This window comes from Henckelia pumila, chromosome 4 (assembly GCF_033568475.1).
Source record: "Henckelia pumila isolate YLH828 chromosome 4, ASM3356847v2, whole genome shotgun sequence".
Lineage (NCBI taxonomy): Eukaryota > Viridiplantae > Streptophyta > Magnoliopsida > Lamiales > Gesneriaceae > Henckelia > Henckelia pumila.
In genome coordinates, this window is record NC_133123.1 from 26,125,821 (window position 1) to 26,177,292 (window position 51,472).

Consider the following 51,472-nt stretch of genomic DNA (forward strand, 5'->3'; position numbering starts at 1 on the left):
AGCTAATAAGTGTGTTGAAAGCTAATTTTCAGAGCTCTTCGTACCAGCAAAAACATTTAACGCACACATTGGGTGTGGTGTGGTCTGGTTTCTCTCTTTTAAATTTGAGGGAGGACTTTATGTAAGAGAAGATATAATGAAAACACAATTTTTTTTAACAAAAATCATTCATGAAAATGGAAAGTTTGAATACTCCCGTGAAATAAATTGAAGAAGGACCATTCGTGTAAATGTAAAGTTGAATACGCACTTGAGAATATATCTCTGAAAAATAGTTCTATGAGATTGATCTTGGATGCATAGATTTAATGAAGTATCTTTTTATGTTAATTATGACGAATTTCAAATTCACAATGATTCGATTTGAAATTCATCACCTTTTGTACATGTGTAAAAAATTAAAGTGTAAGCAATAAAGTTTTACTTGATTTTGTTCCCAATAAAATTTTGTTACGTGCGGGTTCTTTGATTAATAAAATTTAACATATTAAAATATGACAAATGAGTCGTAACATTAAGAGGAATCATTGCACAAATTTTTGTTATGAAAATTAAAGATTTTAAAAAACAGAAATAAGTTTAAAGAATTTCACTTCGAGGTCTTTTTTATTTTTAAATTATCGTGAACCCATGTGGTACTTGTGGAGGGTTTTTTTTATTATTGATTTTTAAAAATAAAATCGTTGTTAAAGGAATTTTGTTCAATCCTATTAAATCGTTGTTATCATTCAAATGTTTGTATTATTCTTACTAACAATATTATTGGGGTTTTTTTATTTTTAATTTTTTTAAAAATAAAATATTTCAAAAATAAGTCGTGTACAAAAACATTTCAAAAATATTTTAAAATGTTGTCACCTACAGCGGACCTTGCAAAATAATTTTGTAGCGTCAGCTGTTACTGAGAACGGACATTGTCACATAGGCAGCGTTCGCTCCAACTATGGGGACTTCCCCCGGCAAGTCCCCATGCCTTTTTTTAAAAAAATTTTTTTAAAATTTTTTAACTTGTTTTTATGATTTTTTTAATTTATAAATACTTTTATAAAGAATGATTATGTATTTGATATTAAAAAGTAATTTTTTTTTCCTCAAAAAATCAAATTTTTAATTTTAATTTTTGATTTGATTATAGCTAAAAAATTATTAAGAAAAAAATTAAAAATTTAACAGCTAAAAAATTAAATTAATTAAATAAATTTGTTTGTAATTATTTATACTTATAAAAAAAATTGGTTAATTTAAATAAACATATTTTGATTTGTAAATATTTTTATAAAAAATAATTATGTATTTGTTTTTAATACGATAATTTTTTTCTCAAAAAATCAAACTTTTAATTTTAATTTTTTTAATTTTAATTTTGAACTTGATTACCAGCTATAAAAATTGTCAAGACAAAAATAAAAAAATATAAATGGTAAAAAATTAAATTGAATAAATAAATTTATTTGTGATCAGTTATATTTATAAAAAATCTTTTAACTTAAATAAAAATATTTTGATTAAAATTTTTGATTTAATATTACTATTAATATTGTTTGTTGTAAATTGTTATTTAATTATTTTTTTAAAAAAATCAAATCAGATTGATCGGGTTAGTCGGGTTCGAGTTCACATTTTCAAGATGATTCCGGTTTGCCTCGGGAAATTTTCGATCTAATACTAATGTTAAATCAAAATTTTTAATCAAAATATGTTTATTTAAGTTAACCATTTTTTTATAAATATAACTCAGCATAATTAATTTTACTTAATAATTGTTTTAGCTGGTAATCGAATTCAATATTAAAATTAAAAGATTGATTTTTTGAGAAAAAAATTACGGTATTAATAACAAATAAATAATTTTTTTTATAAAAATATTTACAAATCAAAATATGTTTATTTAAGTTAACAAATTTTTTTTATAAGTATAACTGATTACAAAAAAAATTATTTAATCTATTTAATTTTTTACCTGTTAAATTTTTAATTTTTATCTTAATAATTTTTTTAGTTGGTAATCAAATCAAAAATTAAAAGTTTGATTTTTTGAGAAAAAAATTACTTTTCAATATCAAATACATAATCATTTTTTATTAAAATAATTACAAATTATAAATACAAATTAAAAAATTTTAAAAAAAAAAAAGTCATCGGGACTTGCCGGCGTCCGCTGCTAGTTGGAGCGGACGCTGCTGCCTATGTGGCAGTGTCCACTCGCTGCAAAATTATTTTGCAGGGTCTGCTGTTATCGACAGCGTTTTAAAGTAATTTTGAAATGTTTTTGTACACGTCTTATTTTTTAAATATTTTATTTTTTAAAATTAAGAATAAAAAAAACCCAATATTATTGTGTTGGTTTTATTTCTTGATAATATTAATAAATTTATTTTTTTTAAAATGTTAATATTATTAATTTTATTAGCTAACAAATTAAAACTTTTAAAATAAAAAATTATTATGACAGAATAATTGTTTTCAATACTTTACTTGATAGAGATTCTTCTAATAAAATGTTTCTGTTTTTGTGTTATATTTTATCAATTATTTTTTTTGTTATTAAAATTAATCAAATTATCGTAATAAGAATTTTATTATCTTAGGTCTCAAAATTATTTTCTTTTTTAGAGTATAGTAGTAAATGAGATGGAGAAAAAAATTAAAAGAGATATTTAATAACTTAGCTTTTATCACTATCAACTGAATAGATTATAGAATAAATAATAAACTACACTTCTGAATATGTGTATCTGGAGTGATTTTTCATTCAATAACTTAGCTTTTATCACTATCAATTTTTTCAGTTGGGCCAAATGTTTTTAGATATTGCTAGTACATTTTTTGGAGTCGTATTAAAATCTACTTTTAATCAAGATTTTTTGTTGGTTGATTGCGTGATTTTTAGCTGGAAAATAAAACCTATCATTCACTCACTTAAAAATGATTACCTAGTTGCAATAGAGGAGCAGAAGAAAATAAAATTTGTATTCGGTAGGATATTGAAAATTGACAATTGTGAGACATATTGAACTTCTCGTTCACGATCAATAACAATCCTTATTATATTGTTAATTAATAAATTTATGAAAGCATTACGGGAAACAAATTAACTTTGAAATAAACTTTCATTTTTTTTTTTGGAAACATCTTTCCATCATATCCATAAAAGATAAATATCATTAAAAGACACATGATTATTTTTAAAAGAAGCTTTAATATTTTTTTGAAACAAGATTTGAAAGAAAATTTTCGATATTTATTTTTGCGTACGTATTTTATATCAACAACAATATTATTAGTCTTTTATGATTTGATTTAAAATATTTTTCCAAAAATAAAATCTTTTTTTTTAAAACTTGTTTAAAAAAACAAATGTTAAAGTTTATATCACAATTAATCATGTGCATTTTGTAGATATATATCTTTTACGGATTTGATTTGAAGGTTTTTTCTAAAAAAAAATAATGAAAGTTCCCCTTCAAAGTCTGTTTCTCAAAATATTTTCAAAAGTTATTAAAAATATAATAGCGACTCATGTTGATCAAGAATGGAATGTTCACGATTCCCACCATTGGCAATTTTCCATATCCCATCAAATAGAAATTTCCGCTTTCTTTTACTCCTCTGTTGCAATTAGATGTCCATTTTTAAGTGAAGAACTGATAAGTTCTATTATTCAGTTAGAGATCATACAATCAACAAAAAAATCTTAATTAAAACTAAATTTTAATCCGAATTCAAGAAATATACCAACAATATTCACAGACACTAAATTTTGGCATGCTTTGACTCAAATTTAAAATTGGTGGTGATCTATCTATATTATTGAATGGAGAGCCACTTGAGATGCACATATTTAAGAAGTATATAGTTAATTTTTATTCGAATCTATTTAATTGATAGTTGTAAAAATCATATATTTTTGTAGTATTATTGATTTATTTGAATTTGCATTTCATTTGATATTTCTTTTGAATTTGTTTTTTTTGACGTTTGCCTTAGCTAGTTTTTAGTAAGTATGATTTTGATATTTATTATGCATTACATATGGATTTTAATGTACTCTTATGTGATTTTGAAATCTTTAAATGTATATTTTTTTAATCTCAATTACTAGTATAATTTAAGAAAATAATTTTGAGAGTTAGAATATAATGAAATTCTTATCACTATAATTTTATTTCTTTTAATAATAGAAATAAAATTAATTGATACAATATAATTTTAAAAATAAAAAATATTATGTTAGAAGAATCTCACTTAAATCTTGATAAAGTTATTCTGTTATAATATTTTTAATTAATCTATACCAATTATAAATCTTTCTATATCTATACCAATTATAAATAAATACCCATACAATTATAAAAGTGTGAAACAAGGTCAAAGTTTTTCATTGTGTATTGTTAATTTTGTTTTTTGTTTATGAATATTTGATAAATTTAATGAAGATGTTTTTGTAAAATTAATTATTATAATAAAGTCAAAATTAACAAACTACGTGTATTCTAGATAAGGATTCAGTTTTTTAAAAGATTGAAACACCAAAATACTTATATTTTATTTGCTTGTAGATAAAATGAACAAATGTTTTTCCTCAAAAATCTTGATTACTGATACAGTTTTTATAAAAGATTGAATGAAACATCAAGATACATGATTTTTATTTGCATATAAATGAAGTGAACATATTTTTTCAATAAAACTTTTAATTAAATTGAATATAAATCATATTTTTCAGTTGTCTAAAAGATTAAAATACTAAAATTCTTCTATACATGAAGAGTTGATTCATCCCAAATATTCGTGGATCCATCTCAAATGAACCTGCTCAAAAATTAATTAGATATTTAGATTTGAATTGACATGTGTGTAGGAGTTTGGACACATGTCAATTTCATATAAATATGTTTAAGAGTTTTTAATCGGGTCAAACGTGAATTGTGAATTTTTAAATTTATAAATCTAAAATTATTTATTTCTATTTCTATTTCTATTTCTATCTATTAATTAATTTATTATTTATTATTATTCTAAAAGTGTGGATGTTGAGAAATATTTTTGCTTTGGGTAAAAATGATAAACAAAAATAATTGTGAATTAATTGGACAAGTTATATTATGTTGAATGAATAACTCTCAATCCTCATATGATTTTATTTCTAACTTTTAATATAAGTTTACTCTTATTTTAGGAAGCACTTTTCACCTTTTCGTTAATAAAATTTCAAATTTTGGTTTAGGAAAAACCAAGAATTGTTTTTCAAAAGTTCTACCAAACACTACCTAAATAAAATGAAATATGAAATACCATTATTGTTATTTAAAAATTTTAATTACTGAAACAAAAATGTAATTTTAAAATAAAAAATTATTAAAACAGAATAATTGTTTCAATACTTTACTTGATAGAGATTCTTCTAATAATTTTTTTGTTTTTTTATTCTATTTTATCAATTACTTTTTTTGTTATTAAAGGAAATCAAATTATCGTAATAAGAATTTTATTATTTTAGGTCGCAAAATTGTTTTTTTTAAAGTATAGTAGTAATTGAGATTGAGAAAAAAGTTAAAAAAAATATTTAAGGATTTCTAAATTATAGAAGGATACAATAAAATCTAAATGCAGTAAATAAAAAATATGAAAATCAAGATTTAATATAATCTAGCTAAGAAAACGATAGAAAGCAACTTCAAAAGAAATATCAAATGAAAATAAGATCCAAATAAACTAGTAATACTACAAAAAAACATAAGATTTCTAAAATCCATCAACTGAATAGATTATAGAATAAATAATATAACTGCACTTCTTGAATATGTGTGTCTGGAGTGACTCTTCATTCAATAACTTAGCCTTTATCATTGTCAATTATTTTAGTTGGGCAAGAAAATGCCAAAGTTTAATGTCTTTAGATATTGCTAATATATTTTTTGGAGTTGAATTAAAATTTAGTTTTAATCAAGATTTTTTGTTGGTTGATTGTGTGATCTTTAGCTGGAAAATAAATGGTGGGACATTGATAAATGGTGGGAAATTGTAATAGAGGAGCAAAAGAAAATAATATTTTTATTTGGTAGGATATTGATAACTGATAATGGTGGGACATATTGAACTTCTCGTTCACGATCAACATCAATCCTTGTTATATTGTTAATAAATTTATGAAATTTTTACGAGAAACAAACTTTGAATGTACTCTTCTTTTTTTTTTTTTTTTTTTTTTGTTGAAGCGCCTTTCCATCAAATCCCATAAAAGATAAATATAAATAAAAGACACATGATTAATTTTAATAGAACTTTAATATTTTTTTTAAAACAAGATTTGATTGAAAATTTTGGATATTTATTTTTGCATACGTATTTGTTGGGATCGGTTCAGAGGGTAGAGGGGGGGTGAATACACTCTGAAACTTTTCTTCTTCTTCTTTAAAATGATCAAGTGAGGTTTAGTTCACTTAATCTGTTTTCTCAACTTCTAAAACGTTTTGAACAACTTAAATAGTGCGGAACTAGTTCAGAGGTTTTAGTGATGCAAAGTTTATAAAGCAATGTATGAGCAGGATGTAAGATAAATGGCAGTAAAGGCTAAAGCACGATTTTATGGAAGTTCGAAGGCTTAATCCTTCTACGTCTCCCCTTCTTCCACTTAGGAAGGAATTCACTAGAAGACTTTGGTTATTACAACGTCTTGTAATACACCCACTTCAGACTTAGGACTTATCCAATGCCTAATCCGAAACTCCTAGATTTACACAGATAAGATTCTCAGTTCTTATCAGACTGGTGGAGGCTTTCAGAGCAGCTTCAAGTCTCTTCAACACTGAGTATAGTTGAGTTGAGCTTCTCAGACTGCAGAGCGGTCGAGAGGCTTGGAAACCCTAGGATGATCCTTGACGATCAGATATGTGAACTGTAGGCGAGGGTTTATTTGAGCAGCAGATGAATGATCTTGTGAGTGTGCTCAAGTATATCAGATGAGGACTTCTGATATTATTCAAGTGATTGAGTTGATTGAGATTTTTCTGAATTGCTTGTCTCTCACCGTTGTTCCTTTTTGTTTCTTGAGCAATCTTCCCTTTATATAGGTCAATCATCAACGTCTTTATTTTGAACGTTCTGATGCTGCATTGAATGCACATTTAATGCTCATAAATGCATTGATGATTCTGCATGAAGATCGTACACTGCAGACAATTTCCAGGGTCCAAAACTGGAATAAACGGTCGAATGCTTTATCTGTAGTCATTCTGTGTTTTTGCCATTTTGGTGCAACCTGTTGTCTCGATTGCAGGAGTCAACAAATCTTCTGATACGCCGGTTCTGCTTTTAATAAAGGATCCTGCAAAGAACATCTTGTCACAGGTTCTTGTCTCGAGATATCTTGATAGGCAGTTGGCATTCTACCGGTAGGGATATTTGTCCTCTGCTGGTTTGAATAACCAGTCGATAGGCTTGAGACTTCAACCGGTCGAGAGACATAGGCGGTTGACAAGCTTCCGGTAGATAGATTTATCCTCTGCTGGTTTTGATAGCCAGTCGATAGGCTTGTAACTTCAACCGGTCGAGAGCAACGGCGGTTGACAAGCTTCCGGTAGAAGTTGTAGTAGATTCCTGAAATACAATGGTTGGCAGCACATTCCTATACGATGAGTTGTTGTTTGTTATCACCAAAATATCGGATTCAACAATTTCCCCCTTTTTGGTGATGACAAAACTTAAGTGCCCCAAGAACAATATGAAAGCAGTACAATGAACTTCATTGAGAGAATGAATTTCATTAAGTACAATAAACATTTTTATTACACCTACAGAAGAAAGTCAAAATGAGATGCAGCTGAGATAAGTGAAGATTGTTAATCTTTTGAACCAACTGGCTCCTCCCGACCTATCGCCTGACCTGTCGCCTTCTCTTCTTCTTCTGTCGGCTTCTTCCTTTCTTCTGGACTCTTCTTCTCGTCTTCTTGCCTCTGCTGCTCTACGTTGCTCTTCTTCCCCCTTTTTGGCATCACCTTGGTTGAGTCGAACGATGATCTCAGTGAGTTGAGTGCCAAGGCAGGATTGCATATTGTCAATCTTTGCATCGAGTTGAGCAAGTAGAGTAGCTTGCATAGTGTCCATCCGATCATTCAACTGCTTGTGAAGGCGATTTTCGGATCGGACAACTTGTTCAGAGACGGTAGAGAGCGTGTTGATTTGAGTGCGATGATGATTAGTGATCTCTGTGGTCATACGAGCAAGGTCTCGAGACACGGTCTCGAAATGCCGAATCATCGTCTGGCGTGAATTATCAACGGAGAAGGAGGAGTTAGTGATATCTTGAGAGAAGGACCTAACCGTTTGCGTGAGCTCATGTAGCCTATTAATCAAGGTATGATCTAGAGCTGCGGCCATGGCGTCAATCAAAGAATCATCAGTCTGAAGCATATGCCCTTGTTGGTCATTTCTGGGTGAAACCGGGCTTGACTCACGATGATGTAGTGATGGTGATCTGGCTGGAGAGCTAGATGATGGACCCTCTAATAATGGTACAGTTGGAGATGTAATAGTCTCGACTGCAGCCAATATGGTTGGTGGAGTATCAGGATCAGCACTTGGTTCATCCATAATGAGATCTTCCATAAACTTTTCAGTGGATGGAGACGGTTGATGTGCTTGATCAGCATCAGTCACTTGCTGTACTGGAGATGCAGGTGATACAATAGTGCTTGGTGTCTCCATTGGGGACACTATTGCTGCACTACTGCAAGGAGCCTCTGTCACAGAGGTGACAGGTATCTCTTGTGCTACCATTTCTAAAACATCTAGTGGACGACTGGGAGAGGTGTGAGCGGTCGTCACTGGAGAGGAGTGAGCAATCACAACTACTTCCGGTTGAGTGACTGCTTGGACTACGGTGGAGGAGGGGTCGACCGATGAAGAGGCTGCCACACTCGATTTTAGAGCAGATGATTGAAAGAGGTCGGCAGTGATGAGATCGGTCAGAATCCCATCTGAAGAAGAAAAAGCATAGACGTCTTCTTCACCCTGATCTTGAGTGAGAAAGGTCTTCATCATCACTTGTCCTTCCAGCACATAAGCTTGTAAACAGGCTGCTGAAGCTGGTGTTTTGACATTGTTGAGAGCTTGGAAGTGCTGAAGTAGTTGAGTGATTTGACGTAGACTATCCTGTAGTCCAGTCAAAATCACAAAGTCATCGGCAGCGGTAGGACTCTTGGATTTGAAATTCTTGACACGCTCATTAATTAGCAGAGATAGCAGGCTTCCTCGAAGCTTCAAGTCTATGAGCTGTCTTCTTCCCAGAGCCTCCACGATATCTTCAGTATCAGCAAATAGAAGCATCTTCTGCTCAATGACGTTTAGAGATTTCCATTTAGGAAATATTTGAGCCAGAGTCAGGTGTGTGCGGGAGTGATGCCATCTGTCAAAGCGTTGTAGGTGACGCTTGACAGTGCGGAGGACGTGTGAGATGATCAGATTGAGCTCTATCGTAGCTGCTGGTTGAGCCTTGGGTGTGTAGATCATCACACCTTTCCCTTTGTCTTTGGGATCAGCTAGAGTGACCTTAGGAGCTGATAAGGCACCTTCCCGGATTGTCACACCCTTTGTAGGATGAGGAGCAGTAGAAGCAGCAGCGGTAGTGGTCTCGACCGTTGGCAGGGTAGGAGCAAGGCCAGACAGAGACTTTAGCTTCTTGTGCTGCCTCTTCTTCTCGCCTGCAGACGTAGATGACACAGCTGCTTTGGATAGAGAAGGAGATGATTTGCTGAAAGCTTGAATCAGTGGAACATTCTCACGTGATTCGTCTTCAGAGTCAGATTCGATGATCAGTTGGCGCTTGGCAGACTTTTTGGTGTCGACTGGTTTGGCCACGACCGGAACCGTTGAAAGCGGTTGTGGGATAGCAATAATCTTTGCGGTAGCGGGCAAGGTGTCGACCGCAGTCTCCTTTTTGTTCAGGAATTTGAGAATCGTGGACTTGTTGAGCCATTTGGTGGGATGCAGAGGCTCAGTTTTGGAGAAGTCCACTCCAAGGATGCTCAAAATGTGGCAAATTTGTAGAGCAAATCCCTCGGATTGCCCTTTGCCCCTGATCATTTCACATAGAATATTGAACAGAATGTCTGACCAATTTATGTTGATCTTGGAGGCAATACACGCCATGTATTGAAATTTCTCCAGTGTCACTTTGTCGTAAGAACCAGCCTTGGCCAGAAGATTCTTGGCTACGATGTTGGTCAAGAGCCTGAATGGAGCTTTGAGAGATGTCTTCTGGGCCGGCAGTTTGATTGGAGCATCAGTGGTTGAGAACTCCTTCAACCAGTAAGAGCAGTTACCGTCTGGAAGATCCGTGCATTTTGTCAAACCCCTGGAGGGCAGATCAAAAGTGCTAGCGAAGAACTGCTGATTGAAGGAGTAGACTTCTGTTTTGATCACGCATTTGATAGTCCCATGCTCGATTTGAGCGGTAGTGAAGAACTCCTTCAAAACAGGCAAATCGCAGATGGCGCTGCATTCCAGAAATTTCTTCAGTCCAGAGGCTTCAAGCATGGTGAAGACCTCTGTAATTCCTGCATTGTTTGCCTTAACCACGGAGTCAAAGTTGATTGCCAGGCAGGTCTTCTGGATCGACATGATAGCTGTAAATAGGAACTAGAGCAAAAAGTAAGCAAAATCTAGAGAGTAATTCGATGATGCGTTTAGTGCAATATGAAAGCTTTAGCAAATGTAAAAGGTTGATATACGAGTGTAAAGAGGTATATATAGGAACCTATGGGCCATAGGGTGACGTCATGAACAAGTGTTTTTGAAATTCAAAAAAAATTTTGAGGAGAATAATCACCGCGCCCAATTAATGTCAACTGGTTCAAAGCACAAGGCTGCTAGTACTAAGCCTGTCAGACACTAGTTTAAGGCGGATGATATGCCACTATTTATGGCAATGTAAAAGCTAAGCTATTAATGGCATAATGGCAATCATTCCCCCTAAAAACATGCATACTAACTCAGATCTACTAAGCCAAGAATATTTCGAAAATATGAAAACTTAGCGTCCGGTAGAGGCTTGGTGAATATGTCTGCTGCTTGCTGATCGGTAGAGATGTATTCCAGCCTGATTTCCTTCTTTAAGACATGATCTCGGATAAAGTGATGCCTGACATCAATGTGCTTTGTCCTAGAGTGCATCACTGGATTGTGAGTGATGGCTATGGCACTTGTATTGTCACAGTAGATTGGAGCTTCACTCGACCGGATTCCATAATCCTTAAGCTGCTGTTGAATCCAAAGTATTTGAGCACAACAGCTGCCAGCAGCAAGGTATTCTGCTTCGGCGGTCGAGGTAGCAATTGATGTCTGCTTCTTACTTGACCACGAAATCAGTCTATCTCCAAGGAATTGACATGTGCCGCTTGTACTTTTGCGATCAATTCTACACCCTGCATAATCTGCATCTGAATAGCCAATAAGATTAAGATTTGAATCTTTGGGATACCAAAGACCCATATTAGTAGTTCCTTTAATATATTTAATGATTCGTTTGGCAGCAATGAAATGAGATTGCTTAGGTGCTGCTTGAAATCTAGCACATAGACAGACTGAATACATAATATCCGGTCGACTGGCAGTCAAATAAAGCAATGAGCCAATAAGGCCTCGATACATGGTTACCTCGACCGGAATTCCCCCTTCATCTTTATCAAGCTTGATTGATGTACTCATGGGGGTAGATGCAGTTGAGCATTGTTCCATTCCAAACTTCTTTACCAATTCCTTGGCATACTTGGACTGATTGATAAATATTCCAGTTTCAAGTTGCTTCACTTGAAGTACAAGAAAGAAGTTTAGCTCGCCCATCATGCTCATTTCAAACTTCTCCTGCATCAGCTTAGAGAACTTTGAGCACAACTTGGGGTTAGTTGACCCAAATATAATGTCATCAACATAAATTTGTACTAGTAACACATGATCACCTTTTACAAATTTAAACAGGGTCTTATCGACCGTTCCAATTTGGAAATCATGTTCCAGTAAAAATTTTAGTAATGTGTCATACCAAGCACGTGGTGCTTGTTTTAATCCATAAAGAGCTTTGTCAAGTTTATAGATATATTGAGGATGAGTAGGATTGACAAAACCTGGTGGTTGTTCAACGTACACCTCTTCTTGAAGTAGACCATTGAGGAATGCAGACTTGACATCCATTTGATAAACTTTAAAATTTTTGAAGGCTGCATAAGCAAGAAAGATGCGGATTGCTTCTAGTCTTGCAACTGGCGCGAAGGATTCCTCAAAGTCTATGCCTTCTTCTTGTCTAAATCCTTGGGCAACAAGTCGAGCTTTGTTACGCACAACAGTGCCATGTTCATCGAGCTTGTTACGAAACACCCATCTAGTTCCAATCACATTTTGATTTTCCGGTCGAGGAACTAGATGCCAAACATTGTTGCGGGTGAATTGATTCAGTTCTTCTTGCATTGCCTCGATCCAGCTGGCATCTGATAGGGCTTCATCTATCTTCTTGGGCTCTACCTGAGATATGAAAGCTGCATGCAAGAATTCATTAATCATTTGACCACGTGTTTTTCGAGGAGCAGAAGGGTCACCTATGACCAACCTAGGTGGATGATTTTTGTTCCACCTAAAATAATTCCCTAAAGGGTTGTCATCAATTGGTTGATGAACGTCCTCGTTTACTGGATCATCATTGGCTGGAGGATTGTTATCAACCGGTGGATCCACTTCTGGCCTTGTTTGATCACAAACGGTAGAGGGAGCTGGATCATCCTTCTTTGGAGGATATAGATCACTGTCACTCTCTTCCTGTAGATTTGTGTTTTCCAATCTGTGACTCAGATCATTTATGCTCCCTTGAGTTTGTTCTGTACAAAGAGTAGATTCATCAAAAATAACATGAATGGTTTCCTCGACCGTTAGTGATCTTTGATTGAACACTCGATAAGCTCTGCTAACGGCTGAGTAACCAATAAAAGTTCCTTCGTCTGCTTTGGCATCGAAGGCTGTCAAATGGTTTTTGCCATTGTTATGGATAAAGCATTTGCACCCAAAAATTTTGAAGTATGAAATATCAGGTTTTGTGCCATTCCAGATCTCATATGGAGTTTTGTTAAATCGTTTATTAATCATAGATCTGTTTTGAGTATAGCAAGCTGTGTTAACTGCTTCTGCCCAAAGCCTTTGAGAAACATTTGAATCAGCAATCATAGTTCTGGCTGCTTCTTTTAAAGTACGGTTCCTTCTTTCAGCCACCCCATTTTGCTGTGGGGATCTAGCAGCTGACAACTCATGCTTGATTCCCTGATCATCTAGATAAGTCATAAGAGTGGTGTTTAAAAATTCAGTCCCTCTATCACTCCTGATCCTATCTATCACAGTAGATTGTTCATTTTGCAAGCGTTTAAAAAGCTTAATCAGGTGAGGTGCAGTTTGATCTTTTGAAGAGAGAAAGATGACCCAAGTAAATCGAGAAAAGTCATCTATAACAACAAGAGCATATCTCATTCCCCCTAAGCTTCTTACTGGTATAGGACCAAATAGGTCCATGTGAAGTAAGTCTAAACATTTGGAAGAAGACATACACCCTTTATTTTTAAAAGTTGCTCTCACCTGCTTTCCTAGTTGACAAGCAGGACAAACTTTGTCTTTTATAAAATCTCCTTCGGGCAGTCCAGAAACCAAATCATGCTTCCTCAAGTTAGAAATGGACTTAAAATTTAGATGATTTAATCGCTTATGCCACAGCCAATGTTTATCATGATGAGCAGTAAGACAAGTAGGTGAAGAAATATGTGAGCAAGACCAGTTTACCTTGTAGGTGTTTAGGTCTCGTACACCGGTCATAAGAGTCTCACCTTTGTCATTTTTTATGAGGCAAGTGTGTTTGTGAAACTCGACCGAATGATCATTGTCACATAGTTGACTAATACTTATCAAATTATAGCATAGTTTGTCAACAAGTAACACATCTTTAATAATGATGTTACCATGGATAATCTTACCCTTACCCACGGTTTTACCTTTGGAGTTGTCTCCAAAGCTGATCTTTGGTCCTTTGCACAACACCACTTCTGTTAGAAGTTCTGGATTCCCTGTCATGTGTCGTGAGCAACCGCTATCTAAATACCAGGTAGTGTCCTTGATAGAAGTGGTTTTCTCGCCTGTTTGGACTTTTAGTACCTGCAAAGGGTGAAGAACTTTTGGTACCCATATCTAGTAGGGCCCAGGTCGGATTAGCCCTTTCGGGACCCACACCTGGAACACCCTTACAGGTTTGCCCGTGTGTGTCCAGAAATCTGTGCGGTCGATAGGCAGTAAATGTGTGTGCTTGTGAGGTTGCTGTGTGCTGCTTGCCTTTTTGATTTTTATCAGTTAGCCTGTACCTCTTTTGAACTGGCCTGCAATTAAAGTACTGGTAAGGCTTCTCCTTTGACCATCTTTTCTTAGAGTAGTTAGGCTCATTCCATGGCCTTTTGAAATTAGATTGGTTTCCCTTTCTTCTTTCATTAGGTTTAGGTTTGATCCAGGTTCCTCTTTGATTAGAGATCTGGGGATCCACATATCCCAGCCCTCTATGCTTAAAACTTCGTTCGTTAGATACTTTCTGATTTTTGTCAAAGCTGCACTTATCGTGTTCATATATCGTGCTGGACCTGACAAATCTTATTTTGTTAAGATTGCCTTTGTCCAGGCTTGACTGAATACAGGACTCCATAGACTGTTCATTTGTTCCAAACCCTAGACCGGTCTTATCATGTACCGGTCTTTGGATTTCTTGAATCTTGTCAATGGTTACAGAAGATTTATTCCAAGCCTTAATGGTTTCAAGTAGTTTTTTATTCTCAATCAAGGTAGCTTGGAATACTCTTTTCAAGGTGTCGTTCTCAGTAGCCAGCAGACTTAGCTTGACCTTAAGACCATCAAGCTCTTTTTGCTGCATGCAGCTTGATTCGCTTGACTTATCTTTTAGGTCAGCTCTTTCTGCCTTTACTTCCTCGAACTCCTTGGATAATGCTTTGTATTCATTAGCCATTTCGTGTAAAGCAGTAACCAAATCACTGTGAGTAAATTCAGGTGAGCCAAAGTCAAATACCTCCTCAGCTTCTTCTTCGATGTCGGCCATAAGGCATTCCACCTTTTCATCATCGCTGTCATCTGAAGAGCTTCCGGTATTGGAGTTGTCGGAGTCAGACTCGGCCCACTTGCTTTTGCTTTCGTCTGCTACTAGAACCCTTTGGTCTCTTCCTTTTCTAAGGGTCCTCTTGTCCTCCTTGCCCCTTCTTCTTTCAGAAAATTGCTTCTGATCATTGCTCTTAGGCTTGGTACACTCTGCAATGAAATGGCCTGGCTTGCCACAGTTAAAACAAGTAGGACCATCGTTTGTATGGTCCGATTTACGATAATTTTTAAAATTAGAATTGTTTTTACGCATAAATTTACCAAATTTCTTGACAAAGAGTGTCATGGCTTCATTGCTGATTTGCTCAGCTGATCTCTTTGGAGCTTCCTCGACCGGTGGACGTATCACGGTTGAGGTTAAGGCCTTGGTTGGTTGAGAGGTAGATGGTTCATCTTCTGTTCTCATGTTGAGCTCGAACTCGTAGGCTTTAAGATCTGCAAAGAGATCATGCAGTTCAACCTTGCTCAAGTCTTTCGACTCTCTCATGGCCACTGTCTTGATCTCCCATTCTTTGGGCAGAGCTCTCATAACCTTCACAGCAATTTCACGGTTAGTATAAGTTTTACCTAAAGCAATAAGATCACAAATGATACTACTGAACCGTTCATCAAATTCAGCCATGGTTTCCCCTGGCTTCATTTTGGCGTTGTCATATTTTTGAATGGCCAAGGTGAGCTTGTTTTCCTTTGTCTGGTCATTCCCTTCACACAGCTGAGTGAGCTTCTCCCAAATCTCCTTTGCTGTGGAACATGACTTGATTTTGCTGAACATATTCTTGTCCAGTGTTTTGTATAGGATGTCCCGGGCCACATTGTCAAGATTGGCCTTCTTTTTGTCCTCAGTGGTCCACTCAGCTCTTGGTTTCTCAATCATTTGTCCTGCACCATCGGCTAGAGCTGGGTTGACCTTCATAATTTTGATAGGACCGTCTGTTATGACATATGACATGTCATCATCCTGTGCTGCAAGATGTGCCTGCATGCGAATTTTCCAATCATCATACTCTTCTTTAGAAAACATAGGAATTCTGTTGAAAGAAGTCATGATTTTAAAACTTTAGATCAACAGTTGAGAAAGGAACCCGCTCTGATACCACTTGTTGGGATCGGTTCAGAGGGTAGAGGGGGGGTGAATACACTCTGAAACTTTTCTTCTTCTTCTTTAAAATGATCAAGTGAGGTTTAGTTCACTTAATCTGTTTTCTCAACTTCTAAAACGTTTTGAACAACTTAAATAGTGCGGAACTAGTTCAGAGGTTTTAGTGATGCAAAGTTTATAAAGCAATGTATGAGCAGGATGTAAGATAAATGGCAGTAAAGGCTAAAGCACGATTTTATGGAAGTTCGAAGGCTTAATCCTTCTACGTCTCCCCTTCTTCCACTTAGGAAGGAATTCACTAGAAGACTTTGGTTATTACAACGTCTTGTAATACACCCACTTCAGACTTAGGACTTATCCAATGCCTAATCCGAAACTCCTAGATTTACACAGATAAGATTCTCAGTTCTTATCAGACTGGTGGAGGCTTTCAGAGCAGCTTCAAGTCTCTTCAACACTGAGTATAGTTGAGTTGAGCTTCTCAGACTGCAGAGCGGTCGAGAGGCTTGGAAACCCTAGGATGATCCTTGACGATCAGATATGTGAACTGTAGGCGAGGGTTTATTTGAGCAGCAGATGAATGATCTTGTGAGTGTGCTCAAGTATATCAGATGAGGACTTCTGATATTATTCAAGTGATTGAGTTGATTGAGATTTTTCTGAATTGCTTGTCTCTCACCGTTGTCCCTTTTTGTTTCTTGAGCAATCTTCCCTTTATATAGGTCAATCATCAACGTCTTTATTTTGAACGTTCTGATGCTGCATTGAATGCACATTTAATGCTCATAAATGCATTGATGATTCTGCATGAAGATCGTACACTGCAGACAACTTTTAGGGTCCAAAACTGGAATAAACGGTCGAATGCTTTATCTGTAGTCATTCTGTGTTTTTGCCATTTTGGTGCAACCTGTTGTCTCGATTGCAGGAGTCAACAAATCTTCTGATACGCCGGTTCTGCTTTTAATAAAGGATCCTGCAAAGAACATCTTGTCACAGGTTCTTGTCTCGAGATATCTTGATAGGCAGTTGGCATTCTACCGGTAGGGATATTTGTCCTCTGCTGGTTTGAATAACCAGTCGATAGGCTTGAGACTTCAACCGGTCGAGAGACATAGGCGGTTGACAAGCTTTCGGTAGATAGATTTATCCTCTGCTGGTTTTGATAGCCAGTCGATAGGCTTGTAACTTCAACCGGTCGAGAGCAACGGCGGTTGACAAGCTTCCGGTAGAAGTTGTAGTAGATTCCTGAAATACAATGGTTGGCAGCACATTCCTATACGATGAGTTGTTGTTTGTTATCACCAAAATATCGGATTCAACAGTATTTTATATCAAATCCACGATATTATGTGTCCTCTTTTATGATTTGATTTAAAATATGTTTCCAAATATAAATATGGAAAATTTTTCTTTAAAATTTGTTTTAAAAAACAATTTTTAAAGTTTATTCACAATTAATCATTTGCATTATGTAGATATATATCTTTTACGGATTTGATTTAAAGGGTTTTTCTGAAAACAAATAATAAAAGTTCACCTTCAAAATCTGTTTCTCAATATATTTTCAAAAGTTATTAATAATATAATAGGAATTCTTGTTGATCAAGAATGAAAAGTTCATGATTCCCATTATTGGCAGTTTTCCATATCCCACCAAATAGAAATTTTCGCTTTCTTTTGCTCCTATGTTGTAACTAGATGTCAATTTTTAAGTGAAGAACTGATAAGTTCTATTATTTAGCTAAAAATCACACAATCAAAAAAAAAAATCCTAATTAAAACTAAATTCTAATCCGACTCCAAGAAAGATACCAACAATATTCAAAGACACTAAATTTTGGTATTTTTTAACTCAAATGAAAAATTGTGGTGATCGATCTATGTTATTGAATGGAGAACCACTTAAGATGCACATATTTATGAAGTATATATATAGTTCATAATTTTTATTCGAATCTATTTAATTGATTGTTGAAAAATCTTATATTTTTGTGGTATTATTGATTTATTTGGATTTGCATTTCATTTGATATTTATTTTGAATTTGATTTTTGATGTTTGCATTAGCTAGTTTTTATAAGTTTTATTTTGATATTTATTATTCATTACATACGAATTTTAATGTACTCTTATGTGATTTTGAAATCTTTAAATATATTTTTTTAACTTTTTTTTTTATCTCGATTACTAGTACAATTTAAGAAAATAATTCTGAGAGCTAGAATATAATGAAATTCCTCACGATAATTTGTTTTCTTTTAATAATAGAAATAGATAAAAATATAATTTAAAAAATAAAAAATATTATGTTAGAAGAATTTCTCACTTAGGACTTGATAACAGTTATTCTGTTATAATATTTTTAATTATTCTATACCAATTATAATCTATTCCAATTATAAAAGTGTGAAATATGGTCAAATTTTTTCATTGTGTATTGTCGACTTCGTCTTTCGTTTATTCATATTTGATAAATTTAATGAGGATGTTTTTTGTAAATTTAATTATTATAATAAGGTTAAAATTGACAAACTACGCATATTCTAGATAAAGATCTAGTTTTCTAAAAGATTGAAATATTAAAATACTTATGTTTTATTTTATTGTATATAAAATGAACAGATTTTTTTTTCCAAAAAATCTTGATTAAATACCGATTCATTTTCCTAAAATTAAAACACCAAGATACATTGTTTTTATTTACTTCTAAATGAAGTGAACATATTTTTTCAATAAAACTTTAATTAAATATAATATAAATTATAGTTAATTTTTATTCGAATCTATTTAATTGATAGTTGTAAAAATCATATATTTTTGTAGTATTTGCATTTCATTTGATATTTATTTTGAATTTGTTTTTTGACGTTTGCCTTAGCTAGTTTTTAGTAAGTATGATTTTGATATTTATTATACATTACATATGGATTTTAATGTACTCTTATGTGATTTTGAAATCTTTAAATATATATATTTTTTAATCTCAATTACTAGTATAGTTTAAGAAAATAAATTTGAGAGCTAGAATATAATGAAATTCCTATCACTATAATTTTATTTCTTTTAATAATAGAAATAAAATTAATTGATACAATATAATTTAAAAAATAAAAACTATTATGTTAGAAGAATCTCACTTAAATCTTGATAAAGTTATTCTGTTATAATATTTTTAATTAATCTATACCATTTATAAATCTTTCTATATCTATACCAATTATAAATAACTACCAATACAATTATAAAAGTGTGAAACAAGGTCAAAATTTTTTATTGTGTATTGTTAATTTTGTCTTTTGTTTATGAATATTTGATAAATTTAATGAAGATGTTTTTGTAAAATCAATTATTATAATAAAGTCAAAATTAACAAACTACATGTATTCTAGATAAGGATCTAATTTTTAAGAAGATTAAAACACCAAAATACTTATGTTTTATTTGCTTGTAGATAAAATGAACAAATTTTTTTCCACAAAAATCTTGATTACTGATACAATTTTTATAAAAGATTGAATGAAACATCAAGATACATGATTTTTTTTTGCATATAAATGAAGTGAACATATTTTTTCAATAAAACTTTTAATTAAATTTAATATAAATCATAATTTTCAGTTTTCTAGAAGATTAAAATACTAAAATTCTTCTATACATGGAGAGTTGATTCATCCCAAATATTCGTTGATCCATCTCAAATGAACCTACTAAAAAATTAATTAGATATTTAGATTTGAATTGACATGTGTGTAGGAGTTTGGACACATGTCAACTTCATATAAATATGTTTAAGAGTTTTTAATCGAGTCAAACGTGAATTGTGAATTTGTAAATTTATAAATCTAAAACTATTTATTTCTATTTCTATTTCTATTTATATTTCTATTTCTATCTATCTATCTATTAATTAATTTATTATTTATTATTATTCTAAAAGTGTGGATGTTGAGAAATATTTTTGCTTTGGGTAAAAATGATAAACAAAAATAATTGTGAATTAATTGGACAAGTTATATTATGTTGAATGAATAACTCTCAATCCTCATATGATTTTATTTCTAACTTTTAATATAAGTTGACTCTTATTTTAGAAAGCATTTTTCGCCTTTTGTTAATAAAATTTCAAATTTTTGTTTAGGAAAAACCAAGAATTGTTTTTAGAAGTTCTACCAAACACTACCTAAATAAAATGAAATATGAAATACCATTATTGTTATTTAAAAATTTTAATTACTAAAACAAAAATGTTATTTTAAAATAAAAAATTATTAACACAGAATAATTGTTTCAATACTTTACTTGATAGAGATTCTTCTAATATTTTTTTTGTTTTTTTATTATATTTTATCAATTACTTTTTTTGTTATTAAAGGAAATCAAATTATCGTAATAAGAATTTTATTATTTTAGGTCTCAAAATTGTTTTTTTTTAAAGTATAGTAGTAATTGAGATTGAGAAAAAAGTTAAAAAAAATATTTAAGGATTTTTAAATTATAGAAGGATACAATAAAATCTAAATGCAATAAATAAAAAATATGAAAATCAAGATTTAATATAATCTAGCTAAGAAAACGATAGAAATCAACTTCAAAAGAAATATCAAATGAAAATAAGATCCAAATAAACTAGTAATACTACAAAAAACATAAGATTTCTAAAATCCATCAACTGAATAGATTATAGAATAAATAATATAACTGCACTTCTTGAATATGTGTGTCTGGAGTGACTCTTCATTCAATAACTTAGCCTTTATCATTGTCAATTATTTTAGTTGGGCAAGAACATGCCAAAGTTTAATGTCTTTAGATATTGCTAATATATTTTTTGGAGTTGAATTAAAATTTAGTTTTAATCAAGATTTTTTGTTGGTTGATTGTGTGATCTTTAGCTGGAAAATAAATGGTGGGACATTGATAAATGGTGGGACATTGTAATAGAGGAGCAAAAGAAAATAATATTTTTATTTGGTAGGATATTGATAACTGATAATGGTGGGACATATTGAACTTCACGTTCACGATCAATATCAATCTTGTTATATTGTTAATAAATTTATGAAATTTTTACGAGAAACAAACTTTGAATGTACTCTTTTTTTTTTTTTTTTTTTTTTTTGGAAACGCCTTTCAATCAAATCCATAAAAGATAAATATAAATAAAAGACACATGATTAATTTTAATAGAACTTTAATATTTTTTTTAAACAAGATTTGATTGAAAATTTTGGATATTTATTTTTGCATACGTATTTTATATCAAATCCAAGATATTATGTGTCCTCTTTTATGATTTGATTTAAAATATGTTTCCAAAAATAAATATGGAAAATTTTTCTTTAAAATTTGTTTTAAAAAACAATTTTTAAAGTTTATATCACAATTAATCATTTGCATTACGTAGATATATATCTTTTACGGATTTGATTTAAAGGGTTTTTCTGAAAACAAATAATAAAAATTCACCTTCAAAATATATTTCCTAATATATTTTCAAAAGTTATTAACAATATAATAGGAATTCTTGTTGATCAAGAATGAAAAGTTCATGATTCCCATCATTGGCAGATTTCCATATCCCACCAAATAGAAATTTTCTCTTTCTTTTGCTCCTATGTTGTAACTAGATGTCAATTTTTAAGTGAAGAATTGATAAGTTCTATTATTCAGCTAAAAATCATACAATAAAAAAAAAAATCCTAATTAAAACTAAATTTTAATCCGACTCCAAGAAAGGTACCAACAATATTCAAAAACACTAAATTTTGACATTTTTTCACTCAAATGTAAAATTGTGGTGATCGATCTATGTTATTGAATGGAGAACCACTTGAGATGCACATATTTATGAAGTATATATATAGTTCATAATTTTTATTCGAATCTATTTAATTGATTGTTGTAAAAATCTTATATTTTTGTGGTATTATTGATTTATTTGGATTTGCATTTCATTTGATATTTATTTTGAATTTGATTTTTGATGTTTGCATTAGCTAGTTTTTAGAAGTTTTATTTTGATATTTATTATTCATTACATACGAATTTTAATGTACTCTTATGTGATTTTGAAATCTTTAAATATATTTTTTTAACTTTTTTTTTATCTCGATTACTAGTACAATTTAAGAAAATAATTCTGAGAGCTAGAATATAATGAAATTCCTCACGATAATTTGTTTTCTTTTAATAATAGAAATAGATAAAAATATAATTTAAAAAATAAAAAATATTATGTTAGAAGAATTTCTCACTTAGGACTTGATAACAGTTATTCTGTTATAATATTTTTAATTATTCTATATCAATTATAATCTATTCCAATTATAAAAGTGTGAAATATGGTCAAATTTTTTCATTGTGTATTGTCGACTTCGTCTTTCGTTTATTCATATTTGATAAATTTAATGAGGATGTTTTTTGTAAATTTAATTATTATAATAAGGTTAAAATTGACAAACTACGCATATTCTAGATAAAGATCTAGTTTTCTAAAAGATTGAAATATTAAAATACTTATGTTTTATTTGATTGTATATAAAATGAACAGATTTTTTTTTTCAAAAAATCTTGATTAAATACCGATTCAGTTTCCTAAAATTAAAACACCAAGATACATTGTTTTTATTTACTTCTAAATGAAGTGAACATATTTTTTCAATAAAACTTTAATTAAATATAATATAAATCATATTTTTCAGTTGCTTAGAAGGCTAAAATACTAAAAATTTTCTATACATGGGGAGTCGATTCATCCAAAATATATGTGAATCATCATCAATCTCAAAAGAGTGAATTCATCTCAAAAGAACCTACTCAAAAATTAATTAGATCTTTAGATTGTATTGACAGGTATGCAAGAGTTTGGACACATGTCAACTTCATATGGATATGTTTAAGAGATTGTAATAGGGTCAAATGTGTAATTTAATTGTATGCTTTTGTTTCCATTAATTTATGATATTTTTGTACCGGAGTCCATGGTGTTTCTCGGAACTTGCTTATATATATGGTAGACGTGGATATTGACATGAATTTTTGGAAGGAAACTTGCATATATGTAGTTTTTAGAATATTATTTGGCATTCCAAAAATTCATGTCATCGTCTATATATGGCCTCCACATAAGCATTTTCAACTCGAGGGTCTAAACTCCGATTATGAAGATACCAAAAATGAAAAACAATGTAAGTTATAGGACTAAAAATGTAAATTTATGCACATTAACACACATGAATAAAATCGTGCCTATGTGTTTCGAATGAATTGAATGTGAGTCCTGTTGTCTTCTATACTTCATATATATATTTCAATATGTTCATTTTTTGGCGTAAAAGGGTGGTGTTAGTTATTCCACATAAGTTTGATAAAGTTTATAGGAGTTGCACATATGGACTTGGACGATTAGGGTCGGATTTATTGTAGGGCAAAAGGGGGCCACGGCCCCCCGAAATTTTTTGAAAATTTTACTGGTATATAGTATGTATTTTTAAGAATTTTGTATATATAAAATTTGTCCCCACATTGTAATAGTTGTTGGCATTCGGTCTAGTGGTTGGCCTTCCAAATTTTATTACTAGTTGAGTTGAGGGATTCAGGTTTGATTCTTCGAACGCCACGCTACCTTCAAATTTTTATTTTTATTATATATTATTACTTTAGCACCTTTAATTAAAAACACTATTACCATTTTTTTTTCTGAAAACTTAGCACTTTTTATTTTAAACTATATTACAATTTTTTATTTTTTATTATTTAAAATTTATCATTATTAATTTAAAAAATTAAAATACAGTTGATTTTTTAATTTCTTAAATTTTTATTTAACTCAGCTTCAATTGAGACTATGGTTCTCGCTTAGCATGTTTCTTTTGTTATAGATTTATAGATGAAAAAACAATTATAAAATATAAAAAACAACAAACTCTGATATATACAATGATAGATTTTGATATATAATCAAAAATAACTTTTACGAAATATTTGGCTTTTCTCGTTTGAAAAAAAAATTAATATTAACTTTTGATATTATATATATTTATTTTTTAAAAAATTGTATTCATGTTATTGAAAATTATAGAAACATATAATAATTATTTTTGTCATTTTATATGCGAACGCAGCCCCCCCGAACATAGAGTCCTGGATCCGCCCCTGTAGACAATCATCCATCTTGAACTGTCTTTTACAGTTGAGTTAAGTTAAAGTTCAACACTAACAATTCTCACTCAACGCAATCACATAATGATGAAAGGGTAAGATTGTACTTAATCATTTAATCTTAATAAAATAACAATATTAATCAATCTAACTACACATATTATTAATAATCCATCATTATTTGATATCCTATTTATCTACTTTAAGCACCGTTTGGTTGAGGTATGATAAGTAATATATAGATAAATAGTATAATGTAATAAAAAATAAATAAAAAATGATAGTTAAAATTGTATTGCATTTGATTGATAGATTATGGTTTATTTGATTTGATTGATTAAATTTTATATAAAAATGTTAAATGACTATTTTATCTTTTTAACAGTAAATAAAATAAAAATTATATTATTTATAAGGAATAATATAGTAATTTGAATTCAATGATTTGATTGATGTGAGATAAATAATTAATGATTTGATTGATGTAAAACAAATAGTTAATATATAGATAAATAATATGATGAGAAGAGCGTGGGATGTGATGAGATGAATTATACATATATTAGTAATAACGTGAACAGAACGGTGTCTAACAGCATAAGTCATCCTTATCTAATTAATTTGAGCATAATTGCTTTGATAAGTTGAGTTACGCCCTATCCTATACTGGTCTTGGGGCGATCAGAGCCCATGAAGATAAGTGCATGGTTGTGCCCATGTGGCCGAGCCCTGCCATGGTATTGGAAATGGGCCGACCCGAGCCCAGTAGTGAAAGCCTTGCTCGAAACTTTTGAAAGTTGAAAACACTAAACACTAAATATTTAAAGATAAATAAAAAGAGATCCCCATAAACTCCAGGATTTGATCAAGACCACCAAGTTAGTTTAGAGTCTTAGTCGCCATGGTAGCTAAGCCCTACTATCAATAGTCTCCTACGTTGGATAGAATTCTATTTTAACAAGCATTCTACTTAATTAAAGCACTGACTTAAGCATCGAATGAGTCACATTGAAAATATATCCGACGCCCCTTAACCCTATTTTTGTCTTTGCAAACCTCTTTTTACCGAGTGAACCCGACCTGAAGATTCACTCACCAGATCGAACCCGTTAAACTTGAGGCAATTACTTTGTTTTTAGATATATTGTATAATAATAATTTTTTGTAATGCAAATCGTTGAAAATTTTGTGAAAGAAAAACTTAAGAAGTGCTTTGTAGAAGCATTCTCAAACACTAAAATTAGTTACATAATCAGTTTTGGAAATTTTCCTCTATCATTTTTTTTAGGTTTTCAGTTTTCCATTATATTTTACAATTGCAGAACTTGGCTCCCATAAAGAGGAAGGGTCGGAAAAACAATCGAAGTTTAGACTTGATGTTCGCATGTTTTTAACTCACCTCTTTGTGTTCTCAAATAAAAAAAAAATTCCCTTGAAGATTCATCAAAAGAGATTTATTCCCAAGAATAAAAATACTTGGTGAGAAAAATTCTTTATGCATTGGTATCATATATCTTTTGCGATATCCTCAAGGAAAGTAAAAGGGAACGCATTTTAGTTCGAAACGGATCCAAGAAATTTGACAAGGGCACGAGATCATGATAAGTTAATTCGGGGGCAAAGCTCGATCTTTCGAGAAATCATATATAAAATTGAATATTATATATATATATATATATATATATATATATATATATTATATTTGTGTATTTATTATTTAATATATATATATATATATATATATTATATTTGTGTATTTATTATTTAATAATAATAATTAATAAGAATCACGATTCGCCTAGATAATAGTCGACCACATCAACATGATTGACCTGAAGATATGCTATATGCATGAGAATAAGCATGCATATGTTCTTTCAAAAAAAAAAGAAAAAAGCATGCATATGTCTTGGCACATGTAACATTGGTCCAAAGGAAAGATAAAGACATTTTTCATTACTTTTATTTGCAGAAAATGATTGTGGGAAAATTACAAATTCAGTTATGTATGTAATTTTATATGTTAGTAAGTTTCGATCTCATCAGGCTGTTTGTTTGTTTTTTGAAATTTTTTTCATTTTTCGAATGCGACACAGACAAATATGGAGCTGATTTGATATTAATGTGTATAGAGCGACGACATATGCAAACCGAGTCGCACCTGGAAGAAAATTTAAGGCTCCCATTAGATATCTTTGAGCTCGAGTTCGATTCCAAGCTCGAAATTTTTAATGTTTTTTTCTCAAATTAGATTTCAACTCGAAATATTCGAACATGCTTCCAAAGCTCTCAAAGGTAAATGTTTGAAATATCATTATTTAATATATAATTATATTATATTAATAAAATTTTAAACATCTCGAACTACTAAAAATAATTTGAATTCGTGTTAAGCTCGAAAGAAAATTTGAATATTGTTTGAATTCGACTCAAATTCAATTTCGAATAAAGATCAAATATTTTTCTATTTAGCTTTATTCATTGACATTCCTAAATCCTAATAACAAATTTGGAGTCATATCAGCACTTCCAATTACACAATGAATAAAATTATCAAGAAAACAAAATCTCTAAGATCTAAGATCCAACTTAATTTGATAATACAAAACTAGCTCGAACTAAAATTATGGAAAATAAAAATATAGAGAATGAAAATTTTATTATTTATTATTATTTTCTCAAAAATAAGAATGGTTTCTTTTAAAAGATATGTATAACTGAATTCATATTCAGATTCTTTGATACCATCTCTATTACACATGCTTGGGAGCTGGGGGAACACGTGGGAGAGACCCACCAATTAAGAAGATAACACTAGCTAGATAGATAAGCGGATAAGGTTCTAAGAATTAATGTCCGTGCATATGCGTCTTATGGGTCAAAATTAGGAGTGGTGGAGCTAATATCAATCTTGAAGGGAATGAATAAAATTTAAATGATGGCATTTTCATAGAATGCAAATAGAATGCAATAACATAATTTTTCTTTAAAAAAAAACATTTGGTTAATTTTTCTTGAGAAAATTTTAATTCTGATCAAGTGAATTTGTCGCATTGTAATTTTTGTATTTTTCGATGTAACGTTGATGTAAAATGAATAATATTCAAGTGTACAGTAGCTTGTATCATAACAGTATTGACAAAAGATGCTTAAAATGTCAAAACTTGACGGACTCACGACTAAAGCCCAATTTTGACGATATATATATAAGATAAAAACGTATATATATACAGCAAAAATGCAATTTTCTCAATTTTCCTTAAGGGGGGAGTAATTGTCCATTCCGGATTAGACGTGGTATATATATTTATTAGGTCAAAGATACGCGTTGAGGATGGTATGGCTTTTTGCCTCGAATAAAAAAAAATAATAAGAAAAAAGGATGTGAACTTTAAACGTGTGACGAAATTGAATTGAAATAAGTTCGGTTCATCGAACATATCGAACATTTGAATTGGGATCTCATAGCTTGATAGGATTCCTCGTGCAAGTTGTGAACAAGATTCACTTGCAAAGATTGGCTGATGTTGAAAGATAAAATACAAATGGATTCTTGAGTACTCGGAAAATACTATATATATATAATAGTAAAATTTTAGACTTGACATGATATATTTGCTTGCTTTAATTTCTTGGGGGTGATTACGTGGTATCTGACTCATCAACAATACCCGACATTATGTCAAGAAAATAGCGACATTAAGTCACTTATATATATTTAGCCTCACATAAAGAATGTCATAGAACAATGGACAAAATTAGATAACAAGATATCAAAATCACAATAAGATCAATTTATAATATCAAAATGACATTTTTTTAAATATATATATAGATAGAGGAAAAGCACGTATATATAAAAGTGAAAGTTGTATAAAATTAAAGTGCAATGATATGATAAATAAATCACATTTGGATTAGATGAGATCCTAATTGTATGTACTTTAGATTAAGTAGTGGCGACCTTAAATAAGTGGTTATTTTACTTCAGTTCATTTTGGCTCGTATATGTAATTCATTTTATTTTACGTGCATAACATTTCCCGTCGTAAAACAAACCAGAATAGACACACAATGATAAATTATATGTAATATTAATCATCACAGTTATTATAAATATAATATTTTTTTACGTTATTACCAGATTTTTTAATATAAAAACATGAAATTTTTGGTTTTGAAACTTGTAGCTGTAGGTTTTTCATATTTGGTCATATTATCGGTCTTGTCAATTTGCGACTTTTAATCAAGGTTTTAAAAAACGTGAAGCGTGTCAAAGTGTGGAGTCAAGCTTCAAGATTTTTAAGCTTAAGCGCGATTACTGCAAGCTTAAGCGTACGCTTAAGCGTAAAAAAACGTTTTTAATTTAAATTATAATTTTAATCATCTCAAACAAATCAAGCGTAATGCATTAATTCTTTGTAAGATTCTAATTCAATTTATTTCATCATTTTAATATCTCGTGTCATCGAACATAAACTAAATTAATTGTTCTAATTTAAAATATTAGCTGTAAAATCCTTCAATATGTACTGTATTCACATAATCGCTACACTTAGCCCTACAATATTATACATTGCTAACAATCACTTGTCAGAGCAATCTCAACCGAACCAGATCCTCTCCCAATTGGTTGCAACAGAAGATCAGATACTTAAATTTATGTTTATCTTTTTCCCTTGTATAGAGGATTCATGTTAACAGAAACAACACTATAAATGATGTAACATGTACTTTAATTCATATACAATACAAATATATTCTGCAGCTCATCTCTATATGGTATCAGACCAGTAGTCTCTAACGAGCTTACAAATGGCTTCTGAATCCACTCTTGTCAATATTTCTTCAACCAATCTTATGCAGCAGCTCAACTTCCTCTGAAACTCACCAAAGCAAATTATTTCTCATGGCGTGCTCAGTTCAACTCTCTATTTTTTGGGTTGGATCTCCTTGGCTACCTCGATGGGACCTTACCTTGCCCAGCTGAAACCGTGACTAAAGATGGCAACACTACTCCAAATTCGAGTTATCTTCAATGACGTCGTCAAGATCAGTAATTCTTCATGCCATCTTTGCCTCCTTGAGTGAATCAGTTATTCCGTTGGTATCTTCAGCCACATCGAGCCAGGAAGCATGGACCCGTCTTTCTCGTCTCTACGCCAAGAGATTTACCACCCACATAATTCATCTCAAAGATAAACTCAGCACGGTCACTCGTGGTAATCTCTCTGTCGCTGATTTTCTAGTGACCATCAAGCAAATTGCTGATGAACTCACTATCCTTGGTGATCCGCCCAGTGACGCCGATCTTCTCATATATGCAACTAGTGGTTTAGGCCCTGCTTACAAAGAGTTAATTACGGCTATGAAGACTCGTGACTCCGTTGTTCCATTCGAAGAATTGTTTGACAAAATCATTGACCATGAAACCTTCCTCCTTCATTATGATAAGCACCATGATGATCCAATAATACCCACTGCAAACTTGGCCAAACAATCCTATACACAACACCGACATCAAAGATCTCCTTTCTCTTCTTCTGCCCCTGGTCTCCTTCCAACTCCTCGGCCTCAAAACAGATTCTACAAACCAATTCCCACAAATTCATCCCACTATGAAGTGACTTGTCAGTATTGCGAAAAGCCTGGCCATACAGCCAATAAATGCTTCAAACTTTTTCCACATCTTCGTCCACGACGCCCGTATGCCAATCATATTTCCTTCTCACCTCCAGCACCCGATCAAACTCCTTGGATATTAGATTCTGGTGCTTCTCACCACGTTACTCCGAACATGTCAAATCTATCTCTACACCAACCATATGAAGACACCGATGACATTCACATAGGTGATGGAACAGGTTTGCCCATTACTCATACTGGTACCACCTCTCTTTCTCCCTCCTTCCATTTATCACATGTTCTCTGTGTCCCATCCATCCAGAAAAACTTAATTTCTGTCTCCAAATTTTTTCGTTCTAATCACACTTCCATTGAATTCTTTCCTTCATACTTTGTTGTCAAGGATTTACGTACAGGGACTCCTCTACTTCACGGAAATAATCGACATGATCTTTATGAGTGGCCGTCTTCCGCTTCTGTCAATAGCAGCACCCTCACGACACTCTCCATTGGTATGGTTATTAACGCTTCTCCAGCAGTTTGGCATGGGCGCCTTGGTCATCCCTCGTTCAAAATAATAAATAAACATTCTCAATCTGGTCTAGTGTCACTCTCCTCCTCTTTGAATTCAAATATTCTATGTCCATCTTGTTTATGTAATAAAAGCCATCGACTTCCATTTAGCAATTCAAGCCTGGACAGCCGAGGCCCTCTTGATTTAATTTACACAAATGTTTAGGGTCCCTCTCCTGTTCAATCTGTCGATGGATTCAATTATTATGTAATCTTTGTTGATCACTTCACTAAATATGTTTGGCTCTATCCTTTACACTTAAAATCTGACGTCCATTCCACATTTCAAAAATACAAAGTTGTCGTAGAAAAATTCTTCAATCGCTCCATAGTTACTGTTTATTCCGATGACGGTGGTGAATATACAGCTCTTAAAAATTTCCTAAGCACTGTAGGTATCCAACATCTAAAGACTCCACCCCATACCCCTCAACACAATGGCACATCTGAAAGACGTCATCGACACATTGTTGAAACTGGTTTAACTCTTCTTCATCAAGCAAAATTATCTAATAAATATTGGTACCTACGCTTTTCAAACTGCGGTTTATCAAATTAATCGTCTCCCGACTCCAATTATAAATTTTCTTTCCCCTTATGAAAAATTATTTAATAAGACTCCGAATTACAATAAACTTCGTGTCTTCTGATGTTTATGCTTTCCTTGGCTTAAACCATACACTACTAATAAACTCGAACCCAAATCCTATCCATGTATTTTTCTTGGTTACTCCCTCAATCAAAGCGCTTATCTATGTCAAGATTTAACAACACAAAAAAATACACATCTCGGCATGTTCGATTCCTTGAGAATGAATTTCCTTCCTCAAATTTATCTTCCTCGATATCCAGTAGTGCTTGGCTTAAGTCCTTAAGTGCTTCTTCCTGCCCATTGTCAACTGCTGCTCAACAACAGCCTCCAGATGGTGACAGTAGCGTTCTTCCCCTTCAACTACTGCCTTGTCTCTCATTGGATCCAATGTTGACTATGAATTCCGGCCCCTCTACATCATCTCTAACACCTCCCTTGACACAAATTAATAATTCTAATCATACCTTACCTCTTTCAGAATCAACACAACCCGTATCCACCTCAAATCACCCTTCTCATTCTATGACTACCTGCTCAAAGAACAAGATCTTCATGCCTAAGAAATTATATCAAGTCAATACGACCCATCCTCTTCGTGAATCTGTTGAACCTTCTTGTGTCTCCAAAGCTATCAAACATATTGAATGGCGGCAGGCCATGGCTGATGAGATTTCTGCACTTCTTCGAAATGGAACATGGGAACTGGTTCCACCTAACTCTACTCAAAATGTTGTTGGTTGCAAATGGATCTATCGCATTAAGCGAAATCCTGATGACTCTATCTCTAAATACAAAGCTCGCCCTGTTGCTAAGGGATTTCATCAAAGACCGGGCATTGATTTTCATGATACATTCAGTCCCGTCGTAAAACCGACAACCATCCGACTCATTCTCACCCTCGCCTTATCCCATGGCTGGCCTCTTCGCCAATTGGATGTAAACAATTCTTTTTTACATGGTAGCTTATCTGAAGACTTGTTTATGCAGCAACCACCTGGTTTCATTGACGAATCTAAGCCAGCGTTTGTCTGCAAACTTCGGAAATCAATTTATGATTTAAAACAAGCTCCTCGTGCTTGGTACAATGAACTCAAAAGTTTCTTGATCTCCTACGGGTTTGTAAATTCGCACAGTGATACCTCTTTATTTATTTATCATTCACATGATTTTACACTTTATTTCTTAGTCTATGTAGATGATTTAATACTCACTAGAAACATCCCCCATCGTGTGAATCATTTCCTTACGTCTCTGGCTGCTCGATTCTCCATCAAAGATCTTGGTGACCTCCATTATTTTCTTGGTATTGAAGTTCTGTCAACAAGCTCTAGTCTACATCTCACTCAGCACAAGTATATTCGGGATGTGTTGGCTAAAAAAAATATGGCTGGAGCCAAGGAATGCACTACACCCATGTCCTCAACTCAGATACTACAACTTACCGATGGTTCTAAGCCAACAGATGCCACCCAATATCGTCAAACAGTGGGAGCTCTACAATATCTCTCTCTTACTAGACTGGATGTGTCTTATGCCGTAAACAAACTAGCTCGCTTTATGCACTCACCAACTGAACACCACTGGACAACAGCTAAGCGTGTTCTCCGCTACCTGAAGCACACCATGCACCATGTTCTTTTTCTAAAGAAAAATCAGAATCTTGCTCTCACAGCATTCACAGACGCAGATTGGGCGGGTAATCGTGACGACTTCACCTCTACCTCAGCCTATATAATCTATCTCGGAGGTAATGCTATCTCTTGGTGTTCCAAGAAGCAAAAAACAGTAGCACGTTCTTCGACCGAAGCTGAATATCGATCTCTTGCCTCCTGTGCTTCCGAGGTTATTTGGATCAAAAACTTGTTACAAGAGCTACATATCAATTGTTCTACCACTCCGACAATTTTCTGTGATAATGTTGGTGCTACTTATCTATCGGTTAATCCAGTTTTTCATTCGAGAATGAAACGCATCACTATTGACTATCACTTCGTTCGTGACCATGTTGCCCGTGGCACATTCTCTGTCTCACACATCTCATCCAAGGATCAACTTGCATATGCTCTCACCAAACTATTGCCTTCTGTATCATTTCAGGCTTTGCGCTCCAAGATCGGTATCTCCAATGGGAGCACCGTCTTGCGAGGGGATGTCAGAGCAATCTCAACCGAACCAGATCCTCTCCCAATTGGTTGCAACAGAAGATCAGATACTTAAATTTATGTTTATCTTTTCCCTTGTATATAAGATTCCTGTTAACAAAACAACACTATAAATGATGTAACATGTACTTTAATTCATATACAATACAAATATATTCTGCTGCTCATTTCTATATCACTCACTAGTAAAAACGTTAATTTATGATATATTTTCGTCTTATTAATCAATTTTGGTTTCTAAAAAATCACATTTATGCGTATTTAATGACACTTGACATAGTAAACCTATGTATGATCACTTTTTACCGATTTTGGCCGAAGCGAAGCGAAACGTTTTAGAGAAACTTCAAGTTTAAGCGAGATTAAGCGAGACTTAATCAAACTTTTTAGAACATTGCTTTTAATCCACTAATTTACATTTTTTTGGAGACTAATACAGCGTACGAATTCACGGGTTAATTGCACCAATCCTTATGAAGAAATTCAAAAAGAATAAAACCTTATAATTTTTTTAATAAGCTAATACGTACATTTTTTAAATAAATAAAATCAAGAATTTTTGTGATCTTTATCTTGAAATGGGACCATTCATTCTCATCCCCTAGACCATATCATATCTTCGTTAAAAAGGTGCATGCATGCCTATAAATATATATGGCACCATTTCATTTTCTTCACACAAAAAACTCCACGAAGCCTCTCCCCGATTCATATATCTATTCCCTTCCCCCTAAATCTTCATCTCATTGATTATTCATAAAAAAATATTTTTTTTGTTATATATAATTAATAAAAAAATAATATCAATATATATAATTATGGAGAAAGCAAAGCAAGTGGGGCGCTCATCTTCGTCTTTTACAACGGATTTGTTCGGTCCAAAAGAGCCTTCAACATCTTCTCCTCTCTTGGGATCAATCTTTGCTCCACAACCCACTGTATGCTAATTACATTCATCTTCATTTAATTACCCATTCCCCAATAATTTTTTTTTTTCAATTTAGATACACGTACTACACTCGTAATTACACACACTGACACACATATATTAAAAGCAAGAAATTTATTTTATTAGATTTTTTGGTAGTTAATTAAAATAATATATAAGTATGATTATCTTTCTTTAAAAAATATTTATGTATGATAGATGGATATTGCAAATCCCTTGTTCTTCGCGTACGTAATAACACACGAATATTAATGGCCTTTTCCACTACTCAAAATGTTTTGATGTTCTTACATATATAAAGTTAAGCAAGTTCATGCATGTGCATACAATAGAGAAAAGGTAATATAATGGAACATTGTCATTTTTGTCGGTATGTTTGTTTGTGATTGTAGATACATATCTATATATTGAATATATTTTAGTTTTGGTTTTTCATCTTTTAAAATTTGATAATTTTAGTTTTTTTTCTTAACATCAGGAATACAAATGAAAAATAAATGAATCAAAAACAAAGATAACAAATTATATTTTTTTAGGGTAAGAACTCTTAATATTATTTAGATGAAGTTGATGGAGTCATTATAAGATTTACCAACCAATACGGAAATTTTTCATTCTCTCAAACAAATTGGGAGGGGGAAGAATTAGCCAAAAAAAAAGAACTTATAATTAAAAGACTATGATAATATAAAATACCAAAATTGAATATTTTAATAATTTTATTAAAACTTTAAAAGAATCCGTTAATCATACTGTTGATATATTATTCTCACTATCTAATATTGTGCAATGAAGTGTATAATAACTTCAAAAATTAAAATGTAATAGGATTTAAAAAAATGGGACATGGGAAAAAAATATTTCATTAATTAGATGAAATAATAATAAATATCTTATAAATAGTTTTTTTAAAAAGACAACTAAAGCCAATGAACTACACGTTGCATGTGTATCTCAAAGGTTTGTGTTTATCGGAATCTTTTCATATTTCCAGAACGGAATATTTGTTTGTTTTTTTTTTTTTTTTGAGAATGAATACTTTGATTTCACATCTCTATAACTTGGAAATAGCTTAGAAAAATATATGAATTGTCCCGGTGCCTTTGACTAAGTTTTAGTCAAAAAAATAAAAAAATTCGTGTGATAATATTTGAGTTGGAGATAGATTTGTTACGATTGAGTTTTGAATCTAAGATCGTTTAAAATTTGATTAATTTATAAATTTGTATTAGATCAGCTATAAGTTATCGATAATTATTTTGAGAAATTTGACTATATCATAAATATAATATGTACGCATTTAATGTATATATATATATATTTACTTTAAAAAATTTTAAATTTCAGATCTCCGGGAAAGACACGTCGACATCAACTCCTTCACTTGCTCGTGGTAACTCCAAGAATTCAAATACGGGTTTATCCGTTTATGGTTTTATATATATATATATATATATATATATATATATATATATATATATATATATAAATATATATATATGTATGCATTAAATATTTCATTCTTTGGTTTCCGTGGAGGATTGTCATGTCTTACTTGTGTGTGCTAGTGTAAATACATATTGTCTTTGCTGAAGCATTTCGACAAATATCCCACGAAAATTAGATACGAACTTTTTGAAATGCTGGTCTTCTGTGTTAATTAAACTTGTATCTATCAATTTTGACAATCTTTATCATTCATCATTGAAGTTGCTGACGTGACTCGTGAGTCATGACACACATCACGTCGCTTTCAATTAACACCATATTAGAAAAAATATCATAATTGAAAAAAAAAAAAAAGAAAAAAAAAACTAAAAGTGAAATTTTACCAAAAAATTAACTAAAATCACAAAGCGACAGTTAAAACTCATTGATTAAATACTATATATGTGAAAGGTAGAAGCAATTATTCAAACTTCAACATATTTGATTTTGGGTTAATTTAATTTTCATATTTCTCAATTATGAAGAGAGAGGACATTTATATAATAGTTAATAATTTTTGACGATTTTAGTCATCTATTCATTATGTATGCTAATATGATACCACACAAAAACTGCTACATCGAAAAAAAAAAACAACTGTATCTATCGAGCGTAGGGGTGACTTTGGTGTGTTTTCTTCGTTTCATGAACAGATTCAAAAGCTTCAAAAGGCAATAATTTGAATAACACAGTGGAGCCTTGCTACTACAACTCATCCATCTATTATGGTTCTCGAGAACTTTATCCTTCCACGAATCCTAATGTTGTAAGTAATTTGTTTCTAGATATTTTTAATCCATTAATTACCATCATCATTATATGAATTAAGAGTAATATATAATAATAAACGCGACTTCATATTCTTAATCATATATATATCTTCCATTTACATAATTGATCAGCTAAAGAAAGATGGAGGAGATGCTGATCCAAATGAAAGCAATTCCAACTGTGCCTCCAGAGGAAATTGGTGGAAGGGTACTATAAAAATTATAAACTCCCATTTGTCATTTTTTGAATTAAAAATATATAATTTTATTTATTTAATATTGTTATTGTTGTTGTTGTTGTTAATATTATTTTTATTTTTCAGTAAGAGATGTACTAAATCAAGTTCAATATTGTGTATTATTTCAGGATCACTATATTATTAAGACTTCCCTTTGGGTTTTGGCCACGGTTCTTCTTTGTAATAGCAGGTAACGTAACTCATGAATATAATTTTAAAAAAAGGTTTATTTCAGAACCAGCAGAGGATTTAACGGGATACGGGTGGAAAATTTGTCGATTTTTTTTATTACGAAAATTGAATTTAATTGCCTAAGACCATTTTTTTTAAAAAAATATAACAAAATAACAACGCGAGACGTGCTTTTATTGAAGGCATAAGAAAAAATACATGAGAATAGACTAGGCTAAGACCTCTGGAAAAAAAATTGATATAAAGAAATGATTGCAAGACTTGTGTTTTTACCTTCTAAAACCGTTGATCCTCCTTTTTTCAGTTAAAATTTCCGTAATTATCATCATTTAAATAAAATTTTCAATATCATGATTCGAAATTTTGCAGGAACTGAGGGAACTTGATGATGAAGATTCAAATTTTAAAATACCACAAGGAGCAGTAAAATGATTGTTAAAGTTTCACTTCGATGTTCTTTTTTCCCTGGTTTTTACTAATAAATTTTGCTACAATGTAACATATATATATGAACGAGTATCTTTTATCAAGAGAATACCTGACAAAAGAATTTACTGAATTGCATGCACGTTTTAACACCATTTTCCAATCACCATCGGTTCATAAAATAATGTAAATAGTTTTTTTTTTATCATCACATAAAAATCGATTAATACATATCGTTTATTAGAAGTGAAATATAAATTTTTATTAGCGACACACAGTACGTACAATAAGATTAATAAAGCATCAGATTTGAATACACGATATAATATTCCCGATTTCATGTGGGTCCTACGTGTATCCAAAGGCTGTACGTGCTGCCCTGCCCCCCTTTACTTCACTCTTGATCCACAGAGCTTAAGGCAGTGTGTAAGCTGCAAAGAACACAAAACAGACAATTAAATCAAGAAAATTTTGAACAAATTAAATTTTCATACACGACCATGTTGTATATATATGAATTGCGAGATGGGACATCACAAGAATAAGGTTTTAAACTTGTATATTTTAACAATATTAGACTAGATATCTTTAAATTCAGTCACGATAACGGTTACGCTTACGCCACATGCTCGCCGCTCGCGAGACTAGCATCGAACAAACAAAACTATGTATGGTATTTTCCTATATATATCAAATGCTATATGAAAACGATTATTCCAAATTGTCCCGACACGTTGATGTGAGATATACAAATTAGAACAGGGAAAATCAATTTTTTTGTTTAGGTTTGCTAAGCATTTAAAATTTGATTTTAGTGTAGAAACTTTAAATTTTTTTGTCATCCTCTTATATATGTCAAAATACTAATGTGATATTGAAAAATGTTAATGTAAAGTTAGAAACTGTTGATGTGATATTGGAATTCCTGACGTTGCACTGCCACGTTGAGAATCAACCAAAGTAGCCCGAAACTAGAGCTAAAGCACAAAAACCAAAGTTTGAAATTTAATTGACTCAAAAAACAAAAATATAACGAGCTAGTGGGAAAAAAAAAACTTAAAAGCAATGGAAGAAAGAATTGATTGGGTACCTCCACACTTGTATCCCACAGGCCTATCAGCAATGTTACATCTCTTTGGAATGGTTATAGCAATTTCAGGCTTAACACCTGAACTTTTCGCGGTATTAGACAACATTACAGCACAGAGACACTTGGGATTCTGCCCCAGTTTCTGAACCTGAGTACAACAACTGCTAGAAACCACGGCATTCGCGTCTAGAGCTGCCGATACGCATGGAACCAGCTTCAGGAGTTCCATGTCGGGGGTCGATCTCGGGCACTCTCCGGCTGCGTTTGCACCGTTAATGAAATTCGTGATCCCGAGGATCAGAATGAATCCCAAAACGTAAAAACACTTGGATGATGCTTCCATTTGATCTGATTTTGTTCTGTTTTGGTGCTTGAAGTTCATGTCTATTGTGTGGTATTTTATAGTGGTATTTAGAAGCCAATTGTAGCTGACTGTAAATGCAACATGATCAGAAGTGCGTTAGGCATTACTTAGAAGATATGTTACATTTATTGCTAGTGCTGCAATTGTATATTGAAGCATGATTAATTTGCATAGGGATCATGAGAAATTAATTAGTGGAAATATATAGTGCTGTTATTTTATTAAGTTCACATGGACATGGTAATTTTTGTGTTCATATTTGCATATTTCTATGATCTAAACATGACCAGCAGGTTTTGGGGTCAGATCTGGTGGGTCGAATGATCGGGATTAGAACCTATAAAGTTCGGTTTCTCAACATGCATCATAAAAATATTTCTAACTGCCTTAATGTTTTTCCCTTCAATGAAAGGTTATTAATTATTTTGTTTGGAAGACCAAGAAATTAAACTCGTGTTTTTTTTGTCTTTTTGCTTCTTTACAAGCAGTAAATATGCAGATTTAAATCCTTCAAAAAATGTCAATGTAAATGATATTGTACCTTTGCATATAATGCTAGTGCTGCAACCCATATGGATAGAAAAAAGGCATAATTGTAGTGTTGAAAATAAGAGTTGTAAATTTTGAATATTAGTGTGTGATGATGTAAGTGATTATGTATTTATTTTTGGACTAATTTCAAATGAGGATCTATAAATAGGTCTATCCATTTGTGATAAAAAAACACAATTGAGAGAAGAAATTTTATAAAGTGTGAAGTTTGATTTATTTTGAGATTTTTAGGTTTTATATTTTTATCATAAATTTTTACTTTTTACAACACTGCCAATTTATTTTAATAATGTTTCTGTTCATTTTTTCTTTTGTATTGATTTTGACTAAACCTATTATTGGGTCCGAAAATGCAAGTAATTTTGATTTTGATGATAACAAAACTTAAATTGTGTTTTTAACATTTTTACCAAGTGTGCAGCTGATAGATCACAAATTGAAAGTGTCAAGTTGGAATACAATCTTAGCTCAACTTAGTTTTTGGCGCAACTGTTTTTCAAGCATATATCATAGTTCGATGATCCAAATTACCACCGCCAAAACCATCGCATAGCCAACACAAAAGTCTACAAGTCATATTTAATATAAGGTGGACCAATTCGGATGATATCTAGGCCAAACCATCGTCTCAAGATAGAGTTGGATGAAGTGTAGCAGCAAATGGATTGACAGACCAGCTCTGGTTTAATGGTCATATCTTTCGGCTCCGTTATCCAAATGAAATGATTCAGTATGCATTGCAAAGCTAAGAACATGATCTACAAATCATATTCACAAGTAGAGTTGTCAAATGGGTCAATAAATATTAATAGAAACATATTAATAAAATTTCTAATTATTAATTTTACACATGTAATATAAAGTAATTAATACAATAGAAATCACAACTTTAATTAAAAAAATACATGTATATATAATCATAAAAGTAAAAAAATAATAATAATAAATTCCAGGCCCGTCGCGGGTTGGCTCGCCTAGACCCGTCTTTAGTTGGGTTGAAAAAATTTCAACTCAACCCACTTAAATTGTGTGACAGCTTGGCCTAATCCAAGTTGATGCCTCTATTCACAAGTCGAAGTTTGAACAGATCCTAAGTTGGTGATATATTGAGTGGAAGTTGCAGGTTCTTCACATGTTGATGACAAAACTCAAGTCTATACACAGTCTGGTATTTCGAGCATATCTTTCTCATGCAAACTCGAATGAAGTGATTCTTGATAAGAGAAAGGGATACAACATTAATGTTTATCACTTTGCCCAGAAATAGACGAATCAAGATATATAATCACTCGATTGAACCACATTCACTCGCCTGTTTTTTCCTCGACCGTTTTGGAGCAGACATAGTATTTCAAGCATATCTCTCTCATATGAAATCCAAATTGAGTGATTCTTGATGCGTTGAAAATCCATGGCAAAGATCTACAAAGTTTATGCTCATCAATTTACCCATAAAGCAACGAATAAAGATCTATAAGCACTCGACGGTCAACATTCCCTCGACCGGTGAAAAGTCTCATCGACCGTTGTTGTGCATTTTTTTGTATTTCAAGCACAACTTTTTCATATGAACTTCAAATTGAATGATTCTTAATACGTTGGAAAGGCAAGATGAAGGGCTACAACTTCCATGTTTCTCACCTTGCCGAGAAATCAACGCAACAAGCATTATAAGCACCTGAACAAACAACATTTACTCACTTATTTTAGCTCTACTCGACTGGTCACCAAGCTTGTCACATGCTCTCATTAGTCGACTTCGACTACTCCAGATCCAGATCTAGTCAACCGCTCAAAGCTACAGTCGAAAAATAGAAAATGAACGTTATGTTGACAGACACAAGTACAACAACTTTTTCAACGTTCTCATCTTTTTGTCCAAAGTTCATTTTCATCTCGAAAGTTATATATAAAAGATCTGAAGATTGAAAAAAAAAAAATGGGGCGTCAAAACAGATCCATTCAGCTATATCCAGAGTTTGCCCTTGGTTTGAAGAACACAACATATTTCTTGAGCTTTCACAGTCAAGTTCTTCACACCCCAAATCACTCACACAAATTTGTTAGATGATTTGTATAGATTAGCTGAGTGAGTGTCTTTGCACAAAGACGTTAAATAATGTGTAATTCTTTGTATCAAGTTGTGAGATGTATAGTCCCAACTTGGAATGAGAAAGTATAGGAGTTCTGACTTAGCCAATGGGATAAGTAATAAGGTTGGAGTGAGTATATTAAGACGTTGTAATAGCCAAAGTTTTCTAGTGCATCATTTCTTGTGAGAAAGAATGGGTGACGTAGGAGCGATTGAGTCTCTGAAAATCCATAAATAAATTCTCTTGTATTCTTAACCCCAACCTGTAACGTCCCAAACTCAAAGACCTTACTAAACATGCATTCTTTAAATTTGGGGGGAAAATTTTGCAGAAATAAAATATTTTTAAAAAAAAGAAAAATTGCACCAACAATTAAATGAAATAATCCTCGACATCATTTCCAACTTTAACCAACTTTAAAATATGTAAAACTTGTTTTCTTCCAAATAAAATAAAGTGTACACAATAACTTGTGACTAATGGGCTTAAAAGTCGGCCTGTTAGTCTCAAACATTAAATTTTAAATTTTTTTCCTCTCAACTTTTAAGTTGCATTAAAACATTAAACTTGTATATCATAAAATATTTTCTCTAGACTTCGTTCGATAGCTAGTCTCGTTTCTTCAGCCCAGCATTAATTTCAAACCTGAAAAACATTAAACTAAGCAAAACAGTAAATATCAGGCACATACATATCATCACATAATTTAAACATAACATTTAAATTTTATAATTAAAATGCATAAAATTATATAAATCATTTAAAATTTCGTGATTGATCTAGTGGACATTTGGACCTTACAACTCAACCCTTTGCATTTTACTGTCTGCCACAATTTTAAGCTTGCATAGGTTGTAACCTTCAAAATGTTTGATAAAATGCTTCAACCTACATGTTTTTACTATATGAACTTGCAATATTTTCGAAAGATTTCCAAAATGCTTAATTGATTTTTAGAGAGATTATTCGAGTATTTTTCTTTTGGTTTTGTAACCAAACTCGATATAAATTCTCGTTGTTCGATTCATTTTTGAACATTTCAAGAACGAGTTATTGTAACTCAAAATATTTTAAAAGTGTATATTCACCTCCCCTTCCTACAGACACACCCGATCCCCAACACCTCCGCATGGCCCCCTGGTCACACTGTAGATCTTTCCTTGAGTACATGTCCAAACAAAACCCAAGTTTTTGCTTCTTATTTTCAAATATTGGACGTAACTTTTTTTTATTTTCTCTTTATTTCTATTAGTTGAATTTTAATGTGTATAAGTATGACATGAGATTTACTTTTTCCATGCATACGAGACATGTAAAAGATTATAAGTTTCAATTAATCAATATTAGTATATATATATATAGAAATTTTCAGCTGCTCAACCATGTTTCTCCACGGACCACTAAAACTGGTGGTGGGTTTTAGTAATGCGAAAAAAAAATAAAAACCACTAAAATCCACTATCGAATTTTAGTGGTCGTGGACCAAGTGAGAAAACATGGTTGGACAGCAGAAAATTCCTATATATATAAACTAGCAAAGTAACGATAAAATACACTTAACCTAGATGGTACCAACACTCCTCGTAATGGTAAAAAAAAAAAAAAATATCTTCATTTGAAAGAAATAGGAGCCCGGTTCGAATCTCTGACCCTTCATTTTTACGTTTAGCAATTTCTTTTGATTTTTTTTACTTATTGGGCTAAATAGCCCATTAACAATTTCTTTTTTACATTTATGCTTTAAATTTTTTTAAAAATCTTTTATTTGTTGGGCTAAGGTGCTCGTTAATTATTTTTTTTTAGCAATTTCTTTTGATTTTTTTTACTTGTTGGGCTAAGTAGCCCATTAACAATTTCTTTTTTACATTTATGTTTTAAATTTTTTTTAAAAATCTTTTACTTGTTGGGCTAAGGTGCCCGTTAATAATTTTTTTCCGATTCTACAAATTTCGATCTATATTATTAAACTCAAATTGAGTTTTTGTTTGTTTCTATTGAGTTTAGTACATTAATCAGCTCATCTATTTTGTTTTAAAATTGGATAAATTTCAATCTCTATTATTAAACTCAGATTTGTCTATGGTCGAGTTGAGTAAAATTTTGTCTTTTTTATGTATTATTAAACTCAAATTGAGTTTTTGTTTGTTTCTATTGAGTTTAGTACATTAATCAGCTCATCGATTTTGTTTTGAAATTGGACAAATTTCAATCTCTATTATTAAACTCATATTTGTCTATGGTCGAGTTGAGTAAACTTTTCTCTTTTTATGTATTATGATATTATGCGTGAGTATCTCTCGTAAATCTAAACTTAATTTTATTCATTCATTCTTTTTCGTATTGAAAAAGATCTATAAAATTAATAAAAAAAATATTTTCTGGACTTTAAATAAAAATTTAAAGTAAAGTGCGAAATGACAAAAAAAAAAGGTTTTTATTGAGTTAAAATTTGATTTCTCTAGTAGTAACGGATCTCTGTGACTCTCGAAAATTTTTAAAACCGTATTGTTATACAAAAACCTATATATATATATATCACTCAAACACAAAGTGTTAACGCACATACCACAAGTATGTAGCTATGTCATCGCCGCATATAATCGCCACCTAGTATATGACCTCCCCAAACTTATGATCCTGATTCCTCCTTGCATGCACTTTAAAAAAAAAAATTAGTATTTTATGAGTTAAAAAAACTTAAAGTATGTGTTTGGATAAAATATTGTAAAATTTTTTTGACAAATATTTTTTAAAAAAGTGTTCTCCAAGTATAGTTTTTATAGAACACTTGAGAGGTGTTTTTAGATGTTTTTAAAATGAAACTATAGAAGAAAAAATGAATAACATTATTTTTGAAAAGTTAAAATATTTCTATAGAATAATTATCCAAATACATATTTATTCTTAAAAAATTTTAAATTATTTTATAATTTTTTTTAAAAAAACACTTTTATAAAAATGTTTTATAAGTACATTTCCAAATGGTGTTTAGATATTTTTAATGTGTGTAATATAAACTTTATTCTCATCATGTGAGCCACACAGAAGAGAATCAATGTCAAATAAGCTATTCGATTAGTTTAATTACTCCGGGCGAAAATGACCAAATCCAAACTTTTAACAAATTTCAGGACTATAATTCAAAACATGTCAACCTTTATGAGTAAAATCGTATTTTTTTCCCTTATAAATTAAAGTGCCGTTTATATATAATTTCTATTCCACGACCACCATGTATAATCAGGATATTTTTGGTACTTAAACTCCGTTAATTTTTTTAAAATTACCCTCCTCAATGTTTCGAAAAAATGAACTTTTTTATAATCTAACTCATGATTTATTTTAAAACATCAATTAATGATTACGTTATTAATATTAATATAAATAATAAATATTATATTTTTATCTTCCAGTGATTTATAATATCAAAATCCTTAATAAACTTTATAAATTCCTAAATTAAGTTTATTGATATAAATTTTATCATTCTTATATGCATACGTTTATCTGTTGATAAATTTATTTTTATTTTACCTAAAAAATATCATAAAGTGTTTGGTAAGCATTTACTATTTGGGCTCACAAGCAGTAAATGCGACAGTGATTTATTTGTTGTTTTTAGTCTTTGAAGTTTGAACAAATCTGGTAAGTATATATTTTTGACAAAAATATGTATTTATTTGGAAAGAATATTGGGAAACAATTTTTTGTACTAATGAATTAAAAATCTTCGATCATGTAATAGCAAGTCTCCCTATTACTAATAATATGATATAATTATTAAATTAATATGGAGATTTACTGACTCAGTACACATGAAAAGGTAACTATTGCAGATCCATCGTCATAAAAAAAAAAAATACAATCAAAAACTTTGAATCATTTATGTAAAAAAAAATTGTCGAAAATAAAGAGAAAATATATGTTGACAGTCCATTGTTTAAATTTTTATATCTAATTTCTAAAATTTTTTTGTATATTTTTAATTAATAAATAGGACCCACTTGTTCGCTTCGCTGCTGTCATTTTCTTTGGCAGGAGATCTTAAATAATTTTAATTTATGTTTCTTTTTTTAAAATTCTTGAATTTATGAGTGAGGGTTTACTAAGATATATACCACGTTGCTTTAAATAAGATGTATTTTTCAAATAACCAATGAATAACCTTCCCAAAAAAAATATATATATATATATATATAAAAGAGTCTTGATATGCTTACATTATTTTCTATTATTTTGGAAATCATGAAAATTATAGTTTTAGGAGCCAACAAAAAAAAAAAAAAATACAAGTAATAATTTGCATTTTTTTTAATTTAGTAATTTTTCATTGTATCGTGGTTTCAGAAAATGACAACGAGTTTTGTTATGTTGTCCACCTACCGTGCTCAACTAATGAGGCCATCATGATGTGTCACTCAACTATTAGATGCACAATTCAACACATTTAATAGTTGAGTGCCACCTCATGGTAGGCATATATTTAGTGGACACGATGGATATGCAGCATAGCAAAACTCATATATATATATATATGTATATATATAATGAATAATTATTTAAGTAATAACTGAAAAACAATAATAACAACTTTTAAATTCTATATATCAAAGGGAATTATAAGTTACATGATTCATGAATGAAGGAATAAATAGTTCTTGTTTTGGTACTCCATTTTGTTGGGAAAAATTGTAATTTTATTTCTTTAGTTGAGCTGATTATAATTTTAGTTCTGGAATGAGTCCAAGTTTGATTTTTCTCTACTAACTTAGAAAAAAAAAATTGGGTTATTTTTCACCCGAACACTTAAAATTATATTTTTGGCAACGATTCTCTTCTACATAACTCATATGGTGTAATGGTGAGAATAACTTTTATATTATACATATTAAAATCAACCTAAGCAAAAATATATGAGAGAATAAATTAAATTTCACCCAATATTTCAAAATAGGACGAAAAACATTTGACAATTTTCTTTTACTTAGATTTTAATATGTATACTATAAAATTTATTCTTGTCATATTAGTAAACGTAGGAGAGTGTTCGTGACAATTAAACGATATTCGATGGATTAGTAGTTTTGGTGAAAAAGAACCAGAACTGAAAAAAAATTCAACTTAGTCGATCAAAACCAAACTGAGACAAATTACAGTACTTGAATCTACAACATGATAACTAATTATAAGATTAAAATAACAATTTTTTCTTTTTGCTCCTAGCTAGGTTAATTTAAAAATATTTATTTTAATATTTTATATGTTTGAGTCCATAATCAACTGTGTCTCCGAAAAAAGAAAAATGATATCTTTGGTAACTAGCAGCTCTTCTATTTTTGGTGTAGTTATAGGTCAGTTTACAATATACTTCTACTGATTAATTTTTTTTTAAAATCGTAAATTTTTCGATAACAATATTATTAAACATAACAAAATATATAAATCAACCCCAAAAAAAAAAAAACTGTCCAAAAGGGCCCTTGAAACAATGAACACGAATTTTCTTGGTAAATGTAACAATAATATTATATTATATAATGGCAAAGAGGCAGATTCTGCAATAAACAGTAGAAAATGTTTTATACTATTTCGGTTTTTCGATGCCTTTCTTTTCCATTCTTCTTCTTCTTTTTTCTTTTCCCTCTTTAATAAAATTTATTATTTTCTTAACTACTTCTCTCATGAGTCTTTTGCGCTCATTTTTACATTTATATTCAACTTCTTATAATCGTACACCCACTGTCCGGTTTCTCAGAAAAGAGATAGAGAATGAAAAAGCTACAAAAATTCTGAGGAGAAAGGACCTGACTCCAACCCTAGCCCGCCCGTACAGCCCACTGATTTTTTAAGGTAATATTAAGAATCCCTCTTCCACAAACACCATATCTTTCCGTTTCAGGAAGTACTGAAAATTAATATACTGTGCGTAATTGATTGTGTGTGTGTGTGTTTTTTTTTTTTTTTTTTTTTTGAAGCTTGTTTAGTATGTATTTTCTTGGATATAAGGACTTTAATGGGTGAAAACTGGTGATTTTACTGCTTTCTCTAAAACTTAGATCTCTACTTATTTCAAGTGGGTTTCTTCTCTCTTGGCTTTTTCAGATGAAATATTGTAGCAGTTGTTAGATCAGGGTTTTCGATCTCAAGGAAGAATTATTCTCTAGGGTAATCTAATTGAATTTCTTCTGTTTACATTTTGTGGATTATTTCTCTTCCTTGGATCTAATTGTTTGAACCAAAATAGCTACAAGGGGAAAAAACAGATGGTAGTATATATGAAGTCTTTTATATTATCCCGATGTAACGGAGGAGAGGCGCTGGTTGGTGCATTCGAGAGTAATTTATTTGTTTGTTTGTTCAACTAATTAAGGAGAGAGAAACAAGAAAAGACCCTTAGTTTATTTGTGTTCAAATCTTCTTTAGCTAATTCTTGGAAGTAGAGAAACTTAATTTGTTGAAGAAAAAAAGGAGATGTCGAATAGATGGTGGGCAGGAAATGTGGCGATGCATCAAGGCCACTCTCTTCACCTAGTAAACACCGCAGAGGATGATCAAAATCATGTAGCTCTGAATGCATCAAATAGTAGTGGAAGCAACCCTAACCAAAACCTTGATGATGGAGAAAACGAGGAAGATTTAAACCCTTCTGGGGATCTCGAAATATCCGAGCCCTCGTCCAGCTCGGGACGCAGGCCGAGGGGAAGGCCTCCCGGTTCCAAGAATAAGCAAAAACCACCTATTATTATCACTAAAGAAAGTCCCAATGCCCTCCGTAGCCATGTCTTGGAAGTTGGCAGCGGTAGTGATGTTTCGGAGAGCATTGCGACCTTTGCGCGGCGGCGCCATTGCGGTGTTTCGGTTCTCAGTGGTAGTGGGATCGTTACGAATGTGACGATACGCCAGCCGTCTGCTCCAGCTGGGGTGATCACCCTCCAGGGAAGATTCGAGATATTGTCCTTGTCTGGGGCGTTTTTGCCCGCGCCCTCGCCGCCCAATGCTAGTGGCTTGACGGTGTACTTGTCTGGTGGTCAGGGGCAGGTGGTTGGGGGCACGGTTGTAGGTGCCCTGATAGCATCGGGGCCGGTGATGATTATTGCTGCAACTTTTACGAATGCGACGTATGAGAGGTTGCCGATGGAAGACGAGGCCGCCGGAGAAGGAATGGACATGTTGACGTCCGGAGCCAATACGACGGGGGCAGTCGGTGCCCCGGGATCTAGTACCACTCATGGTTTGGCAGCAAATCCTCCGGCATCATCCATGCCTATATATAACCACCTACCCCAAAATTTACTTCCCACCGGACCTGATGTCTTTTGGGGTCCGCCGCCACGCCCTCCGCCTTATTGAGCCGCGTAATCGGACGGACGCATGCCAGCCGCACCGGATTTCTTGTAAGCATAGGATCATGAAGCAAGGTTAAACTTCATCGTGTACTAGCTCCTTGTAAATGAATTCTATCACTAGGTTTTCAATTTCTTCTTTTGTCATGTATTGTGTCTTAATTTTCTTAATTGTGAACCCTTGAAAGTGTAGTTCGAATAAGGTGACATCTCTGAATTTCTTAGCTATTTGATTTGGCCTTACTTCTATATTCATAATTTTCTAGAATTTTATGGTCCATGTACTTCTATAAATGGTGCATGATTTGATGACATTATAGTAATTAGAAAACAACAAACTATGTACATTAATGCATGATTAGTGGTTTAGTGTTTTAGCTTGAGAATCCAAGCATCAATCTGTATCCTCTCTTAATATGTCATTCAGTTTCTAATTGGTTGGAAAAGTGACCCATTAATTAACTTTTGATTTTGTTTGGTATCAAATCAATATGGCTTGTGTGAATATTTTTTTATTCCCACAACTTGAGTTGAAAATAAGCATCAATCTGGTCACTATAATCTTTGCAATTATGTCTTCTACAGAAAAATGGCAATTATGATGCTTAATGTAATATAATTGTATAAGGAAATTAAGCATAAAAAATTAGACGTTACTGCAAATTTGTTGGAGATTATTTATCCTTGAACAAGTTTATGCAGTCATCGTGCTACTGCTACATTACTAGAAGTCGATCTGAGAAAATATCATAATTCATTGACGAAAAATATTGCCTTAAGGTCATGTAAATTTTTTGTTTGATGGTTGCAGTGTGGCCTGTTCCTTTATCCTAGAGGTATTGGTCTAATCTCATCCGACTAACATGATCTTTGTAGTTTTAAATTATATAATAATCATACTCGTTAAACTTTTCCTGTGTATGGCGAATAATCAAGAAAAGTGTATTTTTGGTTCGAAATATTTGACTATTTAGGATTTTGGTAATCTATGTTAAATTTCAATTTTAATACGTTTTTTTTTTTTTTTGTTGTTGTTTTTATATTATATTATAATTTTAGTTTTTTTGCAATGCAGTGCTCATGTACGTAATGCCAAATCAATACTCTTTGTTAGAAAGAACTCAAATTCTAAAAAAATTTGGAAGATACGATACTATATTGAAATTTGATAATATAAAGAACTTAAAAGAAGGAAAAAAGATTGTTTGGTACATTAATTTTTCAAAGTTTGATTTTTAATTTAATTTTTGGTTTATTTTGGTGCAATTGTTAGCATGACAACTTGACATGTCAACATTTACCGATATTAAGTTATCATTTTTTAGTGTCACGTAAGCAATTGCCATTTAAAATAATAATAAAAAATAATACTCACTCTGTTCCACTCATTTATGTTTATATATATGTCCTTTCACACAAATTCAAACAAGTGTATGGAAAAGTAAAATTTGTAAAACAATTTCGCATTTGTCATTATTTAATAAAGATTTTAATACAATAACACGGGTAAATTGGTAAAAGAGTAGAAAAAATAACATTAGATATGGAAATTATACTATATAATTGGGACGAAAAGAATACATATCAAGATTGCAATTGTTCAGTTAAGTGTGCATGAGCAAGAGTAATACTATATATGATTGGTGACCTGCCTTAACGAATAATTTCGTCTCTGTTGGGGACAGGGCTGGTAGTATGGGAAAGGATAAGACCGATCTCAAAGGGATATAAGACAACACCATCAGTACCGCATGTCCCTCCCTAGATTCATTGGCTTAATAACCAACCTATCTGTGCTGCCACAAGTATAAAAAAATAAAGTTGTGTCTTGGGTAACATATATAACTTTTGGCACTGTTTTCATAACCGAACCGGACCGGCCGGTTCGACCGAGAATCGGTCGTCGAACCGGTCCGAAACTTCACCAAAAATCGGTTAGAACCGGTCCAACCGGTCAAAACCGGTCAAGAACCGGTTGGATCGGTCAAGAACGGGGAAACCGGTTGAACCGGTTTTTAGAATTTTAATTTTTTAAAATTTAATTTTTTTTAATTTTTTAAAATTTAAGTTTAATATTTTTTTATATATATATACATGATTATTTGAAATTTGTACTTCATTAAAAAAATTATTTTAATAATTATTGGTTTTTTTAAAATTAAATAATTTTTATTTAAATAATTTAGAATTATAATTGATATTTTGAATATATTTACATATTTATTTAGCTTTCAAATTATGATAAATATATATATATTTGTCTATTTATATATATTTTTTAGTTTTTAAAATTCAAAATATATTATTTATTATATTATATTATAATATATTAATGGTTTTTCGATTCGATCGTCCGGCTAAAATGGTTCGACCGATTGGACCGTTTTTTTAGATAGACCTATTTGATCACCGGTCTGGTTATGAAAACATTGATTTTTGGCCTATTGGTAATCACTTGAGCCTAACAATTGGTATCAGAGCGAAGATCATGAGTTCGACCCTCCCAATTAAGCATATATATAATTTACTAGGATAGGATATGTGACCTTTTAGGAAGCTTTAATGCATCAAA

At 31.7% G+C, this 51,472-nt stretch overlaps 3 protein-coding genes across 4 annotated transcripts; 2 read left to right on the forward strand and 1 right to left on the reverse strand.

Moving 5' to 3' along the window:
* Positions 1-34,068: 34,068 nt before the first annotated feature.
* On the forward strand, positions 34,069-37,579 carry LOC140865515 (uncharacterized). The gene is made up of 6 exons (XM_073270183.1): positions 34,069-34,332; positions 35,691-35,736; positions 36,485-36,597; positions 36,734-36,809; positions 36,969-37,030; positions 37,402-37,579. Exons 1-5 carry the CDS (start codon positions 34,213-34,215, stop codon positions 36,983-36,985), a joined length of 372 nt encoding a protein of 123 aa, XP_073126284.1. The 5' UTR covers positions 34,069-34,212; the 3' UTR covers positions 36,986-37,030; positions 37,402-37,579.
* A 42-nt stretch (positions 37,580-37,621) lies between these two features.
* LOC140865517 (uncharacterized) lies at positions 37,622-38,906 on the reverse strand. The gene is made up of 2 exons (XM_073270184.1): positions 38,549-38,906; positions 37,622-37,889 (listed from the first exon to the last, which is right to left on the reverse strand). The coding sequence occupies exons 1-2, from the start codon at positions 38,889-38,891 to the stop codon at positions 37,873-37,875; spliced, it is 360 nt and encodes a 119-aa protein (XP_073126285.1). The 5' UTR covers positions 38,892-38,906; the 3' UTR covers positions 37,622-37,872.
* An 8,322-nt stretch (positions 38,907-47,228) lies between these two features.
* On the forward strand, positions 47,229-49,100 carry LOC140864187 (AT-hook motif nuclear-localized protein 15-like). Of its 2 annotated transcripts, XM_073268173.1 has the most exons (3): positions 47,229-47,407; positions 47,660-47,722; positions 47,802-49,100. In XM_073268173.1, exon 3 carries the CDS (start codon positions 48,029-48,031, stop codon positions 48,905-48,907), a length of 879 nt encoding a protein of 292 aa, XP_073124274.1. In that variant the 5' UTR covers positions 47,229-47,407; positions 47,660-47,722; positions 47,802-48,028; the 3' UTR covers positions 48,908-49,100. The 2 variants fall into 2 exon arrangements, with proteins under 2 accessions (XP_073124274.1, XP_073124273.1); XM_073268172.1 differs by having other exon boundaries at positions 47,660-49,100.
* Positions 49,101-51,472: the final 2,372 nt, after the last annotated feature.

What these genes read in the sequence shown, in the direction of transcription:
- LOC140865515 (XM_073270183.1), top strand. Translation starts at nt 34,213, where the DNA reads ATGGAGAAAGCAAAGCAAGTGGGGCGCTCATCTTCGTCTTTTACAACG. An exon ending in TCTTTGCTCCACAACCCACT is followed by an intron (nt 34,333 to 35,690) that starts GTATGCTAATTA and finishes TTTAAATTTCAG; the next exon opens with ATCTCCGGGAAAGACACGTC. An exon ending in AACTCCTTCACTTGCTCGTG is followed by an intron (nt 35,737 to 36,484) that starts GTAACTCCAAGA and finishes TTTCATGAACAG; the next exon opens with ATTCAAAAGCTTCAAAAGGC.
- LOC140865517 (XM_073270184.1), bottom strand. Translation starts at nt 38,891, where the DNA reads ATGGAAGCATCATCCAAGTGTTTTTACGTTTTGGGATTCATTCTGATC.
- LOC140864187 (XM_073268172.1), top strand. Translation starts at nt 48,029, where the DNA reads ATGTCGAATAGATGGTGGGCAGGAAATGTGGCGATGCATCAAGGCCAC.